This window comes from Bombina bombina, chromosome 3 (assembly GCF_027579735.1).
Source record: "Bombina bombina isolate aBomBom1 chromosome 3, aBomBom1.pri, whole genome shotgun sequence".
Taxonomy (NCBI): domain Eukaryota; kingdom Metazoa; phylum Chordata; class Amphibia; order Anura; family Bombinatoridae; genus Bombina; species Bombina bombina.
In genome coordinates, this window is record NC_069501.1 from 969,812,115 (window position 1) to 969,884,203 (window position 72,089).

Sequence of the window (72,089 nt, forward strand, 5' to 3'; positions counted from 1 at the left end):
TAGATGTTTCCTCATGGAAATCATACATCGCAAATAAAATTATTAAAGCTAACTGCCTTGAACTCCAAACCATCCCCACTTTTCACACATGGAGATTTACCCACAGCACTACAAAAGACTACACGTTTTTTTCACATCCTCAAAAAATATACACCAGACTAGACTATGTTTTAGTTGACCAAACTTTGCTACATCTACTTATTGACTCGAAAATCTCACAAACTCCTTGGTCAGATCATGACATGGTTCTCAGTTCCTTTGCATGGCCCCCAAAATCTGTGTCAAGGAATTCATGGAAGCTCAATGACACGATTTTTACTGATCCCCTAATTTTTAAAAACATTGCAGACAAAACAACCCTATTCTTTGATATTAATGACCCCAACAATACATCTCAGGTCAACAATTGGGAGACATATAAATGTTTCATTAGGGGTGAGATCATTAAACAAATCGTACAGCATCGTAGACAATTAGAACAGGAATACTCTAATCTGCTTAGTACATTAAAAATAGCTGAAGAAGATCATAAACGAGATCCGAAATCACTAGACCTCATACAAAGAGTTAGTCAAGCTAGATAAAATCTACACCAGCACCTGATTAAAAATGCACACTGCAGGGCTCTAGCCCTAAATGCTAAATTTTTGGTGGAAAAAATAAAACCAGTAAACTAATGGCCAGATCCCTTAAGAAAAAGACTTTTAGGTCATTTATTAGATAGATCCAAAATGGAGAAGGATGCACCTCACATACAAACAATGAAATAGCAAATGCTTTCCCTGAATACTATGGCAAACTATATAATCTAGATACTAGTAGCTCACCGATTGCGAGAGAAAACATAGAACACTACATTTCACATGTCACGTTACCAACCTTAACAGACAGTGATAGAGCAACCCTAGAATCCCCCATTTCAAAAACTGAACTACAGGAAGCTATTAAGCAACTGACCAATGGCAAAGCCCCAGGTCCTGATGGCTTTACACCCAAATTTTATAAACTGATGATATCTTTTATTGACTTACATATCCTTTCTCTCTACAACTCCATAAGTAAAAACTCCACCTTCTCTAAACAAATGTTAGAAGCAACTATAACAGTTATTCCAAAGGCAGGCAAAGACCCCACAAGGACAGAAAGTTACAGACCAATATCTCTCTTGAATGTAGATTTGAAATTGTACTCCAAAATATTAGCGAATAGACTTAAACATTCTCTTCCATACTTAATTCATGAAGATCAAGTTGGTTTCATCCCCACTCAGGAAGCCAAAGACAATACCACTAGGCTGATCCAAATTATCCACCACACATCATGCAAAGGCTTACCTCTTACGATCCTATCAACAGACGCTGAGAAAGCCTTTAAAAGAGTTAATTGGCATTTTCTATGGCTGTCACTCCTCAAATTTGGAATCCCGCAAAGCTTCATAGATAAGATTTTGGCTATCTATGCTGCCCCCAATGCAAAAGTAATAGTTAACAACTCATTCTCGAACCCCTTCACAATTAGTAACGGCACCCGTCCCTTATCACCCTTACTATTTGCCCTATCGGTGGAGGTACTTGCCGCCAAAGTTCGCTCAACACAAGAGGTGAAGGGAATCCAGATTGGATCATATACTGCTAAATGTCTTTTATTTGCAGACAATATACTTTTTACCTTATCTCATACAAGAGAGTCTGTCCCAGCCCTTATTAATATCCTAGATGAATATAAATTACATTCAAACTTTTCTATAAACATGGGGAAATCGGTAGTGGTTATGATAAGAGCCTCCCTAGATGATAATGACAATTTATTGATACCCGAACGCCCTTCACTTCTGCTGACAACTTTACATACCTTGGAATAGTCATAAAGCCCTCCATACCAGAAACAATCACAACAAACTATCAAAAATTGAAACGTCAGATAGATGTCGAACTCAACTCATGGCATCGAACCAACCACTTGTCCTGGCTAGGGCGAGTTAATGCAATAAAGATGACTATTTTACCCAAAATTCTATACCTCATGCAAGCTTTGACCCTAGTTCCATCGATCTCATATATGAACAACCTTAAAAACAGTCTAAACAAATTTATATGGTCCTATACAAAACCGAGAATTACAAAACACACCATATATTTGCCCAAAGAGCAGGGTGGTATGGGAGTACCGAACATCCTAATTTATTACACGGCGATACATTTATCATGCATAGTATCCTGGAACCAATCACTCAACCCCAAAAATGGGTCAATATTGACGATCAAAACCTTACAAATAACTTGTTACAAGATATATGCTGGATCCCAAACAAATTACGCCTACATATAAAACCTACTAACCCACTTATAGAGGAGACTGCAAGTCTGGGATAAAATATTGCATGTCTCAGATAAAATCTCAACACACTACTCACCACTCACCTCCGTACTGAACACAAGTATATTTCCTGGTTTGACCTTGAGTAAACCTTCTGATAAGCAAAATAAACTAGTCAGAATACTAATATACTCCCTCTTGAGAGATGGGCACATTAAAACATTCTCAGAAATAAAAGGGGGCGGAGTTAACTGCCTAACTGAGTAGTCGCAGTAGGAAAGAGCTCCAGAGAGAAAATCTGTTTTATGTATAGATTTTCAGCTAAGAGACCTTATATGAAGCCTACCAATTCCAGCTCTGAGTTCCTGAACTGCTGGAGTTCCTACCCGACACGAGCATTCAATATAACAAAGTGTTTAAAAGGGCCACTTTTGTTCCAAGAGGGAGTTATACAGTAAGAGCGGCAAAGTTTCCCGGATCCTCTTCGGCCCTCCTACTTAACTGCTCAGAGTACCTGCTTGAAACTAGCTCCGGAGGGTCGGGCTCCGCTCCGGAGCAGAAGTGGCTACAGACATAGCAGTTAACAAGATCAGAGCATTGGAGTGATCCCGAACACGTCCATTACCCGGCTCTACCTACGATCCTACCGAGGTTAGTGGAGGGCTATACAGCCATCAAGCCTCCTTGACACTTTCTGAGGCCACGTGGCAGAGTGGGGTCAGAGCATGTAAGAATCAATACAGGGAATTGGTTAGGTTACCACTCAGTCTCACAAATATCGGGGCTGTTAAGTCACAATCCCCTATTCTGATCCTAGACTGAGGGCCCAGTATGGGTTAAAAAGGAATTCTCAACTCTGCAGAAAAGATTAGCTCAATTAGTGAAAGCTGAATCCAATACTTGATGAACAGAGGAGAAAAGGATATTAGTGCCTGTATATAAGGATTAACAGGCAAGAGTGAGACAAAAATGAAACTTGCATATAATACTGAAGAATAGGTAGGATATTTATACTTATACTTAAGCTAAATAAGTGAGTTCACTTGTAGGAGTATCACAGAAGATAGAGTCACATATATGAGAAATGCAGCCTTTTCCTGAAGTGAATGTACATAGGCACAGATTTCAATGATAAGTTCAGTTCACAGCATATAAGATACAAGTTTGCAATAAAACCTGATGAGTCCAGAAAACACTTTCAAAATGGTAATGCCAAAGGAAAATTCAGTACCTTTAATCCTGTGGTCCGGTGAAAGATTCTGCTAGAGGAAAAGCAGCAGTTACCTGGAGTCCGGTATCGCCAAACCAGAAGTGCAGGCTGTGAGTATAGCAGAGGAGCTGCTTACAGGCACGGCAGAGGAATTCTGAAAAGCACAATCTGTGAGCGGTAAGTGTATAAGCTTAAGTAAATGCTGAGAAGACAAAGGTATTTGTAGCAAGCATAAGAAATAACAAAAAAAATTGCAGGAAATAGATTTTGGTGAGTTCCTGTAAGTAGGCTCAGGTAGAGATCCGGAGAGCATGTAGATTGCTTCAGCACAAGCCAGGATACTCAGCATAAGGATCAAATTACAGAGCACAGGATTCAGTTAGGAGGAGCCTTATAAAGGGTTCAAATTTAAAGGGACAGACAAACTGACAAGACCTCAGACATGACAGAACCCCCCCCGAAAGGAGCCACTCTGAGGCTCAGGGCCTAGGACGATCAGGATTCCTCCGATGAAAGAGAGAGACCAAGCGAGGAGCCGTCAGATTTGTGGAGGGTTCCCAAGAATCCTCATCATGGGAAAACCCCTCCAATGGATGAGATACTGCAGCTCATTGAGATGAAAACGGGAATCCAAAATGTCCTGAATCTCATATTCTGGAAGCAAAAGATCAGAAATCGGGGGAGCACAACTAGAGAAGGGAGGAGCCCCAACTGTAGAGGGCTTAAGGAGCGAGACATGAAAGGTGGGGTGCACTGGAATGGAGTCCGGCAATTCCAAAGTGACAGCGTTGGGATTAATAACCCTAGATATCCTAAACGGACCAATATATAAGGCAGCCAGTTTCTTGGTAGGAACCTTCAGATGCAGATGTTTAGTCGATAGCCAAACCATATCACCAACTACATAAGCAGGGGGTTGCCTCCTGCGAAAATCGTAAAAGGTCTTCTGTTGTTGTTGAGATGTTTTAAGATTGTCCTGAATGATCCGAAAGTGTTGAGATAATTTGTTTATTGTGTCATTGACCAAGGGACAGATGGTGTCTTCTCTGGGATATAAATGAAATCTAGGATGGAAACCGTAATTCGCATAAAAAGGTGAAACTTTTGTAGAAGCATTAACTGCATTATTAAAAGCAAATTCAGCAGTAGGTAGTAAAGACAACCAATCATTCTGTAAGAAAGCACAATGACAGCATAAGTATTGCTCAAGTGTCTGGTTTGTTCTCTCCGTTTGCCCATTTGTTTGGGGGTGATATGAAGAGCTGAGTCTGCGCTGTATTTTTAAAATGATACATAGTTGAGTCCAGAACTTTGAGGTGAATTGAGAACCTCTATCTGATGTTATGGTATCTGGAAGTCCATGCAACCTAACAATATGAGAAAGAAAAAGTTTTGCAGTTTCAGAGGCTGTAGGCAAGGAATGACAAGGTACAAAATGAGCCATCTTGGAAAACAAATCGACGACCACCATGATGCAGTTATGGTTGTTAGAGCTAGGAAGTTCTACCACGAAATCCATAGCAATGTCTTTCCAAGGCCTATCAGCCACGGGTAGAGATAAGAGTAAACCATATGGAGCTGCCTTGGATGGTTTCGCCATAGCACAAATAGTGCAAGCTTTGATATGTTTATCAACATCAGATGACATGGAGGGCCACCAGAAATCCCTTTGTAGGAGATGTTTTGTTCTACGGAATCCAGGATGATCACATATAACGGATTCATGGACAGAATGCAAGATCTCTTTTCGTAGATTTGAGGGTACGTAGAGCTTTCCATCATGATAATACAGACCATCCTTATTTTTGGTAAGGTAAGGCAGAGGTAAGTCGGGATCTTGTTTTTGAGAGGACTGGAGGTTAGTAGTGAAATCCAAAGCTAAACCAATAAATTTACTTTGGGGAATGACACTACCAGTTGTGTTGGAATATGAAGGTCTTAAAACTTTCCTGGAAAGAGAATCGGCCTTACCATTTTTGCATCCAGGCCTGTATGTAATAAGGAAATCAAAACGACTGATAAATAAGCTCCATCTGATTTGACGTGCCGATAATGTTTTATTGGTTTTAAGGTATTCCAAGTTTTTATGGTCGGTGTAAATCAAAAAAGGAATGGTTGTACCTTCCAGGAGATGCCTCCAAAATTCAAGGGCAGATTTTATGGCCAGGAGTTCTTTTTCTCCAATGGAGTAGTTCACTTCTGGGGATGTCATAACTCTTGAAAAGTAACCAACGGGATGCATGGGGGTGTTGGGTGTTTTTCTTTGCGACAAAATAGCTCCCAAGCCATAGTCAGATGCATCAACCTCCAATATATATGGCAATTGGGGATCAGGAAACTTAAGAATTGGAGCAGTAGTGAAAGAGTGTTTCAACTTTTGGAAAGATTGTTCTGCTTGAGGGGTCCAATGGAATGTTGATGAATTACCACTTAAAGAAGTGATAGGTTTAGCAATAGAAGAGAAATTTCTGATAAATCTTCTATAAAAGTTTAGCAAAACCAATGAAACACTGTATCTCATTCTTGTTAGTAGGAGTAGGCCAAGAATTTATAGCTTCTATTTTTTTTGTTCCATCTGTATGCCTAAAGGAGAAATTGAATAACCCAGAAAAGATATAGTATCCGTATTGAAAATACATTTTTCAGGTTTAGCATAAAGTGAATTTTGTCTAAGTTGAAGTAAAACAGTGCGTACATGTATAGTATGTTGTTCTTCAGTTTTGGATTAAATCAGTATGTCGTCAAGATATATAATCATACATACGTCAAGTAGATCTCTAAATAAATCCTTAATAAAGCACTGAAAAGTTGCTGGTGCATTACATAAACCGAATGGCATGACAGCGTACTCGAACAAGCCATACCTTGTTCGAAACGCCGTCAGCAATTCGTGTCCCTCTTTGATTCTTATTAAATTATACGCCCCTCTCAGATCGAGTTTAGTGAAAATAGTTGCCCCTTGTAATCGTTCTATGATTTCTGGAATAAGGGGCAGAGGGTATCTGTTCTTCTTGGTTCTTTTGTTGAGCTCTCGGTAATCAATAATTGGTCTTAACGTGTTATCTTTATTACAGACGAAGAACATACCCGCACCAGCTGGGGATGTTGATGGCCTAATAAAGCCCTTCCGTAAGTTGTCATCGAGATATTGTTTCAAATGTACTAATTCTGGCGCAGAAAGAGGGTATATATGTCCGTATGGGATATCAGAACCAGGTAACAATTCTATGGGGCAGTCGTATGACCTGTGTGGAGGTAAGTTTTCTGCTTCAGTTTTGTCAAAAACATCCATAAAGTCTGAGTATGTCTTAGGAATAACAGGAGTCTCAATGGATGTGTTAAGTATATTTGTTGGCAGGTAACAGGATTTAGAACAAAATGTAGAATTGAAGAGAACTTGTGAATTTCTCCAAGATATCTGAGGTTTGTGTGTTTGCAACCAGAGTAGACCTAGAAATATAGGAAACTGGGGTGATGCTATAACGTCAAAGAATATAGACTCTCTATGACCAGAAGTAGTGGTCATGAGCAGTGGTACGGTCTTATGGGTGATAGGACCTAAAGATAAATAAGAACCATCAATCACACGTATGGCTAGTGAATCAATAAGTTTTATTAACGGAATGTGATATTTATCAAGAAAAGTTTTATCAATGAAATTGCCCGTGGTTCCGGAGTCAATAATGGCCTGTGTCTGGATTCTTTGTCCCTCCCACTGTAAAGAGATAGAGAGGTTACAATGAGTAATAAGTGAAAAGTGTTGAGTACAAACTACTACTGAAGACCTACTCTTACCCTTTTGTTTCTGGAGAATAGGACAGTCCTTTACTGTATGTGCCTTGGAAGCACAGTATAAGCACAAATTATTGGCCTTTCTTCTGTTCTTTTCTTCTGTAGTCAAAGGACCTTTAGTAAAAGCAATCTCCATTGGTTCATCAGAAGTGCGGGCAACAGGAGGAGTATAGGATGGTATAGGTGACTTTCTCCATGGCTGTTCTGCATAACCTCTCTCACTTTTACGTTCATGAATCCTCCGATCTATAGTGACAGCATGTGACATAAGTCCATCGAGAGTAGAGGGGAGAGGACCCCTTGCCAATTCATCCTTAACAATGTCTGAAAGACCAGTACGAAATTGGTATAGCAATGCTGCCTCATTCCACATGGTGTCAGGTGCCCACCTTTTGAAATCAGAGACATAATCCTCAGCAGGTCTTCTATTCTGTTTTAATGCCTTAAGTGCATTTTCAGCTATATTCTGTTTATTTTTATCCTCATAGAGGAAAGACATTTTCTCAAAGAACTGTTGTAGAGAATCCAGAATTGGATCATTATTCTCAAAAAAAATTGGTAGCCCAAGCTTTGGGTTCTCCTTTCAGATATGAAATAACAGTAAGAACTTTTGTACGTTCAGTACTTTCAGATATTAGTGCCTGTATATAAGGATTAACAGGCAAGAGTGAGACAAAAATGAAACTTGCATATAATACTGAAGAATAGGTAGGATATTTATACTTATACTTAAGCTAAATAAGTGAGTTCACTTGTAGGAGTATCACAGAAGATAGAGTCACATATATGAGAAATGCAGCCTTTTCCTGAAGTGAATGTACATAGGCACAGATTTCAATGATAAGTTCAGTTCACAGCATATAAGATACAAGTTTGCAATAAACCCTGATGAGTCCAGAAAACACTTTCAAAATGGTAATGCCAAAGGAAAATTCAGTACCTTTAATCCTGTGGTCCGGTGAAAGATTCTGCTAGAGGAAAAGCAGCAGTTACCTGGAGTCCGGTATCACCAAACCAGAAGTGCAGGCTGTGAGTATAGCAGAGGAGCTGCTGACAGGCATGGCAGAGGAATTCTGAAAAGCACAATCTGTGAGCGGTAAGTGTATAAGCTTAAGTAAATGCTGAGGAGACAAAGGTATTTGTAGCAAGCATAAGAAATAACAAAAAGTTGCAGGAAATAGATTTTGGTGAGTTCCTGTAAGTAGGCTCAGGTAGAGATCCGGAGAGCATGTAGATTGCTTCAGCACAAGCCAGGATACTCAGCATAAGGATCAAATTACAGAGCACAGGATTTAGTTAGGAGGAGCCTTATAAAGGGTTCAAATTTAAAGGGACAGACAAACTGACAAGACCTCAGACATGGCAGAGCGGCAAGGGCTCCTTCACGAAAATAGATCGGGACATCCTAGAGGGACCTAGGGGAACTGCGGACAGAGTGGCGCAAAAAGCCGCCATCTTACCTTCCCCTCTGAAGTAGCTGTTGGACGGCCTCGCTGGGCCTGAGTTGTCCTGCCTTGCCGCGGCTGGGATCTGGCTTCTATTTGGGGACTGTGAGACCACGATCCGGATTAGGGTCCACTTGTTGAGGTGAAGTGTCATCTCAGTAGAGGAGATTATTTGTTTCTGGGCTGCTCCTGGTTGCGGCCATTCACCCACCGGCTTCTGATCTGGAGTCACAGTGTTTGTCACCTGCCAGACCGATACACTGAAAAGTGCCCCTGCTTGATTTGTGGTGAGATCACTCTACACTTACATAATTAATACTGTTCTATTTAACTTTAACCCCAGTTACACATGGAGGATTTGTTGGGCCTACTGAGGAGGGAAGAAAGGGGGATTATAGAAAAAAGAGAGAAAAAAAACAAACAAGAAAGAGACAAAAACATAAATAAAAACATCAGATCATACTATTCTATTTGAGATAACCCTCTAAGAATTCCTGAAGGGTGACAGCAACCTTAACGCTCCCACCCAATTATTGTCTATTTACACACTGCTCAAGAGAACAACAGCCAACAGCTATTAGCTGAAACAGTTATAAAGTGCACAATAAATACCCACTAGGCAAGAGGATATAACTCTGTGCTACTAATCTGGGGCTGAACTAGAGTTTTTTCTGAACTGATCCACTGACATACTCCTACCTATCAATTCAGCTCTCAGAAACTTAGTAGGTCTCTAGCAGCTTACTGACAGGATTTCTCTTTCTCAGCTTCATACTCGCCTCATACTGCTCTAAGGCCTAGAGTCCTTTGAAGCCCCTTGTACCTCAGCTCTAGTTGACTTTTCTCCTATATCTGTTAAACTTGAAGCAAGTGAAAGCCTCTCTCCTACCATTTCCCACTGAGGTCTTCTCAGTGGGTCATATCCTATATACCTATCCCCACATCGTCATTAGATGACACCTTCCCCTGGGAGAGAGGTCCTCTACAGTTGACTCCAGATATTTATTTGCTGAGTATGATGTGCTGCAAGATGGTCTAGGGGACCAGGGGTGGGGGCCGGGAGGAGGTGAGATGCTGAAAGGTACATCTACATATTTTTAACTTGCATACAAAAAGTGAAGTCATTAAGACGAATCAAACTGCAGGAGTCAAGCTACCATTATGTCTCAATCTAACAAAAAGAAGTCCAAGCAAGTGGGCCACCCTAGAAGAACCATTATGGACCATTTTAAAGCTACCCCTAGAGAAGATAGAAACTACTCCCCTAAGGATTACTATTCCCAAGATGACCAAGACACTGTAACCATGTCTAAAGCACATTCAGCCTAGACTCCACCTCTTGATAATATGGTGGCTACCATAGTAGACACTCTTTCAAAACGCATGAATAACTTACAAGATACTCTCACTAAGGCTATTAAGGGGTCTGCGGCGGAACTTCGCAGAGATATGGCAGTGATAGGTGAAAGAACTGAGGCCTTAGAGCGGAAACATAAAGACCTAGCACTTGATCATGAAAATTTATTGTCATAATCCCAGAATCTTGCCACTCAAATTTCAGATTTGGAACTTAAATTCTCAGACCTCGAGTATAGGTCTAGAAGAAACAATCTAAGATTCCGAGGAGTTTCTGAAGATGTCACAGCTGGAGATCTTGAAAATTTCATTAAAGAATTTTGTGTGCTATTTCTGACTGACTTAGACGCCCCAAGCTTTCTCATTGACAGGGTCCATCGCACCCCAACACCGCGCAACATCTCTGCAGACAAACCCAGAGATGTATTAGCCAGAATCCATTGTTTCACTCACAAAGAAAAGATACTAAGAGAACTAGCAAACAAACCTTCCTTACCTGAGAATTTCCAATCCATCCTGGTTTTCCCAGATCTTTCCCAATTTACGCTTCAGAGACGTAGATCATTTACTCCTTTCACACAAGTTCTAAGACAACATAATGTGAAGTATCAATGTGGCTTTCCGACCAAATTAATTGTCAACAGAAATGGTACCATACACACGGTCTCTACTGTTAATGATGGGATGGATCTTCTTAAACAATGGGACCTTCGGAGACTTCCATCTAATCCTAGAGAGCCGAACCCTTCGTCCTCACTAATTCAAACTCCAGCTCCAGAATGGCCCCTCCCTCAGCGGCCTACCTCGAAGAGGAGCTCTGGAGATATTCCAATTTCCCCTCAGATCCAATCCACAGATGAGACCACTTGACCAGCCTGTCCATGATGTGTTTTTTGACTTTCTAAAAACCCACATCAGCAAATTAAGAAATCTTGTAACAGGAAGTACCTACACTGGGTTTTTGGACTCAGGGGTAGGAAATGCAGAATATAATGTTTTCCCTTATGTTTTAGGCCATCGAAATGTTTTGGTGTTTTCTTTCTAGTGTACAGCTAGGTTTACTAAGTCTGTGGAAGTAGCTAATATGCATGAAAGCCTATTCTCTTCCCTCTGACATATAGGGGAATCCCACTACCGTCCTTTATCTGTTAACACGGTCCTCTGTGGCCCCACCTAACCTTTGTAGCTAAGTTAGTGATAAAATGGCTTTGTAGGGGGCATGACATTAAGCCCTGACTCCCTAATTTTGAAACGTCCTACTCTTTAGATGGTTGGAAAACCAATTAGTCTCCATAATGTCTATTGACCTTAAAATTCCATAAGGCACTACAACTAATTAGGGAAAAGAGTCATTCCCCTTACTAGCTACCCATGGGATTTCCTAACACAGGCAGGGGTGCAATAGCTAGCTCTCCTTGTATCTCAGGCGCAAGCATATTTTACCAATCTAAATGGAGGCCTAGTTATCCTACAGATGTTTTTGTAAATTTTATAGTTAAACCAGCCCCTAACCCTCAAAGCAACCTCTGGCTCCATGACTCCCCTCCTGGTTTGCTAAATCCTACAGGCTGTTTTTCACATCCTCTTATGTTTTCCCACATAGGGCTTTTATACTGGGGAGTGAAAAAGTAATACTGTTTTTTTATTATTAGATCGGTTGATGTGTTGGTTTATTCATTATAGTTTGTTCTATGCTCACCAATATGTTTCCTTTTTTTTTTCATGTTAGATAGTACCTAGATGGGGTCCTCCCTTCGTTGACAAGTGCTACAAGCACGTATAGTTAATATTCTGACATGTGAAGGGATTATACCCATTTTTCTCCTTAGACTGGAGTCTTTTGACTCAATAGTTCTCACCAAACACCTCCTGGTGTCCCCTTTACTCCCCCTGGTAGTTAAGAATCTGTTACTCAGCAGTAGGATCTAAATTAGGATCCTCAGTACCCCCCAACTTGTATTTTCTCATCTTAATGAGAGCAAGGAATTAGCATACCTATTTGGTTTATTTGTAGATTCCTTGTCAGGCGGTGAATAGTGCCGCCACATTCCCTTAGTATTGTCTATAACTAGGTTTAAATCTAGATTAATAGCCCATACTAGTTCAGTCATTTTATATCCCTTCCCATTTGAGAGTACTTCTGCCTAGCCTAGAAACCAGTTCACTAAGTAGACTCCTGCCTGGGTCTGCTACCTAAGTTAATATAGTATCTGTTCTCCTATAGCTGGCTTCAGTTCTCATAGCAGACAAGGTATGAAACCTGACACCTTTCAGCCTCCACCCCTCAGAATCAGTATATAGGTAGGTGGAGTGGGCCCCCCTCCCTCTCCTTCTTGTCTCCTTTTCTCTTCTGTTTCTCGTGTTTGGTTCCTTCCCCCCTCCTCCTCCCTCTTCCTTCACGATGAGGAGTGCTTCTAGTAACCTCACCTTTGCCTCCCTGAATTGCAAGGGTCTCAATTCCTCCACTAAGAGAAGTCTTCTGGGCAACTACATGAAAGTTAACAATGTACAGATTGTGTTTGCCCAAGAGACTCATTGGTTGAACAGCCTCCCCTCTACATTCAAGTTCAAACATTTTTCTAATTATGTTTCGGCTTCCCACTCAGACAAAACCAGAGGCATAGCCTCATCCATCGACTAGTTAGTTATGAGCAAATCTACCTTGAAACTGACCCTGAGGGTAGATACCTCATTCTTATTTTTAAACTAGATGGCCAAGTATACACGTTGGTAAATGTATATGCTTCTAACCAAAATCAGCCCAGATTCCTTAAGAACATGTTACAAAATATATGTAGAATAAAGATTGAAAGGCTCCTACTGGGAGGTGACTTCAATATGATATGGGATCCCTCTCTAGATAAAAGAGTCAGCCAGGGCAAAACTGTTGATTCATACTCACATGCCACCCAACCACCAAAGATTATACGTATTTCTCTAGACCACATAACTCATACTCAAGACTTAACTATTTTTTTTACAGATACCTGGATGCTAAATATAATTAAGGATGCTTCGATTAGGCCTTGCTCCTGGTCAGACCATGATGCCCTTACTATATCATTAGACTCTAGTTTAGCTTCTTCTAAGAGCCCGAGTTGTAAGCTTTCGGACTCACTGTGGGCCAATCCTGACTTTCAGCCTCTGATTTAGAACTCCATACAGGAGTTTCTGACTCACAACAGAGGCTCCACTCCCTCTCACCAAACGATCTGAGCTGCTCTCAAAGCCTACATTAGAGGAGTTTGTATTTATAAACAAGCCTCTATTAAAAGACTAAAGGGGGCCCCCTTGGGCCTCCTGGTCGCCGAACTTTGTACCAAAGAAAGACTTAACAAAGATAGTCCTACCCCTGAGTTAGCAGTGGAAGTTGCGGCCCTACGCAACCATATTACGGAAATAGAGATGACCAGAGTTCGAGAGGCAGTGCATAGATTTTACGCTTTATTGATGACCTCCTCTTCAACTGGTAGGGCACAGAAGAGGAGGCTGATCAGTATGTGGATTATCTGAATGCAAACCATGCAGGTTTACAGTTTACATATCAGTTTGAAAGAGCAAAGATTCCATATTTAGACATAATCTTAGAAGGAATAACTGAAACTAACAGTATTAAAACTACGCTCTATAGAAAACCTATTATGTCAAACACAATACTGCACGCAAAAAGTAACCACCCAAAGCATACAGGCTTTGGGGTAGCAAAAGGGCAATTTATGCGTATTAAAAGGAATTGTTCTGAGAATAGTGATTTTCTATTAGAAAGTAAAAAATTCAAGGAATCACTATTACAGAGAGGCTATCGGCCTAAGACTGTGAACAGAGCACTTTTGGAAGTGTCACGAATGGATAGAGCCACGCTTATAAATGAGGAAACTGTTAAACGCCAAAAAAGTTTTGATCATTTAAGACCCACTTTTTCTACTACCTATAGCCCTCAATTCCATGACATCTGTGGCATTATTAGGAAACATCTTCCAATAGTGTCGGCTGAGGATAGCCTTAAAGATTATGTAGAAGGAGGTTGTAACTATGTATCCAGAAGAGGGTGTACTATTGGAAACTTAATATCCCCTAGTCAATTAAAGAAAACAGGAACACACACAAGTAGTTGGCTTACAATAAAAGGCCACTATAAATGTAACTACACTAATTGCATTGCATGCTCACACGTATGTATTGGGCAGACATTTCAATCACGTGTCACCAATAAGGTATATACCCACGAAAGCTGCAGTACATGTCGTAGTTCATATGCGGTTTACCTTATTGAATGCACTTGTTGTAGGTTGCAGTACACAGGATACACCACTAGAGAGACAAGAGCAAGAGTGAGAGAACACCTAAATGACATTAAGAACAAGATTGAATGTTCAGATTTGTCAAGGCATTTTATTTATTGCCATAATCAGGATGTTACTTCGTTTAGGTGGCAAATTATAGAGCTAGTAAAACCTAGATCAAGGGGAGGAGATAGAGCTAGTCACCTCCTCTACAGAGAAGCTTTCTGGATCTTCCAGTTACAAACCAGAAGACCCAAGGGCTTAAACATTGAGGGGGATATTATTAATTTTTGGAAAAGGACATAAGTATAAATCCCAGATTGACCCTCACTAATAAGCAAAGAAATACAATAGCTATGAGGATGGTGAAAGGGATTTTACTTTTAGTCCATGACCCAATCCAGAATTGACTATATATTGCCCTCCAATGTACAGATAACCTCTTTACATAATCACTGTCGGATAACTGAGAAATGTCACTTATATCTATATTTCACTGTTTTAAAATCTACATAATTTAATTTTCAGCTACCAAAAAAGGTAATGAATTAACCATACAAATTTGAGAACAGGTTATTGAAGTATAGCATCTGTTTTTAAAAATGAAAATTTTTGTACATTGCATGATTCTGATATTTATTTAAGGGCTTATTTCCAGAAAGTTTAAAAATAATTAGCAATGGAGAGCTACCATATTATAAAAGCATCTAAAGGTTATTTACCTTTGTTTAATAGATCATATACCATGTTAATTAAACCAGGATTGAGAAGGGAATATTACATAACTTAGTTAAATTTAACCTACTTATAAGATTCAAATATCATAAACCAGACTGCAGTATCAGCTAAAGATAAGCACATATGAATCATGTTAGGCGAAACAGATAATAAAGGGTTAATTTTGTGCAAATGTTCAAAATCCTATGTAAATGAAATGGTTAATCCTATGCATGTGTTAGTAATCTGAGTTATCAATGTCTGAGCAAATGAAATCACAGTAAATCAAAGGGACCATTTTGGCTATTTTGCATAAAAGAAGGACATTCACAATGTAAAGTTATGTCTATGAATAAGGCCAGGGGGGCCGAAACGCGTAAGACAGCTAAAGGGATGAGCTGTGATTGAAACCTTTGGATTTTAAGCATGTTTTAAATCTTTGAAATAAAGCTTTGACTTTTTAAATTAAGCGCTTAGTCTGACTCGCTGGTGTTTCTAAGTAATCTGTGTTATCTATTCTACTACCAGCTAGAGTCACAGCGCTGTCTTATTAGCCACAGTGTTGAAAGAAATTTACCACTTAAGTTTGCAAGCTGACGCCGGAGGAATTGGAATCCAAGACTTGGAGATTGCCGGAGGAAGTAACGTCATCAAGCCGGAAACTACAGAGCGTTAGACAGGTGCACGAAGACGCTACGAAAGACAGTGATCGGGCAGAGCAGCGGAGTAATCTGAATTGCTGCATATCAAGCCACACAGCCCCACGACCCAGGCTCCTCATCAGGATGAACGGGAAAGTTGTGAGTACCGAAGCCTTCAACTGTTTTGCTTGTTAGTTCTGGAGATGGCTGTGAATGTATAGAAACTGTCTCTTATCTGAAACGGACTGCACTGTTGCTCTGGGAATTTAAAGATTCATGCTTGCAAACTACTTGAAAAAGGATTTATATGTGAAAAGATACATATATGTTTATTAATTCCACTGTGTGCTATATACAGGGGTTAGAGTCTGAGCAGGAGTGAACTGTTGACTTAATTAAGCATTTGCTATTACTTTCTTATCCTGCAGACTTGCCCCTATAGACTTTGACATCTTTATAAATATATTTACAAAATGGATTTACAAAGCTTATTTTCCTTGACACCGCTCACTGCACTTGATTTGGAGCGTTTAACACTAGAGGACACCTTTGTGAAACAGGATGAGGTCCTAGGGATCAGTGAAACCTTTTTATTGCTAGAAAGGACTTTGCTAAAAGAATATAAAATATGGTGGGACAAGAGGGCCCTTGAAAAATATTTACAACTTGATATAATCCCAAGAGGGCTACGACTCCATAAATACCCCACTTTCTTAGTTGAGGACCCTGATTTTATCACCATGTGGAATGAAATTTTAAGTGACTGCTCTAAAAAACTAATGATGCTCATTGTCAAATTTAAAGCTACTCAGCTTGTTAAAATTAGGAAAGAGCTTGAAAATATACAAACTCAGCTTAACACCTTTGTTGATAATTCAAAGTATAATGAACTTGATAAACTGCTAAGTGATACTGTGTTGAAATTTAGAACTGACCTAGACAATTTCAAGCTGAGGAAGTTTAAAAGAGACAATGATGATTATGTTAATAATAAGGTTTATACATGGCATATCAGAAACAGCAAAGGTCATAAAAATAGGAGGTTTAAGCCTAAGCCCCTAAAAAATGTGACAGCTAATGATAACATTGCCAGTATCCCTTCAAATGAAACTAAAAAGAGAGTCACATTTTCAGATACAGAGGGCACTGATGATGAATTAGGGTTGCTTTCAGCAAGAAGTGATTCCAGTGGTGAGGAAGATTATATACCCCCCCCCCTAAGAGCATCATTAGAAATAGCAATATAACAACACACAGAGGGAAAACTAATTCAAGGTCAGATAGTATTATAACAAGGCAACAAACTAGAGATAATAGTAATTGTACCTCAGCTAGCTTGCCCACCTCTCGTGAAGCAGTTTTTTTGAGTGATAATGATGAGGACCTGGGTGCAAACAGCACATTGGTACACGCATTAACACAACCCAAAGAAACTCAGGTTTTTCATCAGGGACAGCACCAAAGAGAGGGAGGGGGGCCACGAGGAAGAGGTCGAAACGCAAGGGCCCAAAGAGGCAGAGTGCATTACAACAAGTACCAGATATAAAAGTGATTAATCTATCTGGTAGAGACTTCACCCCTTATGAACTGGAAGTCTTGAATATGGGCCTCAGTTTTGTCCCTACCAGATCTTTTAATCTGTTTGAGACCATCACAGATGTAAATAGACTAGTGAGGGATCTCACACTTAAGAAATATTTTTGGCACAATAATAGCAACAGTGACATAGAAAGCCAATTCGACAGTGATATTAGTCATAGTTCTACAGATCTTTTACCCAGTATTTCGGACATTTTTGATTTTGAAGAGGCTAGTGACTATTACGTTTTACAGGATCTAGGTTCTCATTATTTGAGGGATCCTGCACACGTGAAAGGATCACATGGTAATTTCAAACCTAGATCTGTGTTTTACCCTGTGACTACAAGAGGTCCCTTTTTGGAGGCCTTTCACCACAGGGTGGAACAAGATCTAGTAAAGCTGTCCAGTAATAAGACAACATATCCGAATCTAAGGCCTGAGCTTCGCCAAGCATTGATGGATTTGCAATCCTATGATGACATCGTCATCAGGCGAGCCGATAAATGCGGGAGTATTGTTGCTCTAGATAGAGTTTCATATATATATGAAGCCATGAGACAGCTAAATGATAAAGATGTATACACCAGGCTTGTGAGAAATCCAACAGACGCTTTTAGGAGGGAACTCATAGACCTATTGGATGACGGTGTTCAGGAGGGTATCTTTGACCAAGACTGATACAATTATTTGCTGAAGCCAATCCTGTAATACCTATCTTTCATAACCTCCCCAAGGTGCATAAATCCTTGGAGGACGTAAAGGGTAGACCGATTGTGTTAGGTATAGGTTCCCTCTTCGAGCACCTCTCCAATTGGGTTGAAACACTTTTACAACCCTTGGTCTTACAATTTCCCTCATATTTGCGTGACACTAAGCATTTGGTGTCCAATTTGGACAAGATGTCTTGGGGTACTACATCCTCCTGGTTAACAATAGATGTGGTTGGCCTATATTCGGCTATTTCACACAATTTAGGAGTGAATGCGGTAGCAGAAATTTTAAAAGACTTTAGTAACTATGATCATAACCTAAGGATGTTTATTTGCAGAGCACTAGACTTCCTTTTAACACATAATTTTTTTCGATTTGAGGGTGAGTTTTACCTCCAGAGGCGTGGGACCGCGATGGGTGCGAAGTTCGCACCATCATACGCCAACATCTATATGGGATGGTGGGAGCGGTCCCACGTCTTTGGAGGTGAAAACCCATTTCGTGACAAGATTAAACTGTACAAACGCTTTATTGATGACCTCCTCTTCATATGGCAGGGCACAGAAGAGGAAGCTGATCAGTATGTGGATTATCTGAATGCAAACCATGCAGGTTTACAGTTTACATATCAGTTTGAAAGAGCAAAGATTCCATATTTAGATATAGTCTTAGAAGGAATAACTGAAACTAACAGTATTAAAACTACGCTCTATAGAAAACCTATTATGTCAAACACAATACTGCACGCAAAAAGTAACCACCCAAAGCATACAGGCTTTGGGGTAGCAAAAGGGCAATTTATGCGTATTAAAAGGAATTGTTCTGAGAATAGTGATTTTCTATTAGAAAGTAAAAAATTCAAGGAATCACTATTACAGAGAGGCTATCGGCCTAAGACTGTGAACAGAGCACTTTTGGAAGTGTCACGAATGGATAGAGCCACGCTTATAAATGAGGAAACTTTTAAACGCCAAAAAAGTTTTGATCATTTAAGACCCACTTTTTCTACTACCTATAGCCCTCAATTCCATGACATCTGTGGCATTATTAGGAAACATCTTCCAATAGTGTCGGCTGAGGATAGCCTTAAAGATTATGTAGAAGGAGGTTGTAACTATGTATCCAGAAGAGGGTGTACTATTGGAAACTTAATATCCCCTAGTCAATTAAAGAAAACAGGAACACACACAAGTAGTTGGCTTACAATAAAAGGCCACTATAAATGTAACTACACTAATTGCATTGCATGCTCACACGTATGTATTGGGCAGACATTTCAATCACGTGTCACCAATAAGGTATATACCCACGAAAGCTGCAGTACATGTCGTAGTTCATATGCGGTTTACCTTATTGAATGCACTTGTTGTAGGTTGCAGTACACAGGATGCACCACTAGAGAGACAAGAGCAAGAGTGAGAGAACACCTAAATGACATTAAGAACAAGATTGAATGTTCAGATTTGTCAAGGCATTTTATTTATTGCCATAATCAGGATGTTACTTCGTTTAGGTGGCAAATTATAGAGCTAGTAAAACCTAGATCAAGGGGAGGAGATAGAGCTAGTCACCTCCTCTACAGAGAAGCTTTCTGGATCTTCCAGTTACAAACCAGAAGACCCAAGGGCTTAAACATTGAGGGGGATATTATTAATTTTTGGAAAAGGACATAAGTATAAATCCCAGATTGACCCTCATTAATAAGCAAAGAAATACAATAGCTATGAGGATGGTGAAAGGGATTTTACTTTTAGTCCATGACCCAATCCAGAATTGACTATATATTGCCCCCCAATGTACAGATAACCTCTTTACATAATCACTGTCGGATAACTGAGAAATGTCACTTATATCTATATTTCACTGTTTTAAAATCTACATAATTTAATTTTCAGCTACCAAAAAAGGTAATGAATTAACCATACAAATTTGAGAACAGGTTATTGAAGTATAGCATCTGTTTTTAAAAATGAAATTTTTTGTACATTGCATGATTCTGATATTTATTTAAGGGCTTATTTCCAGAAAGGTTAAAAATAATTAGCAATGGAGAGCTACCATATTATAAAAGCATCTAAAGGTTATTTACCTTTGTTTAATAGATCATATACCATGTTAATTAAACCAGGATTGAGAAGGGAATATTACATAACTTAGTTAAATTTAACCTACTTATAAGATTCAAATATCAAAAACCAGACTGCAGTATCAGCTAAAGATAAGCACATATGAATCATGTTAGGCGAAACAGATAATAAAGGGTTAATTTTGTGCAAATGTTCAAAATCCTATGTAAATGAAAAGGTTAATCCTATGCATGTGTTAGTAATCTAAGTAATCAATGTCTGAGCAAATGAAATCACAGTAAATCAAAGGGGCCATTTTGGCTATTTTGTATAAAAGAAGGACATTCACAATGTAAAGTTATGTCTATGAATAAGGCCAGGGGGGCCGAAACGCGTAAGACAGCTAAAGGGATGAGCTGTGATTGAAACCTTTGGATTTTAAGCATGTTTTAAATCTTTGAAATAAAGCTTTGACTTTTTAAATTAAGCGCTTAGTCTGACTCGCTGGTGTTTCTAAGTAATCAGTGCATAGATTTGAGCAACTTTTATATTATCAGGGAAATAAAGCGTCTACTATTCTGGCCTGCAAGTTGAGGGGTAGAGTTGCCTCCTCCCACATTTTGTCCATAAACCGTGGGAACAATAGAGTGACCTCCCCCAGAGACATAGGGGAGGCCTTTGCAGATTTCTATTCTAACTTGTACAATCTACAACAAATTGAAAAAGAGAGTTCCTCCCCCCATGATAAGATTCAAGCCTTCCTAGAGGGTTTACACCTGCCCACGCTGTCCCAGGCGGAGGTGGACCAGTTACTGGCCTCTTTCACATTCTCTGAGTTGAAGGAAGTGATCACCCAACTCCAGAATGGAAAGGCTCCGGGACCTGACGGGTTCCCGGCCACGTTCTATAAGACCTTCAGACTAGACCTCTCGACATTGCTCCTTCAGACCTTTGCGGAGGCCAGAGAGAGAGGCTCCTTCAGGAGTGAACTCCTCGAAGCAACGGTTCTCACTATCCCGAAACCCAATAAAGACCCTTCCCTGTGTGGGAGTTACCGTCCCACCTCCCTTATTAATATTGATGTAAAGCTCTACTCTAAATTGTGGAATAACAGATTACGCCTTATTGTCCCCAACTTGCTTCATCCGAATCAAGTGGGGTTCACCTGGGGAAGAGAAGGACCAGATAACACCAGGCGCATTCTAAACATCTTTTCAGAAGCAAGTAGAAGGGAGGTTCCCATGCTGGCCCTGTCACTTGACGCAGAAAAATCGTTTGACAGGGTCAGATGGGAATATCTTTGGGAGGCTCTCCTTAGCTTTGGGTTCCCCAGAGAGATAGTTTTGGCTATCCAGGCTCTTTATAGTTCCCCAAGTGCCAAAGTTAGAGGTCTAGGCTTTTGCTCCTCAAGTTTTCCCATAACTAATGGGACGAGGCAAGGCTGTCCTCTCTCGCCCATTTTATTTGCTCTGGCTATAAAGCCACTGGCCCAGGCTATTAGGAACTCCCCCTTGGTTAGGGGTGTCCCTTTAAGCCACCGAGAGGGGGAGAGGGGTGGAGGAGGAGAAAAGATTGTGCTGTTTGCAGACGAAATTACCCTCTTTTTGACCAACCCCTTGGGATCCCTCCCGGCGCTATTTGAGATTATCTCTCAGTTCAGCTACCTAAGCTTCTACAAACTTAATCTTGCCAAAACGGAAGTGCTTGTGATCCATATCCCACAATTTGAACTTGAGATTCTTCGAGAGTCTTTCCAATTTCAGTGGGCTTCAGACACTATTACCCACTTGGGAATCCAATTAGGGCCGAACATAGATGTAGTTCGGTCAAAAAACTACGACAAACTCTTAACTGAGATTAGAACGCTGCTCAATTCGTGGACCTTTCGTGAAGTGTCCTGGTTGGGACGCATGGCTTCAGTTAAAATGACCATTTTACCGAAGATATTGTATTATTTCCGCTGTCTCCCACTAAATCTCCCCCGAGCTCTCTTAGATAAGTTCAATGCCCTGATAGCTAGATATATCTGGCAGGGGAAAAAGCCAAGAATTTTCAGGAAATCGCTACAAAGGTTCCATCGCTCGGGAGGAGTTTCTCTCCCCAACATAGCCATTTACTATGAGGCAGCGCTGCTATCCAATATATCTTACTGGGAGACAACAGACATGACACAGGGCTGGAAGCGGGTCGAGCAGTTCTCCCTTCCACCTGGCGTCACTCTCAGTGATTTACCCTGGGTATCAGACTATAAAATTGATAATTTACTTATTCAGAATCCAATAATCAAACAAGCTCTGGACTGCTGGAAGAACATCAGACACTGCTCAGAAATAGCCCCACACCCATCCCCAATACATTCGATTGCTGGTCTGCTCAGAAGTCTCCCGGATTCCCATGTCTCCCAGTGGAGGCAATGGGACCTATTAAGGGTTTCTGACTTTTACCAGCAGAATACCTTACAGCTGGCCGAACCGGGACTTCAGGGAGGGGATGCCCATCTTCCCCCATGGTTCCTATTTGAAAGATTTAGACTGCACAAATTCCTATCCAGCTGGGGGTTCCCATCCTCAGGTCTTAGAGACTTAACCATTTGGGAACAGAAATGAAAATCTGCTTCCTCTTTGTCGAGGTCTTTATCTATGCATTATTCGCTAATTATGAAAGACGTGAGTGCATAAGGGGTGTGGCAAATAAAGGCCTGGGAGCAGGACCTAAGAATCCAAGTCTCTGAAAACGTTCTTACTCACAAAAAAGACTCTCCATTGTGAAAACTCATTAGAACTCTATGTGAAAGTTTGCCTTAGATGGCATTACACCCCATTGAGATTGGCGTAGATAGCCCCGTCACTTTCGTCCTTGTACTGGAGAAATTGTGGTCAAGTGGGTACGGATTTACATATTTGGTGGTCCTGCCCAGTCCTAGAACAGCTGTGGAAAGAGGTCTTTCAGTTGTGCGTATCAACTGGGATGTCTCTCCTGAAGGAGCCTAAGGTGGCCCTTTTGAACATTTTCCCGCGAAAAATACCCAAAATCCAGAGACAGTTAGCCATCTTTATCTATGCTGCAACTAAAGTCTCAATAGCTAGAATGTGGAGACAGACAGGTTTGCCCTCCCTGACCACCATTAAACAGACTTTAGAGACTTATGCCTTGATGGAAAGAGGATTCTACCACCATCCGAATAAAATTGAGTCATACTGGAAAATATGGGACCTCTGGATCCACAGACAAGTCCCTGGGGACTTATAGGCTGTCCCGTGACTAATGGAGTCTCCTTGACTGATAGACTTCAAGATGTGAGTCCTCTCATATGGGAGGATTTCCCCTCTTCCCTTTCCCATGTATGTCTTTCCCTTTTGTCTCTTTGTTTGACCTTCCTTCCCTGCCCTTCCAGCTGTCCCTTCCACCTTCCCACACCCCTCATTCCCCCTCCATCCTCCGCTCCACCTGCTTGGGCAAACCGTGAACTAGGCGGAGATGATAGGTCATGTATAACCAGTCTAAGTCCCTCCCGGCTTAGCGGGGTTTCACTTTCAATCAACATATCCTATTATTTTATAACACTCTCTTAGAGGGTATATAATTCATTAATGAAAGTTGCAAGCATACATAGATCTATCCAATATAGTAGACAAATTATTTACAACTGTGGACATAATCTGCTGGCAGAAGATGATGTACTGCAAAATACTTGTTTTGTTTTATAGTTCTTGGTCTGGGATTTCAGATTGCAAAGGGTAATAGGGTTGTTTGAGATGACATGATTTGGGTCATTAATACACAGAAAATTTATATTGAGGGGTATGATGGTTACAGTCATAACAGATGTTAGAGCTATGTGTCATTGTTGTCCATGTTCCACTATGATGCTTTACCACATGTATTGTTATATGTCTTTGTGTAATCAGATGTCTCTGACCTATCCTGTGACCCAAAGAGACATAATTGTTTGATTTTAATATGCTTGTACTCAGTTCAGTTTACCTCAATAAAAGAAAAATATTATTAAATAAAAAGAAGAAATAGGGTCGCCACTCGATACCTGGTTCTCCTATTTCCAGATTAGACACTTCCTAAACAGTCACCCAGATAAAAAACAATTTATTAGGTCCTGCACCCCTTTTGAGATGCTCTGTCTATTACCCACCACCCCTAAACACTTAAAGGGACAGTATACTGTAAAATAGTTTTCCCTTAATGTGTTTGCAATTGCTTTTTTTACCAACTGCAGAGTAAAAAATGTATGAAAATGACCTTTTTAAGGTTTATTTGTGAATATAAAAGCTCCGATTTTGTGTTTTGAAGCCAAAACCTAATAAAATGGGTTGAGCTTGCAGGTATAATCAGATCTCATTACTGTATCACATTGTGTACATAAACATGTTTCTTAATCTTATATCTGTCCATAAAACAATCACCAGTACTTGGAGAGAACAATGGAAAATCAACATTTTATTACCTTATCTCTGCTATATCCTACTGGGAGTATACTTTCTTCTGCTGGCTGTGTTTACAAAGCTTATCTATAGCTGGGACCTGCGGCCACAAACTTTCAGAATAGGTGGGGATACCACATGCTAAATCAACTATTTCAAATGCCAATATAAGGGTAAAGGATCTACTTGTAAACAATTTAATACACTCCAGCAGGTAAAGTGGATCATTGGGAACAAATTAAAGGGGAGAAAACTTTTGAGTAAACTGTCCCTTTAATCTCCTTAATATATAAGTTTCTAACACAAGTGGTGTCATTAAAACCACCCTCCTATAAATCACTCTGGGAAAGAGAATTAAATATAAAAATCAATGACTCATCCTGGACACAATGTTTTAAATCGATAAAAAAATCTTCAGTATCAGCCTCCATTGTTGAGACTAATTATAAACTGCTAGCCAGATGGTATCTTACACCGACAGAATTGCATAGGATCTACCCAACTGCATCTCCACAATGCTAGAGAAAATGCGGTCATCAGGGTACGTTATCTCACATTTGGTGGGATTGTCCATTAATCAGGCCTTTCTGGGAACAAGTTAAAATACATATTAGCTATAAACTCAATCAAATGATAGTACTGGACTCTCAGACAATCTTACTCAACATACTTCCACATTTACACTGTCAATATAAGACGGACCTACTACCAGGGCCGGATTGGGCAGCCGGGATACCGGGAAAAATCCCGGTGGGTCGGCAGCTCAGCTGGGCTGGGCTCAGCAGCTGTTTTGACAGTGACTGTTTGATATTTATATTTACAAAGCGATTTGTTGTTAGTTTGTTAATTAGGCTATTGCTAATAATTTAATATCCTAAGACTCAGCACGCTACTGACTTTCTCAGCTCAGTGCTTACTGTAACAAATATTAACCTCCTGCCCCTGGCCGGGGCCGGCCCACAGCGCAACCTACCGCAACACAAGCTAATCAGACTGAGTCTGTGTCTGTCAATCACACAGCTCAATCTGTCACTGGATGAGGGTGGCCAGCCCAGGGAGGAATGCGGAGGTGGGCTGGGCCGGCCCGGTTGCCGCTTACGTTCGTGACGTCACACTGACTTTCGTCAGTCGTCTCCCAAGGCCACATGACATATAGTGGAGTGAAGGGAGCCTGGGACGCTACCCAGCCTCAGCCTGAGAGGAGCGATGTGCTGCGTGAGCATCAGCGACGAGCCTAGTTAAGGGCTGAGGCCACGTGGGGTCATGTGTAGGGACAGTCACAGTCTGACTAAAGACAACAGTCACCGGACACACTGGCAGCCAGAGAAGTCATCAAGTGTGATTCAGCAGAGTCAGTCAGTCTCAGTGAAGACGAAGTAAAGTTCAATGTCAGACAGTGAATAGAACTACTAGTGCTACCCTGGCTGTTTTAATAGTAGCATTAACTGCTCAATTCAATGTACTTTTGGCATAATAGCATTAATTCTATATAATACTATGATTTCATAACCCCCCACCACTATAAATATATATAAAGACTGAATCTAAAGCAACGAAGGGCAACAACAGCAGCCTTTTAGAATAAAGTAAGGAGGTTTCTATTGTATGCATTATTTACAGACAGATCAGATCACTGGACACTAATAATCCTGAAAGGGACTTAAGTTTTTTTTTTAAAGCATTCTTGCATCATAAAGAACATTATCTCACAGTCACAGAATATGAAGTATATATATATATACTTCATATTATGTGAGATAATGTTCTGATGCAAGAAGAATGCTTTTAATTTAGAGCAGGCAGTAAAAAAAAATGAAATCTTAAATCCCTTTCAGGATTATTAGTGTCCAGTGATCTGTCTGTATAAATAATGCATACAAACTGCCTCCTTACTTTAGTCTAAGGCTGTTACATAGTATATAGTGTATGTTATTTGAACTGAATCAACATTATCCTATCCATTATTTTAATTAACATTGCTTTTGTCATAATTTAAAAAAATCCATCTTGTAGTGCATTAGTGGTCTGTGGATTAAATGCTTTCTGTGAGTGCTCCTCAAAGGTAAAATTAGAAAATAGTTGGCTGGCTTGGAGGGGGCGTGACTGGGCTGGAGTGGGCATGGCTAGGCTGGAGGGGCGGGGCTGGGCCGGTTTATACAAATTTCCAGGGCCGGTCTGATTTCCCAGTCCGGCCCTGCCTACTACAAATAATGATCAATAGTGCCAAGAGACTAATCCCACGTTTGTGGAAGAAAACACAAATTCCTTCCCTACAACAATGGCTAGATGAAGTTAAACATGTGTTGACTTTAGAGGAATTATGTTATAGCTATTATAGTAAATCAGAGCATTTCAGTAACATCCTTTTTCTGTGGAGCCAAAACTCAATACCATAACCTAAAATAAAAATGTAAAAACTAATTTTTAAGACAAGGAAATGAGGAAGTCTATGCTTCTCCTTGTACCCTCACCCCTCCATCTCTGTTTACCCGTCTACCCCCCTTCCCTCCCTTGTTTCAATAATATGTGATATACAACATTCACAAGTCAATTCATCTCTATCAGTTACCTAAAAGGTTTAATTGTGAGTAATAATGTTTGTATACTAAATTTTCATTGTTTAACCTGTTTTTTTTTTGTTTAACTTGTTAGACTTGTTCAATTTGTTTAATCTGATTAACCTGAAGGAAAATGTAATACAATACCTGCATATATGTATTTTGACATACATTGAAACAATAATGAATATAAACATAAGCAGAGAATCTGTCTATAAATGTATTGATTTAAATGTTATGCATTATTTATTTTATTTGGTTCAAAGTTAGGCGGTCCGGTAAGAATTGCTATATATATGAATAAATATACATGAATAAATATACATGATAGATACTATAAGTAGAAATGTAGTAAAATAATATAATATAGCAAATCTATAAATTTCTGTGCTGAGACTAGTAAATGAGATACAGATCTGTTTCTTTAAAAATGACTTTGTCAGCAGTTTCAGAATGAGGCTACCACCTGTGCACTTAGGTGTATATAAGTGCAGATGAGGCTGAATGCGACTTTCTATGATTACGGGAATATCTGAAACGCATCAGTGACGTCACATGGCCCCAGGTCGTAGCTTTGTTCTGAATTTTATAATGTAGCAGGCGTTGCTTACTTGTGAGTGGTGTGTACATTAGTGCTTTTAATATTATCTTTTCAATAAAGAACCTCCCTTTCATACGACGGATTGAGCCGGTCTGGGTTTGTGCTGTTTTTTGTTCTCGATCATTGAAGATTCCCATAGTGCACAGCCGGAGGAGGAGACACAGCGGCGTGGATTATCCTGGGCTATATGCTAAATGGAGGTGACATGGAGTTTACCGACAAGAGGATAGCCGCTGCATGTGCAAGAATTTAAGGGTCTTTACAGACGTGCCCTGAGTACCGTGAGTGTATATTTAATGTTTATCTTGTTTTACCGCTGCTTGAATTACATCAACTGTGGATAACAATTAGGATGTTTTCTATTCACATGAATGTACTAGTTTGAGGCTAAAATGGACTCAACATAACGTATCTGGTATAACGACATTCTCACTGTTTTGATTACAAGATGCAATCTTGCTTCCTATTTCTTTATTTGAAGAGTGTAAAATGAATGATAAAGATAGAGGGGCACAGACAGCTTCATCCATTTTACAATTAGTAAAATTATTTGTATATGTTATCCAATCCAGTGGGTATCTAAGTAGTGCTGCACAGTTATACCTTTTTAAATTTGGCAAGGCCAAACCTCCTTTGGCCACTGGGAGAAATAGCTTATCTAATCCTTGGCTACTTTCCATGCCAGAGAAAATACTGTAGGGCTTTCAAAAATGTATGAAGGTCTACTAACTTAATCATCAGGGGTAACAATCTAACCAGGTATAAAATTCTTAGAAGAATAAACATTTTAAACCCTGCGACCCTACCCATAAGAGATAACGGCATATTAACCAAATTACTTAATCTTTCGGCATTTTGCTGAAGAGATGGAACAATGTTTAAGCTATACCATTTGGTTGGATTTGCTGACAAATGGATTCCCAGGTATTTCAATATCTGGGTTTCTATAAATGGATAAGATTGCATTACTGCTGTTTTTTTTTAACCACAGAATTTTAGATTTAGAATAATTAATTTTATAACCTGAGACTTTGCCATATACTTCCAATAACTCTATTATTTCATTAATTTGTTTTTCTGGGGAGGATACACACATAAGTAGGACATCCATAAAAAGCGAGATTTTAAAGATCTCCTTGCCCATCTTTGACCCCTCTAGAAGTTTTCTAAGGCTAATAGCCAATGGTTCCAGTATCAGATAAAAAAAGCATGGGGGACAGAGGGCAGCCCTGCCTAGTACCTCTACTCAGGGAAAATGGAGCCGAGAGGTAATTATTAACCAGGATCGAGGCGTGTGAATCTGAATATACATTTGACACTAATCTCAAAAACTTCATTCTCAAGCCAAATTTCAACAAAGTTTCTCTTATAAAGCTCCACTCTGTCGAAGGCCTTCTCTGCATTTAGAGATAGCAGGAAGGCCTCCGGCAGAGTCAAGAGCTCTTCCCCCCACCTAGGTCCGCTGTATTTACATATTATCTGTAAGATCTTCCTAATATCCAGTTCTGGGGTTCTCCCTACTACAAAACCTGCCTGATCTATGTGGAGTAATTTTGGGAGAATTGACTTAAGTCTATCACCTAGAGTCTTCATTAGGATCTTGTAATCAAAATTTAAAAGAGATATGGGCCTATATGAAGATAACTGCGTGTTATCCTTCTCTTCTTTAGGCAGAAGTATAATATTAGCTGCTTTAAAATGAAGAGAAAGCCTTTGGTTATGTGTATAGAATTGATCATATAGTTCCCTCAATACCCCAGTAATTTCATCCTTCAAAAGCCAATAGAATTCCAATGATAGACCGTCTAGTCCTGGGGCTTTACCTTTACTCATGGCCTTCATTGTTTTTATTATATCTGATTCAGAGATAGGAGTGTTCAATGTTACCAAATCTTCTGCAATTGTGGGAAGTTTTATATTTTCCAAAAATCCCTGGATATCCTCCCTCTCTGGGATTTGGGATTATATAAAGTTGAGACATAATTTTGGAAAAGTAATGTAATTTCCTCTGCTTTATTAATAGTTCTCCCCTCCACATTTATAGGCCCTATAGGTTTTTTTTTTTTGTTCTGTTGAACAAATTTGCTAAATATTTACCTCCTTTATTACCAAATCTCTCAAAATGTGCTGAACCCTTAACTATTGCCTTCCCTGCCATACTCAAGAGAAAGTCCTCTTTCTTTTTTGATTTTATAATAATCTAATCTATTGGCCTCTGTTGGGGAATTCCTTAATTGAGAATATGCTAAAGAGAGAGCTGCTGATAATTTCCTCTGCATGCTCTGCCCTTATTTTCTTAGTTTATGTATGACGTAATATTTGCTTTCAGTGCTGCCTTCACTGCCTCCCAATATATAGATATGTTGCCCCTGTATTCCTCATTATTGTTAGTATACTCATACCATTTGATTTTAAAAATTGAGCACATTTTAATGATTTCAACAGATAGCTGGGAAGATAAAAGGAATTGAAATTCACCTTTTGTGGTTCACTTAACGTTAAGGTTATAGGTGCATGGTCCAAAAGTATACATTCCAGAGTTCTAATATCAATGACCCTATTCATCAATGAATCTGAGATCAAAAAAAGATCTAACCTTGCCAGAGTATTATGGGTTTTAGATAAACATGTATACTCCAAATTAGTCTCCACGCATCTGTTAAATTATGAGAGGAAAAAAAAGTTGAAAAAAATCTTTTTTTCATATTTAACATTACGTTTCCAACCCATTTTTACCCTGTTTCCCCCAAGTTTATTTCCATCAAGGAAGGAATCTGGCATTATAGTCTCCCATGATTATTATCTGACGGCTAAATTACGAGTTTTGCGGTAAGAGGGGTGCGGTACTAACTTGCACGTTATTGTCACCGCTCACTTACCTACAGCGCTGGTATTACAGGTTTTTGTAAACCTGGCGTTAAAAGGCAAGAAGTGAGCGTAGAGCAAAATTGAGCTCCATACCGCACTCCAATACCAGCGCTGCTTAAGTCAGTGGCGAGCTGGTTGTACGTGCTCGTGCACGATTTCCACATAGACATCAATGGGGAGAGCCGGCTGAGAAAAAGTCTAACACCTGCAATAAAACAACGTAAAGTTCAGTAACGCAGCCCCATTGATTCCTATGGGGAAACACATTTTCCCCATACACTTGCAGGTTTGTGCTTGCCCAGACAAGCAGAGACAAGTCTCCCTGCCTTAATGTTATGTTTGTGCTTTCACCAACATGATAGATCATGCTTCACTGTTGCCAATTAGTGATGTCGCGAATAGTTCGCCGGCGAATAGTTCCCGGCGAACATAGCTTGTTCTCGTTCGCCGCAACGGGCGAACATATGCGATGTTCGATCCGCCCCCTATTCGTCATCATTGAGTAAACTTTGACCCTGTATCTCACAGTCTGCAGAGACATTTCAGCCAATCAGCAGCAGACACTCCCTCCCAGACCCTCCCAGCTCCTGGGCAGCAGCCATTTTAGATTCATTCTGATCCTGCATTCTTAGTGAGAGGAGGGATAGTGCTGCTGCTGCTGATGATGATTTTATAGGGAAATTGATAGCTAGGCTAGTGTATTCAGTGTCCACTACAGTCCTGAAGGACTCATCTGATCTCTGCACCCCAAAAAGCCCTTTTTAGGGCTAGAACATCAGTCGTTTTTTTTGGCTGTGTAATTTTGACTGTGAAACATCAGTCTGCTAGTGTAATCTAATAGCAGTTGCCTGCCTGCCAGCGTGTGTGCCAGGCCCACTTGCCAACTATTGCCACCACTCATATCTGTTGTAACAGTATTGTACATTTTGTAAAAAAAAACTTTTTTGACTGTGAAACATCAGTCTGCTAGTGTAATCTAATTGCAGTTGCCTGCCTGCCAGCTTGTGTGCCAGGCCCACTTGCTAAGTGCCACCACTCATATCTGTTGTAACAGTAGTGTAAATTTTTTTTTAAAAAAAACTTTTTTGACTGTGAAACATCAGTCTGCTAGTGTAATCTAATTGCAGTTGCCTGCCTGCCAGCGTGTGTGCCAGGCCCACTTGCCAACTAGTGCCACCAATCATATTTGTTATAACAGTAGTGTAAATATTTAAAAAAAAAACTTTTTTGACTGTGAAACATCAGTCTGCTAGTGTAATCTAATTGCAGTTGCCTGCCTGCCAGCGTGTGTTTACCCGGCCCACTTGCCAACTAGTGCCACCAATCATATTTGTTATAACAGTAGTGTAAATATTTAAAAAAAAACTTTTTTGACTGTGAAACATCAGTCTGCTAGTGTAATCTAATTGCAGTTGCCTGCCTGCCAGTGTGTGTGCCAGGCCCACTTGCTAAGTGCCACCAATCATATTTGTTATAACAGTAGTGTAAATATTTTTTTAAAAAACTTTTTTGACTGTGAAATATCAGTCTGCTAGTGTAATTTAATTGCAGTTGCCTGCCTGCCAGCGTGTGTGCCAGGCCCACTTGCTAAGTGCCACCAATCATATTTGTTATAACAGTAGTGTAAATATTTTTAAAAAAAACTTTTTGACTGTGAAACATCAGTCTGCTAGTGTAATCTAATTGCCGTTGCCTGCCTGCCAGCGTGTGTGCCAGGCCCACTTGCCAAGTTAGTGCCACCACTCATATCTGTTGTAACAGTAGTGTAATTTTTTTTAAAAAAAAAACTTTTTGGACTGTGAAACATCAGTCTGCTAGTGTAATCTAATTGCAGTTGCCTGCCTGCCAGCGTGTGTGCCAGGCCTACTTGCCAACTAGTGCCACCAATCATATTTGTTATAACAGTAGTGTAAATATTTAAAAAAAAACTTTTTTGACTGTGAAACATCAGTCTGCTAGTGTAATCTAATTGCCGTTGCCTGCCTGCCAGCGTGTGTGCCAGGCTCACTTGCCAAGTTAGTGCCACCACTCATATCTGTTGTAACAGTAGTGTAATTTTTTTAAAAAAAAAACTTTTTTGACTGTGAAATATCAGTCTGCTAATGTAATTTAATTGCAGTTGCCTGCCTGCCAGCGTGTGTGCCAGGCCCACTTGCTAAGTGCCACCAATCATATTTGTTATAACAGTAGTGTAAATATTTAAAAAAAAAAACTTTTTTGACTGTGAAACATCAGTCTGCTAGTGTAATCTAATTGCCGTTGCCTGCCTGCCAGCGTGTGTGCCAGGCCCACTTGCCAAGTTAGTGCCACCACTCATATTTGTTGTAACAGTAGTGTAAATATTTAAAAAAAAAACTTTTTTGACTGTGAAACATCAGTCTGCTAGTGTAATCTAATTGCAGTTGCCTGCCTGCCAGCGTGTGTGCCAGGCCCACTTGCCAACTAGTGCCACCAATCATAATTGTTATAACAGTAATGTAAATATTTTTTAAAAAAACTTTTTTGACTGTTAAACATCAGTCTGCTAGTGTAATCTAATTGCAGTTGCCTGCCTGCCAGCGTGTGTTTACCCGGCCCACTTGCCAACTAGTGCCACCACTCATATTTGTTATAACAGTAGTGTAAATATTTTTTAAAAAAACTTTTTTGACTGTGAAAAATCAGTCTGCTAGTGTAATCTTATTGCAGTTGCCTGCCTGCCAGCGTGTGTGCCAGGCCCACTTGCCAAGTTAGTGGCACCACTCATATTTGTTGTAACAGTAGTGTAAATATTTAAAAAAAAACTTTTTGGACTGTGAAACATCAGTCTGCTAGTGTAATCTAATTGCAGTTGCCTGCCTGCCAGCGTGTGTGCCAGGCCCACTTGCCAACTAGTGCCACCAATCATATTTGTTATAACAGTAGTGTAAATATTTAAAAAAAAAAACTTTTTTGACTGTGAAAAATCAGTCTGCTAGTGTAATCTAATTGCAGTTGTGATGATGATGATGATGATGATGTTGTACCCGCTGCTGCTTCCTTTGTTGATTTGTCAGATACAAGTGAAGCGGTTGATGATGATGATGCATCCGTGGATGTCACGTGGGTGCCCGCTAGAAGAGAAGAAGAAGAGGGGGAAAGTTCAGATGGGGAGAGAGAGGAGGAGGAGACGAGTTGGAAGCAGGGGGAGGTCGTCGCAAGGAGCTAGTGGCACAGTCAGACAGCATGCATCGGCACCTGGGGTTAGCCAGACAGCACGCCAATCAATGCATGCTGTTGCCACCACCAGAATGCCGTCATCGCAGAGCTCAGCAGTGTGGCATTTTTTTTGTGTATCTGCCTCTGACAACAGCAATGCCATTTGCAACCTGTGCCAAAAGAAACTGAGTCGTGGGAAGTCCAACACCCACCTAGGTACAACTGCTTTGCGAAGGCACATGATCTCACATCACAAACGCAGATGGGATGAACACATGAGTAGAAGCAGCACACAAACTCAAAGCCGCCATCCTCCTCCTGGTCCAGCATCTTCAGCCACGTCAACCACTGCTGTCCTCCTTGCCCCCTCTCAACCATCCGCCACTCAGTCTCTCTTCCGTAGCAGTTCCTGCTCATCTGCCCATAAAATTCAAGAAACTCCAGCCACCAATTTCTTTTAAAAGACCTTTATTCTTTAGTCATGGGTCCCATTGATATACAACGTTTCAAGCCAGCATTAGGCTCTTAGTCATGTACACTTTAGCTATACAGGTTTCTGTTACTTATACCTGCACCTGTTAATCACTCACCTGATGTTAATTAACCCATTCCATAAGGAACACAACCATTGCTGTTGCAACAGTGACATCTTGTGGATGAAAAATATAGTACACCACTTGTTTATATTCTGAATTTTTTAGTGTTCCTTCATGGGATGGATGAACACCATCACATATTCTTAAAACCACATAAAACCTATATACAATTTAAAAAGAGGAGCATAAAATCCCAATATCTATAGAGCCACAGTAATGTGAATCAATGTACATAATACATTCTCATTATCATAAATTTCAAACAAAAAATTATCATACTGAAAAATTTAAAGAGATATATCTTTCCAAAAGCACCTGTTTTCTCAAAAAAAGATCTCAGATCTTATTTGACCATATTTGACCAGTTATTGCTATCCTTAAATATTAATATCTATACCATTAATATATTTATTAGTTGACTTATCCATATACTACATAAATGATCCATATACTACATAAATGATTAGAGGTCAACAAAACAGACTCCAATCAAAGTCTTTATTTAGACCCCTAGGGGTCAGGCAGTCCAATTTGTGGATCCAGAACATCTCCCTCATTTTGAGGAGATGTTCCCTGTCACCACCCCTTCTTGGTTTCATTACCTGATCTATAATGAGGAATCTAAGTTGACTAATGTTATGACCTGCAGAGAGGAAGTGAGAGGACACAGGAGCCTCCATGTTTTTACATCTTATATTTGATTTATGTTCTGTTATCCTCTCCCTTACCTCTCTGCAGGTCTCGCCTACATAGATAAGTCCACATGGACACTTGATCATATAAATAGCAAAGGTGGTTCTGCATGTGAAATATTTGTTTATTGTAAATTTATGTCCACTAGTTGGATGATAGAAGTTTTTTCCTTTTATCATGGAACTGCAATGACTGCAGTTCAAGCATGGATAACAACCATTATTTTTACTACCAATTGTTGTGTACAATCAAATCCTTGATACTTTTATTTTTCTTATATGCTACCATGGGCACCTGTTTGAATTCTTCTACTTGTGGATTACATTCCCTTATTATATGCCAGTGTCTTTTCAAGACACCGGTTATTTTTTGGCTGAACCTATTATGTTGAGTGACAAATATTATGTTATTCTCTCCTTTCTTACCTAGATTTCCTTGTTTCTGATTTTGTTTAGGACCAGCTTCTACATTAGCCAATTGTTCCATTATCAAATTTCTAGGGTATTTTCTAGCAATGAATTTGTTCGCCATATCCCCTAACCTTTGTTTGCATTTATTGCTATCTGACACAATTCTCTTAACCCTAGTAAACTGGCTCTTAGGTATTGCTTTAAACACACTCTCTGGGTGGCAGCTGCCATATTGTAGCAAATTATTTTTATCAGTCTTTTTTTATATATAGATCAGTTTCTAAAAAACCTTCTTCTTTGTATACATAAGTGTCCAGGTATTCTATACCCACTTCACTCATATTCATACTAAATTTCAATCCTTGCACTGAGCAATTTAAATCCTCTACAAATGTTAATAGGCTCCCAACGTCACCCCCCACACGCCAAACACATCGTCAATAAATCTCCACCAGGAGACCCCATGAGTTTGAAAAAGTGAGTTAGAGTACACAAAGTGTTCCTCAAAGCTGTTCATAAATATGTTGGCGTATGTGGGGGCGACGTTGGAGCCCATTGCTGTCCCCTGTTTCTGAATGTAGTAAGTATCCATGAACAAAAAATAATTCTGATGTAATATTAAGGTTGATAGATCTGTCAAAAAACCAATTTCTGCAAGTGTATAGTTGCTATCAGTTTTTAAGATGTTCTCAACTGCTGCTATTCCACTTGTGTGCTTAATTGAAGTATACAAGCTGGAAACATCTAGTGTAAATAGTATACATTTCTCACCAACCTGGCCCAAATCTTTAAGTTTAGACAAAAAATCATTTGTATCTCTTATATATGAAGTGGTCTTCTGTATTAAGGGTTGTAAAACTTTATCCAAAAAAACTGAAATGTTTGAAAATAGAGATCCTATTCCAGCTCATCTGCCCACAGTCAGGTGTCTGTCAAGGACATGTTTGAGCGTAAGAAGCCAATGTCCCAAAGTCACCCCCTTGCCCGTCGTCTGACAGCTGACTTGTCTGAACTCTTAGCCCACCAGCTTTTACCATACAAGCTGGTGGAGTCTGAGGCGTTTAAAAAATTTGTATCTATTGGGACACCGCAGTGGAAGGTACCCGGCCAATATTTCTTTGCACAAAAGGCAATCCCCAACCTGTATTCGATTGTGCAAAACAAAGTAATGGCATGTCTGGCACACAGTGTTGCGGCAAGGGTCCATCTGACCACTGATAGCTGGTCTGCAAAGCATGGTCAGGGCAGGTATATCACCTACACTGCGCATTGGGTAAACCTGCTGACGGCTGACAAGCATGGAATGCGTGGCTCTGCAGAGGACCTCCTCTACTCCTCCTACTCCATCCTCTTCCATAACCTCTTCCTCGGCTAAGTCCTCTTCTGCTGCTGCGTCTTGCTCCACATCAACGGCACCCCCCAGCTCCCCAGGTACTATTCCACATCCTGGATACGGCAGTGTCACGCCATCTTGGGGTTGATTTGCCTGAAAGCAGAGAGTCACACCGCAGCAGCACTCCTGTCCGCCCTGAACGCACAGGTGGATCAGTGGCTGACTCCGCACCAACTGGAGATCGGCAACGTGGTTTCTGACAACGGAAGTAATTTGGTGGCGGCATTGAAATTGGGCAAGTTGACACATGTGCCGTGCATGGCACATGTGTGTAATCTGATTGTACAACGCTTTGTGCATAAGTACCCAGGCTTACAGGACGTCTGTCTTGAAGCAGGCCAGGAAGGTGTGTGGCCATTTCAGGCGTTCCTACATGGCCATGGCGCACTTATCAGATATCCAGTGACGAAACAACCTGCCAGTGAGGCGCTTGATTTGCGACAGCCCGACACGTTGGAATTCAACACTCCTATTGTTCGACCACCTGCTCCAACAAGAAAAAGTCGTTAACGAGTATTTATATGACCTGAGTGCTAGGACAGCCTCTGGGGAGCTGTGATTTTTTTTGCCACGTTACTGGATGCTCATACGCAATGCCTGTAGGCTCATGCGTCCTTTTGAGGAGGTGACAAACCTAGTCAGTCGCACCGAAGGCACCATCAGCGACATCATACCATTTGTTTTCTTCCTGGAGTGTGCCCTGCGAAGAGTGCTGGATCAGGCCGTAGATCAGCATGAAGAGGAAGAGTTGTGGTCACCATCACCACCAGAAACAGCCTTATCAGCATTGCTTGCTGGACCAGCGGCAACGCAGGAAGAGGATTGCGAGGAAGAGGAGTCAGAGGAGGAATGTGGTTTTGAGGAGGAGGAGGAAGACCAAGCACAACAGACATCCCAGGGTGCTCGTTGTCACCTATCTGGTACCCGTGGTGTTGTACGTGGCTGGGGGGAAGAAGATACCTTCAATGAGATCAGTGAGGACGAGGAACGGGACATGAGTAGCTTGGCATCCAACCTTGTACAAATGGGGTCTTTCATGCTGTCGTGCCTGTTGAGGGACACTCGTATAAAAAAGCTGAAGGAGAACGAACTGTACTGGGTATCCACTCTACTAGACCCCCGGTATAAGCATAAAGTGACTGAAATGTTACCGAATTCCTGCAAGTCGGAAAGGATGGAGCAGTTAAAAAATAAATTAAGAAGTATGCTTTACACAGCGTATAAGGGTGATGTCACAGCACAACTGGAATCTAACAGGGGAAGAGGTGAAAGTAATCCTCCTCCTCCCACGACCACGCCGGCAAGGACAGGACGCTTTCCAGACGTGTTGTTGATGGAGGACATGCGGACCTTTTTAACTCCTATGCATCGCCGCAGTCCTTCGGGATCCAGCCTCAGAGAATGACTCAACCGACAGGTAGCAGACTACCTCGCCTTAACTGCAGATCTCAACACTCTGAGGAGCGATGAACCCCTTGACTACTGGGTGTGCAGGCTTGACCTGTGGCCTGAGCTATCCAAATTTGCAATCAAACTTCTGCAACAATACCTAATTTTTCAGGCATGTGTACATGCCTAATTTTTCTGGCCTCTGGTGCTGCACTGTGGCTTCAAAACCCAAACCAAAAAAAGGCACATAACAGGGATTAAACTGCTAAGAATAGTACGACTTAACACACCACTCATTTCTGGTGGCACAGTAGATTGCACGCGCAGTGCCCCAAATTTGAAGTAGGAGGACCGACCAAGCATATATTCCATCTCCCGGTTCCTAAAATCATCTCCGGGTTCCTAAAATCGATGCCATACCTGTACTCGATTGTGCAAAAGGAAGTCATGGCATATGGGGTCTTTCAAACTGTCTGGCCTGTTGAGGGTCGGGGACCCTCGTATAAAAAAGCTGAAGGAGAACGACCTGTACTGGGTGTCCAAGCATCTTTTTCCATCTCCCGGTTCGTAAAAATTATCTCCGGGTTCCTAAAATCGATGCCATACCTGTACTCGATTGTGCAAAAGGAAGTCATGGCATATGGGGTCTTTCATGCTCTCGTGCTTGTTGAGGGTCGGGGACCCTCGTATAAAAAGGCTAAAGGAGAACAACCTGTACTGGGTGTCCAAAAGTCCAACAGGGGAACAGCACTTGGGAGTGAAGAGTGTGCACGGTAGACCTAGGGCGCTGCCAAGCCCTAAACACATAAGTAAAGATAAGCAAGGTCTCCAGCACTTTATCAAATAGACTTTATTTAAACACAAATAGCGACGTTTCGGTGTCACAGCACCTTATTCATGCTTGGTAATTGTACACTGGCCATATTACATCTTTAAATACCCAAATTTTGGCGCCTTCTCAGATTGTTGTATGGAGAAGGCTCCCTCTAGTGGCCTAATGCTATACATACACACACATAACTTATATACAAATTGAATTAGTTAATATAAATATATTACTAAGTCCCAAAAGATACATAGAATTTTACTAAAAAAATGCATGATACTCTATAAGCAAATTTCATTAAACTACAGTTTATATATTGCCTAATTAGATTTAATGAACCATTTCATAGACATTTTATAGAAAATTTCATAGAAAATTAAAATGCATAAATAAATTTTTTTATAAATATATACAAAAGTTTGTGAACAAATTAAAAGCAAGGGAAGGGCCTAAAAATACAGCAAAGATTCTTAGTATTTAATATTTAATAAGGCTAAAGGTACTTTAAGGAGATACAGTAAAGATTAAGGAAAAAGCTCAGAAGAAACAGCTTAAATCAAATTCCCTGTTAAGACCCTTGGGATGCATACTATCCAATTTATGCACCCACCACATCTCTCTTTGCTTTAATAGACGCTCCCTATTCATGCCTCTTCTGTTTGGGGGGATATGGTCTATTACTTGCCACCTGAGCTGGCTAATGTGGTGGCCTTTCTCCAAAAAATGGTTGGAGACAGGGGCATCCCTGTTATTGCATCTAATATTGGACCTATGTTGACCAATACGGTCTTTCACCTTGCGGGTGGTCTCACCTATATAGATGCAAGAACAGGGACACTTGATCAAATATACCACATAAGTGGTCTCACAGGTATAGTACCCCTTAATAGAAAACTTTCTTCCACTTTGGGGATGATGAAAGAATGCTCCTTTTATTACTGAATGGCAACTCATACAGCCAAGACAGGGAAAAGTTCCCATACTTTTCTTGCCCAACAACTGTTGTCTGGTTTGTCTAGTAGGGCCTATGTCTGTTCTCACCAGGTGATCCCTAAGGCTTTTTACTCTCTTGTGAGCCATTATGGGAGGCTCCTGGAACTGAGCTATATTAGAATTGCATTCCTTAAGAATGTACCAGTTCTTTCGAATTAACCTAGCAATTTTGTCACTCAGTGGGTTGTACTGGCTGACAAACACCAGCCTGTTTTCTTTGGATGTTCTTTCTTTACTTTTATCCAAAGAGCCTATAGTATCATCAAGGAGTTTTTTGGGGTATCCTCTGTCAATGAACTTTTTGGACATTTCATTAAACCTTATCCTCCTTGTCTCCCCATCATCAACAATCCTGTTAACCCTTAATAGTTGGCTCCTGGGAAGAGAATTTACCAATGGCCTAGGGTGGAAGCTGTTAAATTGCAATATACTGTTTCTGTCTGTCTCTTTTCTGTACAGATCAAATTCCAGGTGATGGCCCTTCTTGAGAACTAGCGTATCAAGAAAGGGCACAGATTCCTCACTGACACTCACTGTGAAGAAAAGGTCCCTTACTTCAGAATTTAAATCCTGTACAAATTGCGTAAGGGACTCAACGTCACCCCACCATACTCCAAAAATATCGTCTATATATCTCCACCATACGGCTCCAAATTGTTTAAATAACTGATTTTTATAGACGATACTCTCCTCAAACTCACACATGAAGAGGTTGGCGTATGATGGGGCGACGTTAGAGCCCATAGCTGTACCCCTCACCTGGACATACCAGCTGTCCTGAAAGATAAAGTAATTCCAATACAGGACAATACGTAACAAGTCTTCCAAAAATGATACTTCAATCTCATTATACCTCCTGTTCACCATCAATGTTTTTCTTACAATGGATATACCAGTTTCATGTTTTATAGATGTATATAAACTACGTACATCCATGGTGAACAGGAGGTATTTGTCACTAGGGAATACCAAATCCCTTGCCTTGTGCAAAAAACTGTTAGTGTCTTGTATGTAACTTGACATCCTAGTGACCTCAGGCTGCAAGATCTTATCCAAAAATTTGGAAATGTTTGTAAATACTGACTCAACTGAGGAGACAATAGGTCTCCCCGGGGGTCTCTGTTTGTCCTTATGGACTTTTGGGACAGTATAAAAGACAGGTGTCCTAGGGTTTACAGTACACAGATACTCAGATAGCTTTTTATCAATGATGCCTTGACTAAGGGCTCTCTGTACAACTACATTTATCTCCTTCTGTATATTACCTAAAGGATTTCCCTGTAGTGGCTTATATGTATTTATATCACTCAATTGAGCGAGGGCTTCATTTACATAGTATACTTTATCTAGCAAAACCATTGCTCCGCCTTTATCAGCCCCCTTAAAAATGATGTTTTTATTGCCTTTCAACTCCTTCAGTATCATATTTTCACCTTTAGCAAAATTAGTCAAATTGACACGCACTGGGTGTCCAAGCATCTTTTTCCATCTGGACACCCAGGGTGTCCCGCAGTGGAAGGTACCCGGCCACAATTTCTTTGCACAAAAGGCAATCCCGGACCCCAACCTATACTCGATTGTGCAAAAGGAAGTAACCTTACCATGGGTCCCAGCCCGCACGTCTTGTAATTCTCTGTCTGGGAAATTATATATCTATCAAATCTATCTATTTATCTATCAAATCTATCTAACTATCAGTCGTATCTATCAAATGTATATTGCATCTATTGATCTATGTAATTCGTATCTATCAAATGTATATTGCATCGATTGATCTATGTAATTCGTATCTATCAAATGTATATTGCATCTATTGATCTATGTAATTCGTATCTATCAAATGTATATTGCATCTATTGATCTATGTAATTTGTATCTATCAAATGTATATTGCATCTATTGATCTATGTAATCTATGTATCTATCTATCAAATCTATCTATCTCATGGCCAGACTGTTTTGTGACAGCCACTTGTGTTTCGGCCAAATTTGAAGTAGGAGGACCGACCAAGCATCTTTTTCCATCTCCCGGTTCCTAAAATCCATGCCATATACACTTCCCCTGGCGCCGCAACTGCCTCTGGGAACCTTACCATGGGTCTCAGACCGCACGTCTTGTAATTCTCTGTCTGGGAAATTATATATCTATCAAATCTATCTATTTATCTATCGAATCTATCTAACTGTCAATCGTATCTATCAAATGTATATTGCATCTATTGATCTATGTAATTCGTATCTATCAAATGTATATTGCATCTATTGATCTATGTAATTCGTTTCTATCAAATGTATATTGCATCGATTGATCTATGTAATTCTTATCTATCAAATGTATATTGCATCGACTGATCTATGTAATTTGTATCTATCAAATGTATATTGCATCTATTGATCTATGTAATTCGTATCTATCAAATGTATATTGCATCGATTGATCTATGTAATTCGTATCTATCAAATGTATATTGCATCTATTGATCTATGTAATTCGTATCTATCAAATGTATATTGCATCTATTGATCTATGTAATTCGTATCTATCAAATGTATATTGCATCTATTGATCTATGTAATTTGTATCTATCAAATGTATATTGCATCTATTGATCTATGTAATTCGTATCTATCAAATGTATATTGCATCTATTGATCTATGTAATTCGTATCTATCAAATGTATATTGCATCTATTGATCTATGTAATTCATATGTATCAAATGTATATTGCATCTATTGATCTATGTATTTCGCATCTATCAAATGTATATTGCATCTATTGATCTATGTAATCTATGTATCTATCTATCTATCTATCTATCAAATCTATCTATCTCGTGGCCGGACTGTTTTGTGACAGCCACTTGTGTTTCGGCCAAATTTGAAGTAGGAGGACTGACCAAGCATCTTTTTCCATCTCCTGGTTCCTAAAATCCATGCCATATACACCTCCCCCGATAGGGGGAGTAACAGGTATTAAACTGATCAGAATAGTACTAATTAACACACCACTCATATCTGGTGGCACAATAGATTGCACGCACAGTGCCCCAAATTTGAAGCAGGAGGACCGAACAAGCATCTTTTTCCATCTCCCGGTTCCTAAAATCCATGCCATATACACGTACCCTGGTGCCGCAACTGCCTCTGGGAACCTTACCATGGGTCCCAGACCGCACGTCTTGCACTTCTCTGTCTGGGAAATTATATATCTATCAAATCTATCTATTTATCTATCAAATCTATCTAACTATCAATCGTATCTATCAAATGTATATTGCATCGATTGATCAATGTAATTCGTATCTATCAAATGTATATTGCATCTATTGATCTATGTAATTCGTATCTATCAAATGTATATTGCATCTATTGATCTATGTAATATGTTTCTATCAAATGTATATTGCATCTATTGATCTATGTAATTCGTATCTATCAAATGTATATTGCATTGATTGATCTATGTAATTCGTAGCTATCAAATGTATATTGCATCTATTGATCTATGTAATTCGTATCTATCAAATGTATATTGCATCTATTGATCTATGTAATTTGTATCTATCAAATGTATATTGCATCTATTGATCAATGTAATTCGTATCTATCAAATGTATATTGCATCTATTGATCTATGTAATTCGTATCTATCAAATGTATATTGCATCTATTGATCTATGTAATTCGTTTCTATCAAATGTATATTGCATCTATTGATCTATGCAATTCGTATCTATCAAATGTATATTGCATCGATTGATCTATGTAATTCGTATCTATCAAATGTATATTGCATCTATTGATCTATGTAATTCGTTTCTATCAAATGTATATTGCATCTATTGATCTATGTAATTCGTATCTATCAAATGTATATTGCATCGATTGATCTATGTAATTCGTATCTATCAAATGTATATTGCATCTATTGATCTATGTAATTCGTATCTATCAAATGTATATTGCATCTATTGATCTATGTAATTTGTATCTATCAAATGTATATTGCATCTATTGATCTATGTAATCTATGTATCTATCTATCAAATCTATCTATCTCATGGCCAGACTGTTTTGTGACAGCCACTTGTGTTTCGGCCAAATTTGAAGTAGGAGGACCGACCAAGCATCTTTTTCCATCTCCCGGTTCCTAAAATCCATGCCATATACACTTCCCCTGGCGCCGCAACTGCCTCTGGGAGCCTTACCATGGGTCTCAGACCGCACGTCTTGTAATTCTCTGTCTGGGAAATTATATATCTATCAAATCTATCTATTTATCTATCGAATCTATCTAACTGTCAATCGTATCTATCAAATGTATATTGCATCTATTGATCTATGTAATTTGTATCTATCAAATGTATATTGCATCTATTGATCTATGTAATTCGTTTCTATCAAATGTATATTGCATCGATTGATCTATGTAATTCTTATCTATCAAATGTATATTGCATCGACTGATCTATGTAATTTGTATCTATCAAATGTATATTGCATCTATTGATCTATGTAATTCGTATCTATCAAATGTATATTGCATCGATTGATCTATGTAATTCGTATCTATCAAATGTATATTGCATCTATTGATCTATGTAATTCGTATCTATCAAATGTATATTGCATCTATTGATCTATGTAATTCGTATCTATCAAATGTATATTGCATCTATTGATCTATGTAATTTGTATCTATCAAATGTATATTGCATCTATTGATCTATGTAATTCGTATCTATCAAATGTATATTGCATCTATTGATCTATGTAATTCGTATCTATCAAATGTATATTGCATCTATTGATCTATGTAATTCGTATGTATCAAATGTATATTGCATCTATTGATCTATGTATGTCGCATCTATCAAATGTATATTGCATCTATTGATCTATGTAATCTATGTATCTATATATCTATCTATCTATCTATCTATCTATCAAATCTATCTATCTCGTGACCGGACTGTTTTGTGACAGCCACTTGTGTTTCGGCCAAATTTGAAGTAGGAGGACTGACCAAGCATCTTTTTCCATCTCCTGGTTCCTAAAATCCATGCCATATACACCTCCCCCGATAGGGGCAGTAACAGGTATTAAACTGATCAGAATAGTACTAATTAACACACCACTCATATCTGGTGGCACAATAGATTGCACGCACAGTGCCCCAAATTTGAAGCAGAAGGACCGAACAAGCATCTTTTTCCATCTCCCGGTTCCTAAAATCCATGCCATATACACGTACCCTGGTGCCGCAACTGCCTCTGGGAACCTTACCATGGGTCCCAGACCGCACGTCTTGTACTTCTCTGTCTGGGAAATTATATATCTATCAAATCTATCTATTTATCTATCAAATCTATCTAACTATCAATCGTATCTATCAAATGTATATTGCATCTATTGATCAATGTAATTCGTATCTATCAAATGTATATTGCATCTATTGATCTATGTAATTCGTATCTATCAAATGTATATTGCATCTATTGATCTATGTAATTCGTTTCTATCAAATGTATATTGCATCTATTGATCTATGTAATTCGTATCTATCAAATGTATATTGCATCGATTGATCTATGTTATTCGTATCTATCAAATGTATATTGCATCGATTGATCCATGTAATTCGTATCTATCAAATGTATATTGCATCTATTGATCTATGTAATTCGTATCTATCAAATGTATATTGCATCTATTGTTCAATGTAATTCGTATCTATCAAATGTATATTGCATCTATTGATCTATGTAATTTGTATCTATCAAATGTATATTGCATCTATTGATCTATGTAATTCATATCTATCAAATGTATATTGCATCTATTGATCTATGTAATTCGTTTCTATCAAATGTATATTGCATCTATTGATCTATGTAATTCGTATCTATCAAATGTATATTGCATCGATTGATCTATGTAATTCGTATCTACCAAATGTATATTGCATCTATTGATCTATGTAATTCGTATCTATCAAATGTATATTGCATCTATTGATCTATGTAATTTGTATCTATCAAATGTATATTGCATCTATTGATCTATGTAATCTATGTATCTATCTATCAAATCTATCTATCTCATGGCCAGACTGTTTTGTGACAGCCACTTGTGTTTCGGCCAAATTTGAAGTAGGAGGACCGACCAAGCATCTTTTTCCATCTCCCGGTTCCTAAAATCCATGCCATATACACTTCCCCTGGCGCCGCAACTGCCTCTGGGAACCTTACCATGGGTCTCAGACCGCACGTCTTGTAATTCTCTGTCTGGGAAATTATATATCTATCAAAACTATCTATTTATCTATCGAATCTATCTAACTGTCAATCGTATCTATCAAATGTATATTGCATCTATTGATCTATGTAATTCGTATCTATCAAATGTATATTGCATCTATTGATCTATGTAATTCGTATCTATCAAATGTATATTGCATCTATTGATCTATGTAATTTGTATCTATCAAATGTATATTGCATCTATTGATCTATGTAATTCGTATCTATCAAATGTATATTGCATCTATTGATCTATGTAATTCGTATCTATCAAATGTATATTGCATCTATTGATCTATGTAATTCGTATGTATCAAATGTATATTGCATCTATTGATCTATGTATGTCGCATCTATCAAATGTATATTGCATCTATTGATCTATGTAATCTATGTATCTATATATCTATCTATCTATCTATCTATCTATCAAATCTATCTATCTCGTGACCGGACTGTTTTGTGACAGCCACTTGTGTTTCGGCCAAATTTGAAGTAGGAGGACTGACCAAGCATCTTTTTCCATCTCCTGGTTCCTAAAATCCATGCCATATACACCTCCCCCGATAGGGGCAGTAACAGGTATTAAACTGATCAGAATAGTACTAATTAACACACCACTCATATCTGGTGGCACAATAGATTGCACGCACAGTGCCCCAAATTTGAAGCAGAAGGACCGAACAAGCATCTTTTTCCATCTCCCGGTTCCTAAAATCCATGCCATATACACGTACCCTGGTGCCGCAACTGCCTCTGGGAACCTTACCATGGGTCCCAGACCGCACGTCTTGTACTTCTCTGTCTGGGAAATTATATATCTATCAAATCTATCTATTTATCTATCAAATCTATCTAACTATCAATCGTATCTATCAAATGTATATTGCATCTATTGATCAATGTAATTCGTATCTATCAAATGTATATTGCATCTATTGATCTATGTAATTCGTATCTATCAAATGTATATTGCATCTATTGATCTATGTAATTCGTTTCTATCAAATGTATATTGCATCTATTGATCTATGTAATTCGTATCTATCAAATGTATATTGCATCGATTGATCTATGTTATTCGTATCTATCAAATGTATATTGCATCGATTGATCCATGTAATTCGTATCTATCAAATGTATATTGCATCTATTGATCTATGTAATTCGTATCTATCAAATGTATATTGCATCTATTGTTCAATGTAATTCGTATCTATCAAATGTATATTGCATCTATTGATCTATGTAATTTGTATCTATCAAATGTATATTGCATCTATTGATCTATGTAATTCATATCTATCAAATGTATATTGCATCTATTGATCTATGTAATTCGTTTCTATCAAATGTATATTGCATCTATTGATCTATGTAATTCGTATCTATCAAATGTATATTGCATCGATTGATCTATGTAATTCGTATCTACCAAATGTATATTGCATCTATTGATCTATGTAATTCGTATCTATCAAATGTATATTGCATCTATTGATCTATGTAATTTGTATCTATCAAATGTATATTGCATCTATTGATCTATGTAATCTATGTATCTATCTATCAAATCTATCTATCTCATGGCCAGACTGTTTTGTGACAGCCACTTGTGTTTCGGCCAAATTTGAAGTAGGAGGACCGACCAAGCATCTTTTTCCATCTCCCGGTTCCTAAAATCCATGCCATATACACTTCCCCTGGCGCCGCAACTGCCTCTGGGAACCTTACCATGGGTCTCAGACCGCACGTCTTGTAATTCTCTGTCTGGGAAATTATATATCTATCAAAACTATCTATTTATCTATCGAATCTATCTAACTGTCAATCGTATCTATCAAATGTATATTGCATCTATTGATCTATGTAATTCGTATCTATCAAATGTATATTGCATCTATTGATCTATGTAATTCGTTTCTATCAAATGTATATTGCATCGATTGATCTATGTAATTCTTATCTATCAAATGTATATTGCATCGACTGATCTATGTAATTTGTATCTATCAAATGTATATTGCATCTATTGATCTATGTAATTCGTATCTATCAAATGTATATTGCATCGATTGATCTATGTAATTCGTATCTATCAAATGTATATTGCATCTATTGATCTATGTAATTCGTATCTATCAAATGTATATTGCATCTATTGATCTATGTAATTCGTATCTATCAAATGTATATTTCATCTATTGATCTATGTAATTCGTATCTATCAAATGTATATTGCATCTATTGATCTATTTAATTCGTATGTATCAAATGTATATTGCATCTATTGATCTATGTATTTCGCATCTATCAAATGTATATTGCATCTATTGATCTATGTAATCTATGTATCTATGTATCTATCTATCTATCTATCTATCTATCTATCTATCAAATCTATCTATCTCGTGGCCGGACTGTTTTGTGACAGCCACTTGTGTTTCGGCCAAATTTGAAGTAGGAGGACTGACCAAGCATCTTTTTCCATCTCCTGGTTCCTAAAATCCATGCCATATACACCTCCCCCGATAGGGGGAGTAACAGGTATTAAACTGATCAGAATAGTACTAATTAACACACCACTCATATCTGGTGGCACAATAGATTGCACGCACAGTGCCCCAAATTTGAAGCAGGAGGAACGAACAAGCATCTTTTTCCATCTCCCGGTTCCTAAAATCCATGCCATATACACGTACCCTGGTGCCGCAACTGCCTCTGGGAACCTTACCATGGATCCCAGACCGCACGTCTTGTACTTCTCTGTCTGGGAAATTATATATCTATCAAATCTATCTATTTATCTATCAAATCTATCTAACTATCAATCGTATCTATCAAATGTATATTGCATCTATTGATCAATGTAATTCGTATCTATCAAATGTATATTGCATCTATTGATCTATGTAATTCGTATCTATCAAATGTATATTGCATCTATTGATCTATGTAATTCGTATCTATCAAATGTATATTTCATCAATTGATCTATGTAATTCGTATCTATCAAATGTATATTGCATCTATTGATCTATGTAATTCGTATCTATCAAATGTATATTGCATCTATTGATCTATGTAATTCGTTTCTATCAAATGTATATTGCATCTATTGATCTATGTAATTCGTTTCTATCAAATGTATATTGCATCGATTGATCTATGTAATTCGTATCTATCAAATGTATATTTCATCAATTGATCTATGTAATTCGTATCTATCAAATGTATATTGCATCTATTGATCTATGTAACTCGTATCTATCAAATGTATATTGCATCTATTGATCTATGTAATTCGTATCTATCAAATGTATATTGCATCTATTGATCTATGTAATTTGTATCTATCAAATGTATATTGCATCTATTGATCTATGTAATCTATGTATCTATCTATCAAATCTATCTATCTCGTGGCCGGACTGTTTTGTGACAGCCACTTGTGTTTTGGACAAATTTGAAGTAGGAGGACCGACCAAGCATCTTTTTCCATCTCCCGGTTCCTAAACTCCATGCCATATACACCTCCCCCGATAGGGGGAGTAACAGGTATTAAACTGATCAGAATAGTACTACTTAACACTCATATCTGGTGGCACAATAGATTGCACGCACAGTGCCCCAAATTTGAAGCAGGAGGACCGACCAAGCATCTTTTTCCATCTCCCGGTTCCAAAAATCCATGCCATATACACGTCCCCTGGCGCAGCAACTGCCTCTGGGAACCTTACCATGGGTCCCAGCCGCACGTCTTGTAATTCTCTATCTGGGAAATGATATATCTATCAAATCTATCTATTTATCTATCAAATCTATCTAACTATGAATCGTATCTATCAAATGTATATTGCATCTATTGATCTATGTAATTCGTATCTATCAAATGTATATTGCATCTATTGATCTATGTAATTCGTATCTATCAAATGTATATTGCATCGATTGATCTATGTAATTCGTATCTATCAAAATGTATATTGCATCGATTGATCTATGTAATTCGTATCTATCAAATGTATATTGCATCGATTGATCTATGTAATTTGCATCTATCAAATGTATATTGCATCTATTGATCTATGTAATTCGTATCTATTAAATGTATATTGCATCTATTGATCTATGTAATTCGTATCTATCAAATGTATATTGCATCTATTGATCTATGTAATTCGTATCTATCAAATGTATATTGCATCGATTGATCTATGTAATTTGCATCTATCAAATGTATATTGCATCAATTGATCTATGTAATTTGTATCTATCAAATGTATATTGCATCTATTGATCTATGTAATTCGTATCTATCAAATGTATATTGCATCTATTGATCTACGTAATTCGTATCTATCAAATGTATATTGCATCTATTGATCTATGTAATTCGTATCTATCAAATGTATATTGCATCTATTGATCTATGTAATTCGTATCTATCAAATGTATATTGCATCTATTGATCTATGTAATTCGTATCTATCGAATGTATATTGCATCGATTGATCTATGTAATTCGTATCTATCAAATGTATATTGCATCGATTGATCTATGTAATTCGTATCTATCAAATGTATATTGCATCTATTGATCTATGTAATTCGTATCTATCAAATGTATATTGCATCTATTGATCTATGTAATTCGTATCTATCAAATGTATATTGCATCTATTGATCTATGTAATTTGTATCTATCAAATGTATATTGCATCTATTGATCTATGTATTTCGTATCTATCAAATGTATATTGCATCTATTGATCTATGTAATATATGTATCTATCTATCAAATCTATCTATCTCGTGGCCGGACTGTTTTGTGACAGCCACTTGTGTTTCGGCCAAATTTGAAGTAGGAGGACCGACCAAGCATCTTTTTCCATCTCCCGGTTCCTAAAATCCATGCTATATACACCTCCCCCAATAGGGGGAGTAACAGGTATTAAACTGATCAGAATAGTACTAATTAACACACCACTCATATCTGGTGGCACAATAGATTGCACGCGCAGTGCCCCAAATTTGAAGCAGGAGGACCGAACAAGCATCTTTTTCCATCTCCCGGTTCCTAAAATCCATGGCATATACACGTCCCCTGGCGCCGCAACTGCCTCTGGGAACCTTACCATGGGTCCCAGACCGCACGTCTTGTAATTCTCTGTCTGGGAAATTATATATCTATCAAATCTATCTATTTATCAATCAAATCTATCTAACTATCAATCGTATCTATCAAATGTATATTGCATCTATTGTTCAATGTAATTCATATCTATCAAATGTATATTGCATCTATTGATCTATGTAATTCGTATCTATCAAATGTATATTGCATCTATTGATCTATGTAATTCGTATCTATCAAATGTATATTGCATCTATTGATCTATGTAATTCGTATCTATCAAATGTATATTGCATCTATTGTTCAATGTAATTCGTATCTATCAAATGTATATTGCATCTATTGATCTATGTAATTCGTATCTATCAAATGTATATTGCATCTATTGATCTATGTAATTCGTATCTATCAAATGTATATTGCATCTATTGATCTATGTAATTCGTATCTATCTAATGTATATTGCATCTATTGATCTATGTAATTCGTATCTATCTAATGTATATTGCATCTATTGATCTATGTAATTCGTATCTATCAAATGTATATTGCATCTATTGATCTATGTAATTCGTATCTATCAAATGTATATTGCATCTATTGATCTATGTAATTTGTATCAATCAAATGTATATTGCATCTATTGATCTATGTAATCTATGTATCTATCTGTCAAATCTAGCTATCTCGTGGTTGTGCAAATGGACTATTTGTGGTTGTTTGTGGTGCGTTACACGGGGAGTTTGGTCTGTCACTGTGAAGCGGGCGTAACCCTTACATTACCTGATCGATACAACATCATACCTGATGTTTTAAAGCACGTTATTCCAAACAATTTAGGAATGTCAGGTGATTTATGCCCTTTATGGCTTAAAACAGACTCTGCATCAACTATGTAATTTTCCTTGGGAGTTTTGCCATGGATCCCCCTCCGGCATGCCACAGTCCAGGTGTTAGTCCCCTTGAAACAACTTTTCCATCACTATTGTGGCCAGAAAGAGTCCCTGTTGGTTTTAAAGTTCGCCTGCCTATTGAAGTCAATGGCGGTTCGCCTGGTTCGCCGGTTCGCAAACAGTCGCAGAGTTCGAGTCCGCCATTCGCGAACCGAAATTTTTAGGTTCGCGACATCACTATTGCCAATATCAATTGTAGTAAAAAATTTAGAGTTTATTGGCAAGGCAAAGATATTGCATGTCCATCATAAACATAATTAATGTAAAATACTGTTCATTTTTATTATTTGTTATACTTATATTACATCTTGTTATTTTTCAATGCATAAAGTATGCTTTTCCCCAGATTCCCCAGGGCATTGCCCTTACACCCTAACATGAACCCCGAGTCTAAAAACCCCTAATCTTACACTTATTAACCCCTAATCTGCCGCCCCCGACATCGCCGACACCTACATTATACTGATTAACCCCTAATCTGCCGTTCCGGACATAACCGCCTCTATAATAAACATATTAACCCCTAAACTGCTGCACTCCTGCATCGCAAACACTAGATAAAAAAATAATATTAACCCCTAATCCTTAAAGGGACAGTCTAGGCCAAAATAAACTTTCATGATTCAGATAGAGCATGTAATTTTAAACAATTTTCCAATTCACTTTTATCACCAATTTTGCTTTGTTCTCTTGGTATTCTTAGTTGAAAGCTTAACCTAGGAGGTTCAAATGCTAATTTCTTAGACCTTGAAGCCCACCTCTTTCAGATTGCATTTTAAAAGTTTTTCACCACTAGAGGGTGTTAGTTCACATATTTCATATAGATAACACTGTGCTCGTGCACGTGAAGTAATCTGGGAGCAGGCACTGATTGGCTAAACTGCAAGTCTGTCAAAAGAACTGAAAAAAGGGGCAGTTTGCAGAGGCTTAGATACAAGATAATCACAGAGGTTAAAAGTATATTATTATAACTGTGTTGGTTATGCAAAACTGGGAAATGGGTAATAAAGGGATTATCTATGTTTTAAAACAATAAAAATTCTGGTGTAGACTGTCCCTTTAACATGGCCGCCACCTACCTACATTTATTAACCCCTAATCTGCCGCCCCCAACATCACCGCCACTATACTATATTTATTAACCCCTAAATCTAAGTCTAACCCTAACACCCCCTAATTAAATTAAATCTAAATCAAACCTACAATTAATAACTAAATAATTCCTATTTAAAAATAAATACTTACCTGTAAAATAAACCCTAAGATAGCTACAATATAACTAATAGTTACATTGTAGCTAGCTTAGGGTTTATTTTTATTTTACAGGCAAGTTAGTATTTATTTTAACTAGGTAGAATAGTTACTAAATAGTTATTAACTATTTACTAACTACCTAGCTAAAATAAATACAAATTTACCTGTAAAATAAAACCTAACCTGTCTTACACTAACACCTAACCTTACACTACAATTAAATAAATTACCCAAATTAATTTTAGGTAAATTTAAATACAATTAAATTAAATACATTAAATACAATTACCTAAATTGCAAAAAAACACACTAAATTACACAAAATAAAAACCAAATTACAAGATATTTAAACTAATTGCACCTAATCTAATAGCCCTATCAAAATAAAAAAAGCCCCCCAAAATAAAAAAAAAACTCCTAGCCTAAACTAAACTACCAACAGCCCTTGAAAGGGCCTTTTGTGGGGCATTGTCCCAAAGAAATCAGCTCTTTTACCTGAAAAGAAAAAACAAACAACCCCCCCAACATTAAAACCCACTACCCACACAACCAACCCCCAAATAAAACCCTAACTAAAAAATCCTAAGCTCCTTATTGCCCTGAAAAGGGCATTTGTATGGGCATTGCCCTTAAAAGGGCATTTAGCTCTATTGCGGCCCAAACCCTAACCTAAAAATAAAACCCACCCAATAAACCCTTAAAAAAACCTAACACTAACCCCTGAAGATCCACTTACAGTTTTAAAGAGCCGACATCCATCCTCAACGAAGCCAGGAGAGGTCCTCAACGAAGCTGGGAGCAGTCTTGATTCAAGCCGGGAGAAGTAGTCCTCCAGACGGGCAGAAGTCTTCATCCAGTCGGCATCTTCTATCTTTACCCATCCGACGCGGAGCGGCTCCATCTTCAAGACATCCGGCGCGGAGCATCCTCTTCCAACGAAGTCTTCTTCCCAACTGAATGTTTCTTTAAGTGACGTCATCCAAGATGGCATCTCTTAGATTCCGAATGGCTGATAGAATTCTATCAGCCAATCGGAATTAAGGTTGAAAAAATCCTATTGGCTGGATGCAATCAGCCAATAGGATTGAACTTCAATCCTATTGGCTGATCCAATCAGCCAATAGGATTGAGCTAGCATTCTATTGGCTGATTGGAACAGCCAATAATATGCAAGCTCAAACCTATTGGGTGATTGCATCAGCAAATAGGATTTTTTCAACCTTAATTTCCGATTGGCTGATAGAATTCTATCAGCCAATCGGAATCTAAGGGACGCCATCTTGGATGGCGTCACTTAAAGAAACATTCATTCGGGAAGAAGACTTCGTTGGAAGAGGATGCTCCGTGCCAGATGTCTTGAAGATGGAGCCACTCCACGCCGGATTGATGAAGATAGATGTCAGGGATCATTTCTCAACCTTCTGCATATTAGCCCATCCCACTGTACCTTTAAATGCTCACCGTTTGCTGACACAGGTGCTTAGTATTTTAATTGTTGCTCTTAGCAAGCTGAAGCACTGAGCTCCGAGGAAGGACTTTTCTCTACAGTTTTTACTATCTACAATGAGATGTCCGTGAACCTTATACTCCAGTTCACTTGGGGTTTATTCTTAGAAAGGAGTCGTTGTTCGATTTGTATATTTGTTCCTCACTTTCATTACGAATTGACACTTGCCTTACCGATCACAGCCGCACCTGCATACAACTCTCTGGGGATCATCTTTAATTGTTCGTGTGAATAGATAGCCAAACTTGATGTCACTTAAGAGGGGATAATAAGCACTCACCTACGGAAGGTTACACATAAACCGAGGACTCTCCGTTGTCAAAAACCAACAGGATCGCTGCATCGGAACTTGGCTCCACCCCGAATTATGTCACACTACACGTCATCTGGCTCTACACCAAAAGCTCTCACTATGTGGCGGTTACAGCTGCGCCTCTGCAAGTAACCCTGTCAGCTGGAACTCCTCCTTTACAGCACAGGCAAACGTTCTGGAATCTAGCAGCTCCTGTATCATAACACTGTGAGCCTAAGTTGATTAACATAACAACTTAATCACCTGATGTTTAGTATACTTTCTGCCACATAGGAAGTGTCAAACAAGGTGATACAAATACTCCATACTCTTAGAAACTAGGTAGCAACTGCAATTGTGATCCATATTTATAACATTACAGGCAACATCACAATAGAAGATGCCGTCTGGAGGACCACTTCTCCCGGCTTGGATGAAGACTTCTCCTGGCTTCGTTGAGGACTTCTTCCGACTTCGTTGAGGATGGATGTCGGCTTTTCAAAACTGTAAGTGGATCTTCAGGGTTTAGTGTTAGTTTTTTTTTAAGGGTTTATTGGGTGGGTTTTATTTTTATGTTAGGGTTTGGGCCGCAATAGAGCTAAATGCCCTTTTAAGGGCTATTGGTAGTTTAGTTTAGGCTAGAGGATTTTTATTTTGGGGGGCTTTTTTTATTTTGATAGGGCTATTAGATTAGGTGTAATTAGTTTAAATATCTTGTAATTTGTTTTTTATTTTGTGTAATTTAGTGGTTTTTTTGTAATTTAGGTAATTGTATTTAATTTAGTTAATTGTATTTAATTTAGGTAATTTATTTAATTGTAGTGTAGGGTTAGGTTTTATTTTACAGGTAAATTTGTATTTATTTTAGCTAGGTAGTTATTAAATAAATAGTTAATAACTATTTAGTAACTATTCTACCTAGTTAAAATAAATACAAACTTGCCTGTAAAATAAAAATAAAACCTAAGCTAGCTACAATGTAACTATTAGTTAAATTGTAGATAGCTTAGGGTTTATTTTACAGGTAAGTATTTAGTTTTAAATAGGAATTATTTAGTTATTAATTGTAGGTTTTATTTAGATTTATTTTAATTATATTTAAGTTAGGGGGTGTTAGGGTTAGACTTAGGTTTAAGGGTTAATAAATTTAGTATAGTGGCGGCGACGTTGGGGGTGGCACATTAGGGGTTAATAAATGAAGGTAGGTGGCGGCAATGTTAGGGACAGCAGATTAGGAGTTAATAATATTTAACTAGTGTTTATGATGCGGGAGTGCAGCGGTTTAGGGGTTAATATGTTTATTATAGTGACGGCGATGTCGGGAGCGGCAGATTAGGGGTTAATAATTTTATTTTAGTGTTTGCGATGCGGGAGGGCCTCGGTTTAGGGGTTAATAGGTAGTTTATGGGTGTTAGTGTACTTTTTAGCACTTTAGTTATGAGTTTTATGCTACAGCTTTGTAGTGTAAAACTCGTAACTACTGACTTTAGAATGCGTTACGAATCTTGCGGGATAGGCTGTACCGCTCACTTTTTGGCCTAAAAAAAAAAGCTTGTAATAACGGCACAATGGAAGTCCCATTGAAAAAAGACTATATGCAAATTGCGTAAGTTGATTTGCGGTAAGGCCAAAAAAGTGTGCGGGACAGCTGTACCTACAAGACTCGTAATAGCAGCGGTAGGAAAAAAAGCAGCGTTATGAGGCTTAACGCTGCTTTTTTACTCATAATGCAAAACTCGTAATCTAGTCATTATATTCTGAAAAATTTTCTATGATTCTGTAAATCTTCTTCCAGAATCTCCACTCTATTTTATTAGGGCCATATATATTCCCAATAACATATTTCTTGCCTTCTATATCTATATTTATAAATATAAAACAACCTTCCTTATCAATTATTTTCTGTTTAAGTACATACTTTAGATTTTGATTTACCAGTATTGCTACCCCCCTTGCAAATTTACTATATGATGAACTAATAACTTCCGCAATCCAATTTGCCCTAATTTTTGAATGTTCTATTTCTGAGAGATATGTTTCCTGGAGGCCTATGACATCCAACATTTTCTAACTAAGATAATTTACAATGGCTGCATGTAATAGACACCACTATAACTAATAAGATGCACAGATACTGATATAAAAAATCCAGTATAAAACTGTTTAAAAACTTACTTAGAAGCTCTCAGTTTAGCTCTATTGATAAGGTAGCTGGAAAGCCCACTGCAAGTGAGAAATAAGACACTCCCCCTCCCCCTTCTTTTGCATATGAAAAGACCCTTTACACAAACAGCAGCAAGCTGGAGAAGGTATCTGACGGTATTCTCATAAAACTTTGGGGCTTGGTTAGGAGTCTGAAAATCAGAGCAATGTTATTTTAAAATAAGCAAAATTATACATTTAAAAAAACAACAACTTTATGGGCTATATAAATAGGTCATCTACAAAACATTTATGCAAAGAAAAAATGAGTGTATAATGTCCCTTTAACCATTAAGGAAATTTCCCAATGAGTAAGCTGTTCTCTGATATAAATCTGCCACTAGATCAGAATATGCCTATAATCAACCTAGAGAAAAGTAGAAGCGGAAGAAGATAAAAGAGAAAGAAGAAGAAAAAAAACACACACACATAAAACACTCAGATCTATGTCTATATATCTGTACCGCCTTCCACTCCAACTTTTCCTCATAAAACATCTTTATTTCCTCAAATTAATAAATCCATATTGGGGATTACCTCCCTTATCAAGGTGAGGGATGAAAAGAAAGTAAAAAAGGAATTTTTCCAACACTTCTTGGTCCCCTTACCCTCTTGTTTTAACATATATTACCTAGACAAAATACTCTAATACAGAGTAATAGTTTGCCAATAATCCTTTCCCCCTAAGGCTGTTCTTTTAATTTACCGAACCACTAGTTACATCCAATAACAATTATATTCTAGGCAAAGACTATTTCTGATTATAATTTTTTTTATATATTTTGTAACAGTCTTTACAACTGCATTTTCAAGCAAACAATTTCTGAGTAGCATCATCCCTCATGGTACAACAACCTGATATTCTATGAACCAGTAATTCTATATACACCTATATGCTTTTAAACGGAACCCTCAAAATCTACTACTCCTATCTAGCAACATTTGTTAACTTAATGAGCTTATTTATCATACTAGGTTGTTACCAAAAAATGTTTTTTAAGCGAGTGCCTCTATTTTCCTGCTACTGCTTTATCTATGGAAGTGAGAGAGAAAAAAACAAAACAAAACAAACACAAACATCTATCCCTCTGTACTTATGTGCCACAAATGTCTACACTGTGTATAATCCCTTATTAAGGGAAAAAAACAAATAATGGGAAAAAGAGGCACCTTAGTTAACTATTACTTAATACAGAGTAGTAAATAAAATCTTACACTCTTTAGAAAAAAAACCTCAACCAATCAGCATTTATACATGTGCTTAGTAAAATAAGTGTTGCCTTAATCTAAGAAAAAAACAAAACAAAACAAAAAAAACACCATACATCTTTTAGGCAGCTTAAGAGCTTAAATAGCAACCTTTTTATCTATGCTAGTGTACAATTATTTACAAAAAAGAGGAGAACAGCAGGACTGTGAATTTTACTTCAAACAATCCTGTTCTTTCCAACATAGAGGGAACAAGTATAGACCACGTTTCGGGCCCAAAATGTGGTCTATACTTGTTCCCTCTATGTTGGAATAAACAGGATTGTTTGAAGTAAAATTCACAGTGCTGCTGCCCCTACAGCTTGCACGTGAGTATACTGAAAGTGCCGGACAGTGTTTGACTTTTCAGTACAATTATTTACAAGCAGTATCATCGTCCTTAATGCAGAATCATAAATAAGTGAATAAACCATTGCCCTTTAAGCAAACATTTGAACAGTATTTTCATGATGCCTATATATTTTTACAGTGAGACCTCTTAAAAAAAACAACCCACCATACATCTTTTAGCCAACTTAAGAGCTGAAATAGCAACATTTTCCTCTATACTAGTGTACAATTATTTACAAACAATATCATCTCCCTTAATGCAGAATCATAAATAAGTGAATACAGTGGCAGCTGGTGACTTTTGAAGATGGGGGAGCACTAGCCCCGCCCCTCAGATGACTCCGCCCATTTTATATATACTGGGTACAAGAATCCTGTCACTGGGGCAGTATATATATATATATATATATGTGTGTGTGTATATATACATATATATATGTGTATATATGTGTATATGTATATATATATATATATATATACACATATATATATATATATATATATGTGTGTGTTTGTATATATACACATATATATATATATATATATATATACACATACACACACACATATATATATATATATATATATATATATATATATACACAATATGGCATACATGAAATCTCATCAATAATGGGACAATATTTCTGGTTCCTTACACAACATAAAGCTTCAAGGGCTATTGATGTAGAAATCTTTCAGCTCAACCTTATAAAATCTGTATTTTCTTTTGGCCACCTTAAGAAGCACCATTGCACTTTCCTTTTTCTAAAAATGCCCTGGTTGGTAAAATGAACTCAGTCCTCCATCCCTGTCTGCAGAACGTAAAATAAGACACCCTGTTATTACTTCTGGCAATCAGTGCTGCAATCGTCTCACAATAGTTACCTATTGGTTTATTTGTAATCTCCGTTAGCTGTGATTTTATTTTATAAGGACTATTAATCCCACAGGCCACTCTTCCATGTGACTGAATAAAGAAATGCTTCCTGTGTGTGTTCAGGCCGTGGGTTTATTAAATGTTACTTTTTTTATTTTAATTACACACGGCTTATGCAATTATGTATTAAACATGTTAACATTTTTTTTTTTTAATGTCACACAATGTGTTGATAATTTGCCCCTCCGGGAAATGTGTATTGCAGTTTGTAACTCTCCACCCACATCCACAAGTCTCACCCAGCCGAAGCCCCCCAGTCACCTTAATCTTAGGCTCTGAATCCACCGGGAGGGAAAAGCGACCCCTAGGACTGCAGCCATATAGTTCTCCTGACCCGGTCCCTACTGCAAGTTCTGCAACTATGGGCCCGGTCGCAATGGCGACTGCAGTAGTTACGCCCCTGCCTCTTACCACACACACAGTCAGCTCTTCGTGTGCGAGTGTCACATGACAGCTGGCTCTCACTCACACACTAAGAGCTGTGCGGATAGGAAGGCTATGGGCTGGCCTGTAGGTGGCGCTGCAGTCAATGCAGGCTGAAAGTGGAAAGGGCTTTTGCCTATACTTCTATCTATCGCACTGCACAGCATGTGCGATAGATAAGAAGTATTAGGCAAAAGCCCTTTCCACTTTCAGCCTAAAGATTTAAAAATGGCAATTTTAATGTTTAATAGTCAAAACTGCAGTGGAGCCTGAAATATGTTTTTATTTAATAAGCAAACAAGGTTTAAAAATGTATATATTTTTTTATTTCTCACTCTTTTTTCGGGGGGGTCAGGGGTTGGGGTCAGGGGGTTCATGTGCTCAAGTGCTTCTATAGAGGAGCCTCCAGTGTGTGAATAAAACATTGCCCTTTAAGCAAGCATATATTTTTACAGTGAAACCTCTTAAAAAGAGAAAAAAAACATACATCTTTTAGCCAACTTAAAAGCTGAAATAGCAACATTTTCCTCTATACTTGTGTACAATTATTTACAAACAATATCATCCCCCTTAATGCAGACTCATAAATAAGTGAATAAACCATTGCCCTTTAAGCAAGCATTTGAACAACATTTTCATGGTGCCTATATATTTTTACAGTGAAACCTCTTAAAAAAAACAACCCACCATACATCTTTTAGCCAACTTAAGAGCTGAAATAGCAACATTTTCCTCTATACTAGTGTACAATTATTTACAAACAATATCATCTCCCTTAATGCAGAATCATAAATAAGTGAATACAGTGGCAGCTGGTGACTTTTGAAGATGGGGGAGCACTAGCCCCGCCCCTCAGATGATTCCGCCCATTTTATATATACTGGGTACAAGAATCCTGTCACTGGGGCAGTATAAGGACATACATATATATATATATATATATATATATATATATATGGGTGTGTGTGTATATATACATATATATATGTGTAAACATATGTATACATATTTGTATAAACACAATTCAAAACAAAGTAATTTAAAATGTTTTGGAATACAAAGAGTTAAGCTGGGGATCAGAGGTGGGGATCTAGAAAAAACCCTTCAAAAAGCTGAAAGTAAATGGATTTTTCTCCTTAACACAGTTTACCCATCAGGGTTAAATGAGTGTAACAATCTCTCCCCTTTTCTGTAAAAAATGTGAAAAAATGTGCAATGAATAGCACAAATTCATGATAACACAGCCTAACCCTCTAAAAAATTCTATCAAACGCCAGTATCTCAAGATCTAATTTTAACCAAGTTATTTGTGTGTTGAAGGTAGAAGTAATCCTTACCTCTTGCCTTATAAATTAAATTCAAATTCAATCCTATCATCACCATATACTAAAAAACGTTCATAATTAAAATAAGGACATACAGAATCACATTCTAGTGTACAACTATATGCACTAGTTATCTAAGGACTAGCTTATGTTAGTCATCTAGAATCATAATCAAGTGCACAACAGTATGAACAAGTTATTTAAGTATTAGTTTATGATAGTCCTTATTAACACTATATAAGTCTTAAGCACATAATTCATTGCAACTTTTATACACTAGTGGTGTTTATTATTAATAAAAATTCATCGTTCTTACATGCTTCACAGTCTGCACACAATACACACCAATTCACTATTACTTTTAAATAATTTCAGTAATATCTATTTATTTTTAGCACTGTTTTACAATCAAAGTCACAAGTAGTTATTTCAAAACACAGCACAATAGCATTTTTCACTAAACATTTACACTCAGTATTTTCATTTAATATTACACAATATTGTGGTATATACCAGCATAAGTAATGAAGTTATAATATAAACAAAGCAGTCACAATGTAATATATAGCACTAGTTCACGGTGGCACCTACAGGGTTAATTCACTACGTAGTATCACATAGTTTAGGGAATACAGTGCTTCAACTTAAGGATAAAATAAAATGAAGTTGTAAATTTATGGCTGAGCATTAAGCCCTGTTATAAGGCTATGAGAACTCATTTGTCCTGATTACTCCAACATAATTCATTTGATCTTACAACTCAATTGATTTTATAACCTCAACATTACAATAAAGTTACTTTTATTATTAGCAACAAATTAAACAACTCTAAAACTCCAACCGTAATGATAGGCGGTCTCTACACAGTAGAGGATGAGGATTGGCTGTCAGAAATAATCGTCACCCAGGAGGTGTGACCACTAGGCTTTAAAAGACCAGTATGTGAGCGGCGCGCTCACCCTTTGAAAAAGCCGCGAGGCGAAACATGTTAGGGACGTTAGGGACGCTAGGGTACTGGTGATGAGCCCTTGGAGCTCATGTATTTTTAGCTAGCCTTAGGAACCTCGATAGATTAAGATAATTTGAACCGCAATATACCTTAACAGTTGTGAGTGGTTAATGGGGGCAGAACGCTGACGTTCACATAAGCTGCTGGAGAATTTAACCGTTAGCAGTACTCACACCACTTGTAGTAAATTGTGACTACACAGGGCTCAATACCGCACTAATAATGTCTCATTTTGTTATGCTAAATTGAAATCTTATATATATTTTTTACCAAATATGTCTGTAGTGTTATAACATTACGCAGGTACCGTGCAGCTTATAAAATAGCGGTCATTCTTGTGACTACTCAGAGCAGTTGATAATTTGCCATTTACTTAAAGGCATATCTTGAACTAAGTCACTAGATCTGTCTGCTCTATATAAGAACAGGAACGCTATTTACCCAGTGTTTATCACCCTGTAATAAACATTAATATCGAAATACCTTACTACTAACGGTGATAACACCACAATAAGGGGTGATCTCCAATATCACAGATACTCTATATAACAAAGTGTATACCCGCCGGACTTTATATATCTAATATAAAAGACATTATTAAATATAAAGCATTGAGCCTTTATTTTTGTAGTGCAGGCTTGAACACAGCCTCATATACAAGATACGTATAGAAAATTAAGTGAAACTTAAAGGGATCCTATATAAAGTCCCTGACTGTACGCACAATGAATAAAAGTGTATAATTACTTAAGCCTCTTAATTATATATGTACAAGTGTACTGTAACGTATTGAGTTAATTCCACAGCAAATTCACAAAATTAACTGCAGTGAACCTAAGTATAAAACCATTCAATAAATTACCAGCAACAACATACTGATCAATCATATTTCGAGTTGCCACTTCCGGTATATATTGAATATATAGAATTGTTACTAGCCCCCATACCTTATAAGTTATCTATTTATAGATAATTTTTTACCCACCACACCAACCAATATACGATTAACAAGTAATATTATCTTGGCTCCTAAGAGTGTTTTTAAGTGTGTGTTTTCCAATTTTAACTAAGCCTTAATAAAAGTTAATTTTTAATGGTATTTAGTTTACTCAGACAGTTTTGTCTTTGTTCTCTGCACATCTTTGCACGACTATCTCTGTTACCACAAGTTATTTAATTAAACAATCCCCTGAGTGCTACAAATGTAGTCTATCTCAGATAGGGTAACATATCCTATCTGTCAGTTTTTTGCTTAAATTCTGCTCTACTACATAGCACCGTTTTCCTTTACTATACTAATGTGCTGTATGCACATAAGTTAATTAAGAATAAAGGGGATAATTTTATTACATTGAAAGTAGTGCCATTGGACCCTATCCTCTTTTGTTCAAGTATAGTTTAGCCTGGCAACAGGTTTCTAATCCAATAGAGCACGCAACAGGTAGTATTATACCAAATCAATAAACATGACTTCAAAGTGGGAAACAGATAGAAAATCTAGACAAGAAAAGAGAGAAATAGATCTAAATTCTGTGTTTGAGAATCAATCAGAAAATACTACAATTAGCCCAGACTCCATGAACCAAGCACTAAAAGATATTCACAAGCTTATGTTTAAGCAGGACAAACTGTGGTGGAACCATCACTTTTTCGAAAAATATATAGAACTCAAACTCATACCTAGAGGTCTGAGAATTCAGCTCTTTCCTGCTTTTGAGTTTCGCAATCCAGAACATAATCAAGAATGGGAAACAGCACTTTCAGAATGTTCGGTAAAATTAATGCGAATCTTAATTAAACATGACAAAGAAGAATATGAGCTATTAGAAACTAAAGTACAAGAACTAAACACAAAATTACAAGAATATGAAACACTTAAAGAATTCGAATCATCATATAAACAGTACCAGAAAGAGTTAGACAAATATGAGGCAGAAATTAAACTTACGAAACAAGCCAAACTAGGCAGAGATAAATCTGATTATGCCAATAACAGAGTCTACAAATGGAAAAAGAGATTCAATGCGAACAATCCTAAACCATCGAAAGTTACTATCATACAAAGTGATGTCTCGGATACAGAAGGGGAAGACTCAGAAACCCCTGAATCTGATACCGAACCACAAACCTCGACAAGGGGGACTAATATAAGAATCACAAGGGGCAAAAGGAAAGATTTTTTAGGACAAAGTGCCTCTTCCGATTTAGACACACCAGAAGAGGCAGGGGGAAGACCAAAAAGGAACAACAAAAGTCAGCCACCAAACAAAATCAACAAAAAGGGCTGGAAACCATATCAGAGACCCCCAAGTCCGTTCTCACAGATGAGAATGACTCATTGAGGATAATCAACCTTTCCCAAAAACTACTGACTGATGATCACAAAAAAGTACTTTCTAAAGGCATGACCTTCTGCCCAACTCCTGAAATAGATAAATTTGAATTAGTCAAAGATGTACAATTGTACATCCGCAAAATTGCCTTAAAAAGACTCTTTCTGAACAAATCACAAGCAATAACTCATTCAGAAAATAATTCACTCTCAGCAGAAGAGAGAACTACTCTGACCAATCTAGAGGACTTACTTGCAGAAAATGAGACTATAGACAGCACAATTCCTGACTATACAAATGAGACAAGATGGCGTGATAAAATTAAAAATAAATCTAAATTCATGCCTAACATCAACCAATGTTCTCAACTGCAAGTTTTCAGTGATATCATATGTGAGAAAATCCTACAAATCCCAGAGACAAAAACTAATGGGAACTTAACAACTAAGGAACGCAAAGCACTAAAAGAGATGCAAATGTGGAAAGACACGATCATTAGAAATTCTGATAAAGGAGGCAATATTGTTTTATGGCCACTTAAAATGTATCGTCTAGAAACAGACAAACAACTAAGGGATAATTCTTGTTATACCAAACTGAATTATAACCCTACAAATGAATACCTTCAAATATATTCAAACCTAATAGAAGGAGCCAAAAATGACAATATTATTAACAACAAAGAATATCAATTTCTAAAAGTATCCAATCCAACTGTTGCTACTTTTTACCTAATTCCAAAGATACACAAAAACCAAACCCACCCTCCAGGGCGCCCTATAGTATCCGGAATAAATAGCCTTACTGAAAAGGCGAGTAAATATGTAGACTACAGACTTAGGAATTATCTCACTCAAATTACTTCTTATGTCCAAGATACCACTGATGTCCTAAATCAACTGGATAATATTCATATTTCTGAACAAACATGGCTTGTGACAGCAGATGTCGAATCTTTGTACACTTGTATTAAACATGAGCTTGGCATCGAGGCAGTACGTTGGTTCCTAGAAATGGGCTCAGAAGAAGAACCGATTCATGATGAATTCACACTTGCACTATTACAATTTGTATTAAAACATAATTATTTCACTTTCAATAACGGGTTCTATCTACAAACAAGAGGTACCGCGATGGGTACAGCATGTGCTCCCACCTATGCCAACCTTTTTTTAGGGTGGTGGGAGCAAAAACACGTCTTTTCAGACACTAATTCACAGTACCTGGAGAAAATCCCCTTTTGGGTAAGATATATAGACGACGTGCTGTTCCTATGGGAGGGTTCAAAAGAAGAACTAGATTCTTTCCTTCTTGACCTAAATACAAACCAATTTAATGTCAAATTGACCTATGAAGCCAGTCAAGTGAAAGTAAACTTTTTGGATTTAGAAATTTCAAAATTAGAGGATGGAACATTATCCATGGATGTACACAGGAAAATAACAGCCACAAATAGTGTTCTACACAGCTCTAGTGCCCATGCCCCAAATACCATACAGGCACTTCCTATAGGTGAATTCTTAAGAATGAGGAGAAACTGCTCTTCTGAATCTAACTACAACAAAAGAGCAAAAGAACTCACTGAACGTTTACTATCAAGAGGTTACAGCAAAAGGGCAATTAAAAGGGCAGAATTTAGAGCGAGAACAACAGATCGAAAAGAACTACTCCAAAAAAGAGTAAAACCAAAGGATGATCAGATAAGGTTCATATCAACCTATAATCCAAAAAGTAACTACATAAAATCCCTGTTTCAATCCAACTGGCACATACTAATGTCTGACCCCAAATTGAAAACAATCTTGGGTGAGAAAATACAGACAGGATATAGAAGAACCCGTAATCTTAAGGACATTATTAGTCCTAGTCACCTTGCTAGTGAAAAAAATAAAAGTGCTTTTTCTAACGGTTCCTTTAAATGTGGAACCTGTACCACATGCAGCTTTATGCTGAAATTACACACAATACATGATCGGTTCAACAAACCACATAAAGTAAATGCACACATCAACTGCCAAACTGAAGGGGTAATATACGCATTACGCTGCAACTGTAATCTGTTCTATGTTGGCATGACAACCAGAAAAATAAGAGTAAGGTTGCAAGAACACTTGAGGAACATCAAAAATGCCAAAAAGGACTTACAAGCAGGAAAACAACTCACCTCGGTGGCCAGACACTTTTTGTATAAACACAATTCAAAACAAAGTAATTTAAAATGTTTTGGAATACAAAGAGTTAAGCTGGGGATCAGAGGTGGGGATCTAGAAAAAACCCTTCAAAAAGCTGAAAGTAAATGGATTTTTCTCCTTAACACAGTTTACCCATCAGGGTTAAATGAGTGTAACAATCTCTCCCCTTTTCTGTAAAAAATGTGAAAAAATGTGCAATGAATAGCACAAATTCATGATAACACAGCCTAACCCTCTAAAAAATTCTATCAAACGCCAGTATCTCAAGATCTAATTTTAACCAAGTTATTTGTGTGTTGAAGGTAGAAGTAATCCTTACCTCTTGCCTTATAAATTAAATTCAAATTCAATCCTATCATCACCATATACTAAAAAACGTTCATAATTAAAATAAGGACATACAGAATCACATTCTAGTGTACAACTATATGCACTAGTTATCTAAGGACTAGCTTATGTTAGTCATCTAGAATCATAATCAAGTGCACAACAGTATGAACAAGTTATTTAAGTATTAGTTTATGATAGTCCTTATTAACACTATATAAGTCTTAAGCACATAATTCATTGCAACTTTTATACACTAGTGGTGTTTATTATTAATAAAAATTCATCGTTCTTACATGCTTCACAGTCTGCACACAATACACACCAATTCACTATTACTTTTAAATAATTTCAGTAATATCTATTTATTTTTAGCACTGTTTTACAATCAAAGTCACAAGTAGTTATTTCAAAACACAGCACAATAGCATTTTTCACTAAATATTTACACTCAGTATTTTCATTTAATATTACACAATATTGTGGTATATACCAGCATAAGTAATGAAGTTATAATATAAACAAAGCAGTCACAATGTAATATATAGCACTAGTTCACGGTGGCACCTACAGGGTTAATTCACTACGTAGTATCACATAGTTTAGGGAATACAGTGCTTCAACTTAAGGATAAAATAAAATGAAGTTGTAAATTTATGGCTGAGCATTAAGCCCTGTTATAAGGCTATGAGAACTCATTTGTCCTGATTACTCCAACATAATTCATTTGATCTTACAACTCAATTGATTTTATAACCTCAACATTACAATAAAGTTACTTTTATTATTAGCAACAAATTAAACAACTCTAAAACTCCAACCGTAATGATAGGTGGTCTCTACACAGTAGAGGATGAGGATTGGCTGTCAGAAATAATCGTCACCCAGGAGGTGTGACCACTAGGCTTTAAAAGACCAGTATGTGAGCGGCGCGCTCACCCTTTGAAAAAGCCGCGAGGCGAAACATGTTAGGGACGTTAGGGACGCTAGGGTACTGGTGATGAGCCCTTGGAGCTCATGTATTTTTAGCTAGCCTTAGGAACCTCGATAGATTAAGATAATTTGAACCGCAATATACCTTAACAGTTGTGAGTGGTTAATGGGGGCAGAACGCTGACGTTCACATAAGCTGCTGGAGAATTTAACCGTTAGCAGTACTCACACCACTTGTAGTAAATTGTGACTACACAGGGCTCAATACCGCACTAATAATGTCTCATTTTGTTATGCTAAATTGAAATCTTATATATATTTTTTACCAAATATGTCTGTAGTGTTATAACATTACGCAGGTACCGTGCAGCTTATAAAATAGCGGTCATTCTTGTGACTACTCAGAGCAGTTGATAATTTGCCATTTACTTAAAGGCATATCTTGAACTAAGTCACTAGATCTGTCTGCTCTATATAAGAACAGGAACGCTATTTACCCAGTGTTTATCACCCTGTAATAAACATTAATATCGAAATACCTTACTACTAACGGTGATAACACCACAATAAGGGGTGATCTCCAATATCACAGATACTCTATATAACAAAGTGTATACCCGCCGGACTTTATATATCTAATATAAAAGACATTATTAAATATAAAGCATTGAGCCTTTATTTTTGTAGTGCAGGCTTGAACACAGCCTCATATACAAGATACGTATAGAAAATTAAGTGAAACTTAAAGGGATCCTATATAAAGTCCCTGACTGTACGCACAATGAATAAAAGTGTATAATTACTTAAGCCTCTTAATTATATATGTACAAGTGTACTGTAACGTATTGAGTTAATTCCACAGCAAATTCACAAAATTAACTGCAGTGAACCTAAGTATAAAACCATTCAATAAATTACCAGCAACAACATACTGATCAATCATATTTCGAGTTGCCACTTCCGGTATATATTGAATATATAGAATTGTTACTAGCCCCCATACCTTATAAGTTATCTATTTATAGATAATTTTTTACCCACCACACCAACCAATATACGATTAACAAGTAATATTATCTTGGCTCCTAAGAGTGTTTTTAAGTGTGTGTTTTCCAATTTTAACTAAGCCTTAATAAAAGTTAATTTTTAATGGTATTTAGTTTACTCAGACAGTTTTGTCTTTGTTCTCTGCACATCTTTGCACGACTATCTCTGTTACCACAAGTTATTTAATTAAACAATCCCCTGAGTGCTACAAATGTAGTCTATCTCAGATAGGGTAACATATCCTATCAGTCAGTTTTTTTTTATATATATATATATATATATATATATATATATATATATATACACATATATATATATGTGTGTGTTTGTATATATACACATATATATATATATATATATATATATATACACACACATATATATATATATATAGATATATATATATATATATATATATATATATATATATACACAATATGGCATACATGAAATCTCATCAATAATGGGACAATATTTCTGGTTCCTTACACAACATAAAGCTTCAAGGGCTATTGATGTAGAAATCTTTCAGCTCAACCTTATAAAATCTGTATTTTCTTTTGGCCACCTTAAGAAGCACCATTGCACTTTCCTTTTTCTAAAAATGCCCTGGTTGGTAAAATGAACTCAGTCCTCCATCCCTGTCTGCAGAACGTAAAATAAGACACCCTGTTATTACTTCTGGCAATCAGTGCTGCAATCGTCTCACAATAGTTACCTATTGGTTTATTTGTAATCTCTGTTAGCTGTGATTTTATTTTATAAGGACTATTAATCCCACAGGCCACTCTTCCATGTGACTGAATAAAGAAATGTTTCCTGTGTGTGTTCAGGCCGTGGGTTTATTAAATGTTACTTTTTTATTTTAATTACACACGGCTTATGCAATTATGTATTAAACATGTTAACATTTTTTTTTTTTAATGTCACACAATGTGTTGATAATTTGCCCCTCCGGGAAATGTGTATTGCAGTTTGTAACTCTCCACCCACATCCACAAGTCTCACCCAGCCGAAGCCCCCCAGTCACCTTAATCTTAGGCTCTGAATCCACCGGGAGGGAAAAGCAACCCCTAGGACTGCAGCCATATAGTTCTCCTGACCCGGTCCCTACTGCAAGTTCTGCAACTATGGGCCCGGTCGCAATGGCGACTGCAGTAGTTATGCCCCTGCCTCTTCCCACACACACAGTCAGCTCTTAGTGTGCGAGTGTCACGTGACAGCTGGCTCTCACTCACACACTAAGAGCTGTGCGGATAGGAAGGCTATGGGCTGGCCTGTAGGTGGCGCTGCAGTCAATGCAGGCTGAAAGTGGAAAGGGCTTTTGCCTATACTTCTATCTATCGCACTGCACAGCATGTGCGATAGATAAGAAGTATTAGGCAAAAGCCCTTTCCACTTTCAGCCTAAAGATTTAAAAATGGCAATTTTAATGTTTAATAGTCAAAACTGCAGTGGAGCCTGAAATATGTTTTTATTTAATAAGCAAACAAGGTTTAAAAATGTATATATTTTTTTATTTCTCACTCTTTTTTCGGGGGGGTCAGGGGTTGGGGTCAGGGGGTTCATGTGCTCAAGTGCTTCTATAGAGGAGCCTCCAGTGAGTGAATAAAACATTGCCCTTTAAGCAAGCATATATTTTTACAGTGAAACCTCTTAAAAAGAGAAAAAAAAAACATACATCTTTTAGCCAACTTAAAAGCTGAAATAGCAACATTTTCCTCTATACTTGTGTACAATTATTTACAAACAATATCATCCCCCTTAATGCAGACTCATAAATAAGTGAATAAACCATTGCCCTTTAGGCAAGCATTTGAACAACATTTTCATGGTGCCTATATATTTTTACAGTGAAACCTCTTTAAAAAAAAAAAAAAAAAAAAAACCACCCCAACCCCATAGAGGAAGAGACCTTAAGGATGTAAGTGTTTACTGCTTCCTTGTCCAAAAATTGTTGTGCCAGTTCAGGGGACTCAAAAACAAAAAAATCATTCCCAGATTTAATTTTTAATTTGGCTGGATATAATAATGAAAAAATGTCCCCTCTTTCACCAATCGGGTACAAATTGGGGAGAAAAGTCTCCTTTTGCTCGCCGTCTCAAATGAAAAATCTTGAAAAAGCAAAACTCTTCCATCTTTATATGTCAGCTGTTGCATCTTCCTGATAGCTCTCAGGATGTCCCATTTACTCTGGAAGCTTAGGTATTTCACCACAACTGCTCTAGGCCTAGCTGGTCTTGCCTCAGATGAT